This window comes from Phocoena phocoena, chromosome 4 (assembly GCF_963924675.1).
Source record: "Phocoena phocoena chromosome 4, mPhoPho1.1, whole genome shotgun sequence".
Taxonomy (NCBI): Eukaryota; Metazoa; Chordata; class Mammalia; order Artiodactyla; family Phocoenidae; genus Phocoena; species Phocoena phocoena.
The window spans coordinates 80,687,246-80,740,869 of record NC_089222.1 but is presented as its reverse complement, the minus strand read 5'-3'; the positions used below and the strand labels follow the sequence as shown (position 1 = coordinate 80,740,869).

General features: G+C 40.4%; 2 protein-coding genes across 3 annotated transcripts; one reads left to right on the top strand and one right to left on the bottom strand.

The window, feature by feature from the left end:
* Window positions 1-847: 847 nt before the first annotated feature.
* Window positions 848-24,313, top strand: TIMMDC1 (translocase of inner mitochondrial membrane domain containing 1). Its single transcript, XM_065876884.1, has 7 exons — window positions 848-1,041; window positions 3,460-3,625; window positions 7,023-7,111; window positions 7,545-7,612; window positions 18,517-18,595; window positions 21,817-21,927; window positions 24,163-24,313. The coding sequence occupies exons 1-7, from the start codon at window positions 848-850 to the stop codon at window positions 24,311-24,313; spliced, it is 858 nt and encodes a 285-aa protein (XP_065732956.1).
* An 8,643-nt stretch (window positions 24,314-32,956) lies between these two features.
* On the bottom strand, window positions 32,957-51,127 carry CD80 (CD80 molecule). Of its 2 annotated transcripts, XM_065876502.1 has the most exons (5): window positions 51,035-51,127; window positions 49,669-49,985; window positions 40,725-41,042; window positions 35,643-35,924; window positions 32,957-33,174 (listed from the first exon to the last, which is right to left on the bottom strand). In XM_065876502.1, exons 2-5 carry the CDS (start codon window positions 49,763-49,765, stop codon window positions 33,170-33,172), a joined length of 702 nt encoding a protein of 233 aa, XP_065732574.1. In that variant the 5' UTR covers window positions 49,766-49,985; window positions 51,035-51,127; the 3' UTR covers window positions 32,957-33,169. The 2 variants fall into 2 exon arrangements, with proteins under 2 accessions (XP_065732574.1, XP_065732573.1); XM_065876501.1 differs by lacking the exon at window positions 32,957-33,174 and having other exon boundaries at window positions 35,451-35,924.
* Between the last annotated feature and the right edge of the window lie 2,497 nt (window positions 51,128-53,624).

Below are 53,624 nucleotides of genomic sequence, written 5' to 3'. Positions count from 1 at the left end.
AGACTGTAGTGACGGGAAGTTATTGCTGGACTATCAAGCAAACGCCCGGTAGAAATTCCAGAAATTATCCTGCCTTTCGAGAAACAGTAGGCATACGAACTAAGGGGAGTAAAACCCATCTTGTGAAGCCCAGGGCCGATTTCTTTAAAAAGTGTTCTGGAAATCTCGGGGTAACTGGCACCAAAACCTCTTCAACGCCTCGGTCCTTTCCGAAAACAAGAATGGACCCCACCCAGCCCGGTAGTCCGTGACAGGGTAAGTTGGGCTTGTATTTGCGCAAATTGCCTTCCCCTTTCCGTACTCCACTTGTAGTGAACACTGCACTTTCTTCACCTACATGGGGTTTCTGCCGTTTTAAATACGCTAACCTACTTTAGATTGCGAACACGTCTCGCCGCCTGCAAACTGCCCAACTCTCCCGTTTTCTGGGCGCAGGAAGACCAGGCACATGACGCCAGAGGCGGGGCCAGAGAGCGTTGAGCGTGTCTACTCTCCGCCACCTCACTTCCGGCGGGGCGACCCCGCACCGCAGAGGTCCTTCCCGCCTCCAACCGGAAGTGTGTTCGGATCCGGCTTCGCCTTTGCTCCTCTTTTGGCCTTTGCCCTCGTTGGGGCGGGACTTCCTGTCTCGTGTGTCCAAGGGCCTCCAAAGTGAGGCCCGGCACGGAGGGCAAGTCTGTCAGGCGGTATGGCAGCGGGTACGGCCGCGAATTAGCTCGGGCGTAGTGTATGGGTACTCGTCCACTCATTCTTGCAGTTATCCTCGCTTTTATCCCACGGCGCTTCCGGGAGGCCTTGGCGCCCTCAGCGCCCAAGCGAGTGCCTGTCGGCAGGTTCGTAGAGGGCCATGGAGGTGCCGCCGCCGGCGCCACGGAGCTTCCTCTGCAGGGCGCTGAGCCCTTTCCCTCGGGTCATTGCTGCCGAAGCTGTGGCCGCCGATCCCAAGTCTCTTGTGAAAGACCGGAAGCTGCCTTCCTACGTCCCAGAACCCCCAAACCCGGAATCCGGATGGGACCGCCTCCGAGAGCTGTTTGTCAAAGAGTAAAAGTACCTACTGTCTGTGGGGAGGGGTTCGAAGGAGGTGACCTGCTGCCTGGGTCATCTAGGGCGAAGGACCCCAGCGTGGTGGGATTTATCTTTGTGGGATTTGGGGGTTTAATATTTGTATTCCAAGTTTGTATCCTACCATTGCCGTTTGGTAGTTCTATTGGTTGACAGGCCGGTTTTCACATGGTAAGGGTGAGACTAACTGAAAGTCAGAGCTTTTAGGGGTTTTAGGGACTATAGTCTTAGTGTAATCCCCCGATTTTACAGATGAGAAGAATTGAACCAAGCTACTTAGTGATCCTAGAACCAACATCTGCAGGACTCCACTCCAGTATTCTTTTTCATGTTTCACTTGATCCCAAATTTTCACGAACAGCAGCCCTCCTCCTCGCCATAAAAGTGGAGGTTGTAGAGATAACAGGGAGTTGTAAAGTTTTTATTCTGCCAAATAAGGAATATATAAAAAAATAGTAGCAACTGTTGTCTCATCAGTTTATAAAAGAAAAGATATTAGCTGGATTCACAAATAAAGATGTTTCACAATAAAGAATAAAATAAGCCTTTAAACTAACTAATGGAAACCTCAGGATAATTAGTTAATTTCATCATGTTTTAAAATTCATCCCTTACTGGTGAAAAGTTAGCCCTCTTATGAAGTACTTTACCATATACTACACTGTGTTATCAAGTGGATAAATTAACATTTAAGTTTTAGTATGTTGCTGAGATAGGGCAGGGGAGCTGGTGGATTTGTATTTAATTACGTTATTTAGTTTCATCATCTCATTTTAAAGATACCGAGGCCGCCCTTCTCATTGGTCGTTCCAAAATTTGAGATATCTGTGAACGATCCTGTGTAGTACACAACAGAAAAGTGTTATTTTGATCAGCTTTATAAACAACAGAATGATGAGCTGAAAGAAATATGGAAGATAATTTAGTGTGACTTTCATTCTCCCTTCCATGTCATGGGTGAGGAAACCTAGGTTCAGAGCCATTGTGTTCTGGCTGCAGGTCACTTAGCAGTGGATGACAGAACCAGAACCACAACCCCATTGCTGTTACTTATAGTCCAGGTCCTTTCCACCACTATGCCTTGTTTGTTCACCGTTCATTAGCTCTTAGGGCCAATCATGTAACTTCTTAGAACCTCTATCTATAAAATGAAGAAAAATGTCACCTATGTCATGGCATTTTTCAGAGGATGAGAAAGAGGAAAGCATATTGTATTTCCTGGCTTGTTAAATCTTAAGCTCTTTTACATTTACTCTTTTCTGAATTCTGCCAGTTTTTATGTAGATGTTGTTTTTGGTCCTTATTCATTATAAAAGATAAAATATAAAGTTCAGCTTATAGCAGTTTTTCCTCTTGATATAGGAATTAGTTTCCTAAGAGATTTTATTTAGGTTTCTCTTGTATATGCAGGAACTATAAAAACTTACTGATTCTGATTTCAGAAATGTAGTGGTTGTTATTGGCAATTAGAATTAAACACTTGTACAGCCTCTGAAGAAAGCAAGTTAGTAATGTAAAAAATTAACATTTAGTAGTTTACTTATGTAGGAGGGCCATTATTTATAGTAAATGAACACTTACAATCTTAGCCATTTCTTAGAGCAATTTCCAGAGGACATCTTGGAAGCTCCAGTACGGGTTCTGGTTTCTTATGCTTTTGAGAGTAATAGATTGGATTAAATGGTAGTTTTTCCTTGTTATTTTAGGTTTGTCTGTGTTGCCCACTGCATGGTGAGCTTTCTTATTCAATGGTCTTTAATAGTACAGGCCCATCTGAGCATGACATAAAAATTAAATATTCAGAAAGATAAAGTTTTGATTTTTTTTTTTTTACATCTAGGAATTCATTCTGGCATATGTTGTCCTAAAATCTCATAAGCTCGTGTAATTTCCAAAAGTTATCTAAAAATTCAGAAAGGGAAATATTGATCTGTACATCCAGTTCACAAATTCTTTCTGTTTACAGGGGTATGGTAGAGCTGTAATAGTCATCAAATAAAATAACCTTAAAAAACAACCTTTTTATTGGAGTATAGTATGCACCTAGAAAAATGTACATAAGTATACCACTCAGTGACTTTTCACAAAGCAAACATAGCTGTGTATGCAGCCCCAAGACTGTTAACAGCATCCCAGAATCTCCCCCTGGTGCCCCTTCCCTGTCACTGCCTTCCCAAGAATAACCACTAGCTTAATTTCTGAAAGCATAGATTAGTTTTGGCTGAGATTTGAGCTACTTGTAATATAATCATTTAATTCATCAGAAGATTTAACTGGTTCTGCCCATCATGAAAAGTGTAGCCCTTTTAGCATTTGAGATAATTCTGATCATACTGTCTTTTGGAGAGCAGTATGCATAAACTAATCCCAAACAACACTGTCTTTTTGATGTTTTAGTGAACAGCAGAGAACGTCAAAAGAACTTCAGGATATTTACAAGGCGGCGATTTCAGCAGGCGTCATTGGCTGGGCATATGGGGGGATACCAGCTTTTATTCATGCTAAACAGCACTATATTGAGCAGAGCCAAGCAGAAATTTACCACAACCAGCTTGATGCAGTGGTATGTACTGCTGTTCTAATAGTATTTGGGGGCATGCCAATTTAGCTGTTCCTTTTACACTTAGTCATCTAGTTAGGTGGTAGGGTTGGGAAGGTTTTAGGAAACAAAGTCTGTACTTGACAACAACGCAAGTACTAATGCTAAAGCGCATACACGAGCCTCGTCAGACCACTTTTCTTATCTTCAGAATTGATCACCACTTATGGCTCTACTTTCTGAAATCTATTTCTACACCCGTGCTAAATCATCATGGCTCAGCTGTAGCATATTTATCCTATTCAAAAAGCCTCCTGCAGTACACTAAAGCAATAATTAACACTTAGAGCTTTATAGTTTGTAGAGTGCTAACTCATTTGTTATATCTTAGCTCTGTACATCAATTCTACTGTATTAGTGAGAAAGTTACAGCTCAGAAATTTTTGTTTTTTGAAGCTTTTTTTTTGAAATTGTGTCAGACTTAAAAGTTGCAAAAGTAGTACCAGTGTCCCACAGTATCCAAGGGGGATTGGGATCCAAGGACTCCTGCGGATACCGAAACCCGAAAATGCTCAAGTCTTTTGTATAAAAAGGCACAGTACCATAGACCCCCCATATCCATGATTCCACGTCCTCAGGTTCCAAATCTGAGGATACAGAGGGCTGACTATACAAAGAATTCCTGTATACTTTTCAATCAGATTCTCCAAATGTTAAAATTTTACGACATTTGCTTTCTTATTCTCTCTCTGTATAAGGCATACTATTTTTTTTTTGTGAACTGCTTGGGAGTAAGTTATAGACACATGAGTGCTTCAGCATGCATTTCCTAAAAACAAAGACATTTTCTTACATAACCACAATATTATTATGCAGAGCAAGACATTAACACTTACAGAGTACTGTTATCTTACCTATGGACTTTATGTAAATTTTGCTAGTTGTCCCAGTAATATAATTTATTTTAAAAGTAAACAATTCAGGGGCTTCCCTGGTGGCGCAGTGGTTGAGAGTCCACCTGCCGATGCAGGGGACATGGGTTCATGCCCCGATCCGGGAGGATCCCACATGCCGCGGAGCGGATGGGCCCGTGAGCCATGGCCGCTGAGCCTGCGCGTCTGGAGCCTGTGCTCCACAACGGGAGAGGCTACAACAGTGAGAGGCCCATGTACCGCAAAAAAAAAAAAAAGTAAACAATTCATTAAAAAAATTTTTTTCTGGTCCGGGATCTAATACTGGATCAGGTGTTGCATTTGCCTGTCATGCCTCTCTAGTCAGTCTCCTTTAATCTGGAACAATTTTTCTGTTGTTCTTTGACTTTCATGACTTTGATATTTTTTAAGACTATGGTCCATTTATTTTATAGAATGTCCCTCAACTTGGATGTTTGATGTTTTCTTGTGATTAGATTTCACTTATGTGTTTTCACAGGAATACCCTAGAACTGATGTTGTATTCCTCAGTAGGTAAGGATAAGGAGCACAAGATACCTATTTGTTCCTCAACTGGTGATGCTTACTTTAGTCACTTAGTTAAGATGGTCCCTGCCAGGTTTATCCACTGTAAAATTACTATTTTTTTCTCTTTGTAATTAATAAGTGTCTTATGAATACTTTTTAGCTACTTTGAGACTATGCCAATATCCTATTTTTCATCAAATTTCTACCCTCTAGTTTTAGTATTCAATGCTGATTCTTGCCTAAAGCAGTTATTACTGTGGTGGTTGCCAAATGGCCATTTTCTAATTCCATCATTCCATTTATATTTATTGGTTAGTATTCTACTGTAAGGAAGAGCTTTCACTTTCCCTCTATTTATTTATTTGTCCATTTATCTATTTATAATTTATTTATTCAATGTGGACTCATGGATTCTTATTTTATTCTGTAGTTTTATAATCCATTATTATCATCATTTATTTTGATACTCAAATTGGCCTGGATTTGGACAATTGGAGCCCCTTAAAGCTAGCTCCTGTGTCCTTTTGATATGTCCCCATTACTCTTTTTTTTTTTTGGCTGCGTTGGGTCTTCGTTGCTGCATGGGGGCTTTCTCTAGTTGCGGTGAGCAGAGCCTACTCTTCATTGCGGTGTGCAGGCTTCTCATTGCAGTGGCTTCTCTTGTTGCAGAGCACAGGCTCTAGGGCACGCAGGCTTTAGTAGTTGTGTTACACAGGCTCAGTAGTTGTGGCTTGCAGGCTCTAGAGCACAGGCTCAGTAGTTGTGGCGCACGGGCTTAGTCGCTCCACAGCATGTGAGATCTTTGCGGACCAGGGCTCGAACCTGTGTCTCTCCTGCATTGGCAGGCAGATTCTTAACCACTGCGCCACAAGGGAAGACCCCCATTACTCCTTGAGCATGCCTTTACTTTCTAAAAGGCACAGCAAGGTGTTTCTGGTCCATCTTTTACTTTTTAAGCACCAGCCCTGGCATAAGCCCATTTCACCAAAGACCTATAGTTTCTTTTAAAATGGTATTTAAAAACCAAGTTCTAGTGCTAGGTATGCTCACTGCTACTGAGGTATCGTGGCTTCTAGGCTCTAGGCAGATAGAGTTAGGAAATGTGTATGTGTAATGTGTGTGTGTGTGACTTATATACACATTCATGCACATTTCTATATCTGTTTCTGTATTTATCTACCCATTTATTAAAAGCCATGAGTTCGCACTGATACCTTTCAGAGAGGTTTTGACTTGCCCAATATCATATAGTAGTTAAGACTACACTTAGGGTTTCTGTCACATTCTTTAAAAATCTTGGCTTTACCCTCACAGTATTATGCCAGACTTGCTTCATTGTGGTCTAGTGAAAATGAGTTGTGGAAACAGACAACCTAACTTCCAGTTCTGACTTTATTCCTTATTGGCTGAGAAAAACTTCCTCTCTATGTTTTGGTTAAAACTAAAACACCTGCTTGAAGAAAATGTTGTAAAGATTAAGTGAGGTAATATGTTAACAATGTTTACATAGAAGGTGGTCAGTAAAGATTGTTTTTTTTTCCTTCCTTTCCTGCACATCTGTATAACTTTAATCCTTACCCTTTACAGTATGCTCTGTGCTTCTTCTTTATTTTGTGTTTTTCTTTTCCCCACAATTTCTTGAAAGAAAGTATGTCTAATACTGATTTTGTGTCTGTCATAGTGTTTGTCATATAGATTCTTAGTTGCTACTTAATTGATGGATTACTTGTGTGACACTTCATCTCTTAGTTCCTTTTACACCTCCTGATAGAATACGATGCACATGGCATTTTCACTTAAGTTTCAGTACTTAAAGAATGATATTTCTAGACATTTTCCTGTTGTTTCTATGTGTTCAGGTGTCCCTACTTAATGCCTAGCTGACATTCCTCCACCACATTTTTAAAATAGGGAAAGTGTCAGGGGGTCTCAGAACCTCACAGCCTTTTTATTAACTTTAGCAATCTGCACATCGTGCTGCCACACGAGGCTTCATCCGGTACGGCTGGCGCTGGAGTTGGAGAACAGCCATGTTTGTGACTATATTCAAGTAAGTTCTCTGAATTGTGATGAACGGTCTTGGGTATTCTTTTAGGAGCACATTTTTTGAGCAGTGGAATTATAAAGTTTGAACGCCCATATAAAAGTGAGTCATGATACCTTTTTCTTAAGAACTTTTATCTATTTACCTAAAAGATTGGTTCAGTTGTACTTTTGTATGCATGGATGAAGGTCTGCCAACTAATATCAAAATAGATAGAGGTTTGCTAAGTCAGAGGAACTCTGCAGAACTCTTCTTTACGTTCTGTTGCTTATTGGCGTATTAGCAATCTGAAACACACTGAAGGAGCCTAGACTAGCACCAGGGATTGACATAGTAGGCTCTTCTAAACTAATATGTATCACTTTAGTGAAAGTTACAGTCAAGAAGGTAAATGAGATATGCTTTAAATGATGTTTTCCTCCTCCTCCCTTCTTCTCAGTACAGTGAACACTGGTCTAAATGTGTACCGAAATAAAAATGCCCTCAGCCATTTTGTCATTGCAGGAGGTAAGACATTTTTGTTTTGTTTACATTTTTCAATCTCAAATATGGTTTAGGAAATATGTAAGGACTTACAAGTCATGGCTACTGAATTCTTTGGTTGGCTTCTCATCACATCTCATTCAACATTCATGCAAAATGTATGGAAAACATTGTGCTTGGTCCTTGGTGTACTTGTTGAACAAAACAGATAAGGTCTTTACCTTCATTGAGTTTTATCATCTAATGTGGATGGGAAAAAAACATGTTGCTATGATAGAAAGTAACAAATAGGTGGGGCAGTGGGATCTAATGTGGACAGGGTGATCGAGAAGACCTTTCTTCTTTTTTTTTTTTAAAACATCTTTATTGGAGTATATTTGCTTTACAATGGTGTGTTAGTTTCTGCTGTATAACAAAGTAAATCAGCTATACATATACGTACATCCCCATATCTCCTCCCTCTTGCCTCTCCCTCCCACCCTCCCTATCCCATCCCTCTAGGTGGACGCAAAGTACCGAGCTGATCTCCCTGTGCTATGCGGCTGCTTCCCACTAGCTATCTATTTTACATTTGGTAGTGTATGTATGTCCATGCCACTCTCTCACTTCATCCCAGCTTACCCTTCCCCCTCCCCGTGTCCTCAAGTCCATTCTCTATGTCTTTATTCCTGTCCTGCCCCTAGGTTCTTCAGAACCATTTTTTTTTTTTTTAGATTCCATATATATGTGTTAGCATATGGTACTTGTTTTTCTCTTTCTGACATAACTTTACTCTGTATGACAGTTTCTAGGTCCATCCACCTCACAAAAAATAACTCAATTTCGTTTCTTTTTATGGCTGAGTAATATTCCATTGTATATATTTGCCACATCTTCTTTATCCATTCATCTGTTGATGGACACTTAGGTTGCTTCCATATCCTGGCTATTGTAAATAGAGCTGCAGTGAACATTGTGGTACATGACTCTTTTTGAATTATGGTTTTCTTAGGGTATATGCCCAGTAGTGGGATTGCTGGGTCGTATGGTAGTTCTATTTTTAGTTTTTTAAGGAACCTCCATACTGTTCTCCATAGTGGCTGTATCAATTTACATTCCCACCAACAGTGCAAGAGGGTTCCCTTTTCTCCACACCCTCTCCAGCATTTATTGTTTGTAGATTTTTTGATGATGGCCATTCTGACCGGTGTGAGGTGATACCTCATTATAGTTTTGATTTGCATTTCTCTAATGATTAGTGATGTTGAGCATTCTTTCATGTGTTTGTTGGCAGTCTGTATATCTTCTTTGGAGAGATGTCTATTTAGGTCTCTGACCATTTTTGGATTGGGTTGTTTGTTTTTTTCATATTGAGCTGCATGAGCTGTTTATATATTTTGGAGATTAATCCTTAGTCCGTTGATTTCATTTGCAAATATTTTCTCCCATTCTGAGGGTTGTCTTTTCGTCTTGTTTTTGGTTTCCTTTGCTGTGCAAAAACTTTTAAGTTTCATTAGGTCCTATTTGTTTATTTTTTTTTTATTTCCATTTCTCTAGGAGGTGGGTCAAAAAGGATCTTGCTGTGATTTATGTCATGGAGTGTTCTGCCTATGTTTTCCCCAAAGAATTTTATAGTGTCTGGCCTTACATGTAGGGCTTTAATCCATTTTGAGTTTATTTTTGTGTAGGGTGTTAGGGAGTGTTCTAATTTCATTCTTTTACATGTAGGTGTCCAGTTTTCCCAGCACCGCTTATTGAAGAGGCTGTCTTTTCTCCATTGTATATTCTTACCTCCTTTATCAAAGATAAGGTGACCATATGTGTGTGAGTTTATCTTTGGGCTTTCTGTCCTGTTCCATTGATCTATATTTCTGTTTTTGTGCCAGTACCATACTGGAGAAGACCTTTCTAAGGAGGTGACATTTAAACTGATACCTGAAGAATGGAAAGGAGCAAGGCTTGCAACGAAGTAGCCTAGGCAGGGAGAATGTCAAGGGTGAGGGCTCTAAGGTTTCTCAAATGCAGGATAATATGACTGGAACATAGTGAATAAGGGAGAGAATGGCTTGAGATGAGATTGATAAGGTGAAGTAGAAAGGAGCCAGAATTTTCATGGTAAGAGATTGGATTTTATTTTAAAGCTCTCTGCCTCTGGTAGATAATGCCCTCTTTAAAATGAATGTTTAAAAAGAAAAAAAAAAGTATTGAACATTTTCATTACATTTCCAGTACAAATCCAGTACATTTCCAGAAATGTAAATGAAGTTAACTGCGTATACATGCAAACACTCACTAATTCATGTACATTCTCTCACATACAAAAACATACACATACTGCACATAAGTTTTTTACTTTTTATTTGGAAATAACTTCAAGCTTATGGAAAGTTGCAAAAATAAAATACAAGGAACACCATGAGCAATACCCTTTAGTACTGATATTTGTTATTGTTAACTTTTTTTTTTTACTCCACCCCCACCCAGCTGCACAGCTTGCAGGATCTTAGTTCCCCCATCAGGGAATGAACCTGGACCCTCGGTAGTGAAAGCACAGAGTCCTAACCACTGGACCGCCAGGGAATTCCCAGTTATTAACATTTTAGCCCATTTGCTTTATCACTTATGCTCTCTTTTATTTTGGGTGCACTCTCTCTTTCTCTGTGTATACACACACAGGCAAATGCACATATACGTAATTTGAGCTTACTGTTTTAATGAAAACATTTAAAAATAGAAAACTAGAAATAGACATTAATAGCATTGTAGCAGCTAGAACTTGCCTGGTTTTAACTTGTGAACATTTTTACATGGATATTCTGTAGGCTTAAGTGCCTGTATCCGAACCAAACTCTTGTCTTTTTGCCCCTACTTGCAGATTTATTCCTGTTATATGTTCTCTGTCATCTGTTAAATTCCAAAATTGGAAATCAGTTAATGATGTGGTTCTGCCCTTTATTTCCCCTTTCCAGACTTCTAGGTCTATCAATCTTTTTTTTTATAAAAAATTTATTTATTTAATTTTGGCTGCGTTGGGTCTTCGTTGCTGTGCGTGGGCTTTCTCTAGTTGCAGTGAGCGGGCTTCACTGCGGTGGCTTCTCTTGTTGAGCATGGCTTCTAGGTGTGTGGGCGTCAGTAGTTGTGGCACGTGGGCTCAATAGTTGTGGCTCGCGGGCTCTAGAGCACAGGCTCAGTAGTTGTGGCACACGGGCTTAGTTGCTCTGTGGCATGTGAGATCTTCCCGGACCAGGGATTGAACCTGTGTCCCCTGCATTGGCAGGCTGATTCTTAACCACTGTGCCACCAGGGAAGCCCTAGTTCCATCAGTCTTATTCCTTAAATATATATGGACTCTCTCACCTCCTCTTTGTTCCCACTGCTACTACAGGTCTTCCCTGTTTCTAATCTTGGTTTGCTTCACCTCTACTGTTATCTGACTTTTTTGAAATATGAATAAGATTTTAATACTTCTCTGCTTCAGATTCTTCCATAGTTTCCCATCACTCTAATGTCGATTCTTGACCTGACCTCCATGCACCACTCTTGCCCAAAACTTATAATCTACTTGGATTTCTCAAACCCAGCATATTCTTGCTTTACAAGAATGCTTGCTTGAATCCACCTTCCAACTCCCACAACTAATTTCATTCAGCTCTATACTTAACCTGTCTTTCAAGTTTCACTTCATCTGTCAGCTTCAGCTTCCCTAGAGGGTTCTCCTAGCTCACATTTTCCTATCCTTAGGTACCTTTCCCCTGTGTTCTCATAGTTCACTGTAAACAGTTTTATCAAAGCATTTATAACACTGTGTTGTAGCTGTTCACTTGTTTTGCTTCCCTACTAGACGACTTACTTGAATTCAGAGAAAGTGTTAGCCTTTTATTTCACAACTGTTTAACATATAGCAGGGTAGAATAAAGGTTTCTTGATTGAATGTAAATATTAGTAAAATAAAAATAGAAAAATATATCTGATACAATATATATTTTTATCTCAAACCAGCAACCAACATTAAAATTAATGGTATAACACTAATTTATCCTGAAGTCAGACTCAGGTAAGGATGTCTTACCTCACCACTATTATTTGGCATTGGTCTGGACATTCATAAAAGTATATTCAGCATCTAGAATGCCTTAGTAAGGAGCTTGGCAAATCCTCTCCCTCAAAAGTAATAATAAAACTGGACAAAATTATCAAAAGCAACCATTTAAAGATTCTGAGAACTGACCAGAGGCACACAACAAATTGAGAAGCATTTATTCAAGAATTTCTACTGAATCTCGGTGAGAACAGTGGGAGTAGTCTGTAGTGTTTCAGCTTGGGGCTGCTTCCCCCTCCTAATACCCAGCTGCATGATGTTGAAGTTCCACAAGGGCAGGGCAGGCTGGGAGGAACAATACTTCTGCTGTTTGAGGTGACTGACTTGATATGGAGCAGAGCACAGAAAATTCCATGCCTAAGGGTGTTGCTGAAAACAATAGCAAACAGTTAGGGAAGGACAGTATCACACAGCTAACCTGAGGCTTTGCTGTTGTTTGGGGCAAGCAATAGACTGGCAGATGAGGCAGAATCTTACCAGGGATGTCCAGGGAACAAGAAAGCCAAAGCGGACTTCAGTAAGATCTTACTAATCCCCAGAACTCCAGAAAGTTACCTGTATGTGTAAGCACACTCAGGAGAGACTGGTAAGGGCCCTAGCAAGCTACTTATCTTTGGTTAATTGTGAGGCCTCATGAACATAGAAAGTAAAAGCCAGAAAGGATTTATAAACTGCCTAAACCTTGAGTGCATTCTTCAAGCCACAGACAGATCCACTGACAAAAGGTAGCAGCCGGGCTTCCCTGGTGGCACAGTGGTTGAGAGTCCGCCTGCTGATGCAGGGGACATGGGTTTGTGCCCCGGTCTGGGAAGATCCCACATGCCGCGGAGCGGCTGGGCCCATGAGCCATGGCCGCTGAGCCTGTGCGTCCAGAGCCTGTGCTCCGCAACAGGAGAGGCCACAGCAGTGAGAGGCCCGAGTACTGCAAAATAAATAAATAAATAAATAAAGTAGCAGCCTTACTGACTTAAGATGTGTAATCACAACCTCTGACAAATCATTGACTGACTAAGAAGCTGGTATGATTCTTAGGAAGCCAGGCATAAAAATAAAAACTGAGCAGAGACTTCTGTGGCTGCACTCTACAAAAACAACAACAGCAAAAAACAAAGACTCCATAGAATTGGTACAGGCAAATCACTACATAAGCAAAGAACCACAGCCATGCCCCTGGTAGGGAGATGTTCCAACTCCAGTGTTGCTATAATTTATTACCTAAAATGCCTGATTTTCAAAAACAGCAAAAATGTCACACGATATACAAAAACAGGAGACTTAAAAAAAAGCAGTCACTGGGTATGTCTCTGACAGAGGCCATCTATTGGACATAGCAAACAAAAGACTTCAAGCCATTTTAAAAGAAATAAAAGTGTGATGACAATTACCATATAGAAAATATCAATAAAGATAGAAATTATTCAAAAAAGAATCAAACGAATATTCTAGAGTTGATAAATACAATAATGGAAATTAAAAATTCACTGGAGAGGAGGTGCTCAACAGCCGATTTGAGAGAGCATAAGAGAATCAGTGATCTTGAAGATAGATCAATATAGATTATCTTTTATCAAGGACAGAATTTTTAAAGATGAAGACAAATGAACAGAGCCTCAGAGATCTATGGGACACAGTCAAGAATACTAACACATGGATAATGGAGAGGAAAGAAAGAAAAGGGAAGAAAAAGTATTTTAGGAAATTATGGCCACAGACTCCCCAGATTTGATGAAAAACATTAATCTATACACCCAAGAATCTCAACAAACTCCAAGAAGAATAAACATGAACAGATTCACACTTAGACACATAATAGTTACACTGTTGAAAGAGAAAAATCATGAAAGCAACAAGGTAAAAACAACTCATACTGGAATACCCAATAAAATTTAACAGCTGACTTCTCATCAGAACAGTGGAAGCCAGAAGGCAGTAGAATTACTAAGTGCTGAAAGGAATAAACTGTCAATTAGTAATTCTGTATCTAGCAAACCATCCTACAAAATTGAAGGCAAAAGACGTTGGCAGATGAACAAAGAGAGAATTCATTGCTAGCAGACCCGTCTTACAAAAACATTAAAGGAAGTTCTTCAGGCTTAAAGGAAGTGATATCAGATGGTAACTTGATTCTACATGAAGAGCATTGATAAAGATAATTATATAAGTAATTCTTGAAGGCAGTATAAATATTTTCTTCTAACTGATCTAAAAAAGTTACATAATAATAAAATTGAAGTGTTGGGCATACAACATTTAAAGCTGTATATTATAGCACAAAAGAGGGGGAAGGAATGGATTTATTTTGGAACAATGAAATGACACCAAATAGTTACTTGGCTCCACAGGAAGAAATGAAAATTACTAGAGATGGTAAATACATAGGTTAATATGAAAGAGTTTGTGAATCTATTGTTTCCACTTCTTTTCTTAACTGTTTTTACCCTTAACGTCATTAAAATACATATGGGTGTGTAAAATAATAATAATAACATTGTATTGTTGTTTTTAAACATATATGCGTAACGTAAATGACAATAATAGCACAAAGAAGGGAGAGGAGTGGAGCTGTATTAGAACAATGTTTCTACATTTTACTGGAATTAGTACTGATCTGAAGTAGACTGTGATAAGATGCATAGTATAATCCCTAAAGCAAATAATAAAATAGTAACTTTAAAAAATAGTAACAAGGTCAAAAAGGAATTAGATAATATAGAAAACAAATAGTAAAATGGCAGATCTAAATCTAACCATATCAATAAAAACATTAAAACATTAAACATTCCAATCAGTAGGGATTGTCCAACTGTATTTTAAGAAGAATCCAACTATATGCTGTCTGCAAGAGACATATTTTAGGTTTAAAGGAACAAATTAGTTGAACATAAAAAGATAGACAAAGATATACTGTACAAACAGTAAGAAAAAGAGCTTGAGTGACTATACTAGTATCAGGCAAAACAGACTTTAAGACAAAAGTCCTAGAAGACAAAGAAAGACATTTTATAATGTTAAAAGGGACAATCCACCAAGAAGATACAACATTTAGAAACATACGCATCTAACAGCAGAGCTCCAAAATACATGAAGCAAACACTTTGACTTGAGAGGAGAAATAGACAACTCAGTCAGCTGCTGGACACTTTTACAGTAGCTGGAGACTTTAATACTCCACTTTTAATAATGGATAGAACAGCTAGAGGGAAAATCAACAAGGATATAGAAGACGTGAACACTTATCTATCTACATGACACAGTAACATCTCTAGAACACTCCACCCAGCAAGAGCAGAATTTTCATTCTTTTCAAGTGCACAGGGGACATTCTCTAAGCTAGACCATATGCAAGGCTATAAAACAAGTCTCAATAAATTTAAAAGGATTGAAATCTCACAAAGTATGTTCTCTGTCCTCAATGGAATTAAACTAAAAAGAAATTGGGGGAAAATCACAAATATTTGGAAATTAAATAACACATTCATAAGTAAACCATAAACCAAAGAGTAATCAGAAGGTAAATTTAAAATATTTTGAGCTGAACGAAAATTAAAGCACTTTATATTAAAATTTATGAGGTGCAGGGACTTCCTTGGTGGTCCAGTGGTTAAGACTCCGCCCATCCAATGCAGGGGGTGCAGGTTCGATCCCTGGTCAGGGAACTAAGATCTTGCATGCCGCAGTGTGGGGAAAAAAAAAAAAAATTATGAGGTGTAGTCAAATTAAAATAAGAAAGATCTCATATGAATAAGCTTCCACCTTTAAAAACTAGAAAATGAAGAGCAAAATAAACCTAAAGTAAGCAGGCAGAAGGAAATAATAGAATTAGAATGACACTCAATGGAATCAAGAGAAAAATCAATGGAACCAGAAGTTGGTTCTTTGAAAAGAGCAACAAAATAGACAATCCTTTAGCAAGACTGACCACGGGGTGGGGGGTGGGGGTGATACAAATTACCAAAATTTGCTCAAGAAGAAATAGAAAATCCCTATAGCCCTATAACAAATTGATAAACTAAATATTTAATTAAAATCTTTTCACAACGAAAAGTCCAGGACCAGATGGCTTCCCTGGCTATTAATATTACCCTAATACCAAAGCCAAATGAAGTAGACAACTAAACTACAGATCACTATCCCTCAAGAGTATATACACAATTTTATCCTTAACAAAATATTAGTAACCAAATCCAGCAACGAATAAAGATTATACACCATGACCAAGTGGAACTTATTTAAGGAATTCAAGGTTAGTTTGAAAACGCATTTGACAAAAGTCCAACATTCATGATAAAAACTCTAAACAAACTAGGATTAAAAGGGACTTTCTTTAACTTGATAAAGATTATGTATGAACAACAGCTAACATATTTAATGGTGAAAGACTGAATGATTTCCTTAAGATTGAGAACAAGACAAGTAGATGAATACACTTGTATTTAGCATTATACTGGAGACTTTAGCCAGTGCATTCAGGCAAGAAAAAGAAATAAAAAACATCCAGATTGAAAAAGACTGTTCACAGAAATATGGTCCTGTGTAACAAAGAGTGTGACTCCATTTTTTATGTTTGGCTTCTAGCAGCTTCTAAACCCCACCACTCGTCCTTCACCACCCCCATTTTTTAATTTATTTATTTATTTTTGGCTGCATTGAGTCTTCGTTGCTGCATGCAGGCTTTCTCTGGTTGCGGCAAGCAGGACTCTTCATTGCAGCGCGTGGGCTTCTCATTTTGGCTTGTCTTTTGCGGAGCATGGGCTCTTGGTGTCTGGGGTCAGTAGTTGTGGCTCACGGGCTCTAGAACGCAGGCTCAGTAGTTGTGGCACACAGGCTTAGTTGCTCCGAGGCATGTAGGATCTTCTCAGACCAGAGCTCGAACCTGTGTCCCCTGCATTGGCAGGCAGATTCTCAACCACTGCGCCACGAGGGAAGCCCCTGACCTCCTTTCTAATAAACAGTTTTTTAGAGCAGTTTAGGTTCACAGCAAAATTGGGCAGAAGATAAAAGATTTGCCATATACTTCCTCCCTGCTGCATACACATAGTCTCTCCGGCTATTAACATCCCACACCAGAGTGGTACATTTGTTACAATTGAAGAACCTAAATTGATACATTATCACCCAAAGTCCTGTTTACCTTAGGGTTCACACTTGGTGTTTTACATTCTGTGGGTTTGGGGAAATGTATAATGACATATGTCCACCATTATGGTATCATAAAAAGTTTTTTCCCCCCTAAAAATCTGTGCTCTGCCTATTGATCCCCATGCTCCACCCTCAACCCCTGGCAACCATTGATCTTTTTAACTATCTCCATAGTTTTGCCTTTTCCAAAATGTTGTATAGTTGGAATCATACAATATGTAGCTTTTTCGGATTGGCTTCTTTTATTTAATAATATGCATTTAAGATTCCTCCATGTCTTTTCGTGAGTTGATAGCTCATTTCTATTTAGCGGTTGATAGCTCATTTCTATTTAGCACTGAATAATGTTCTATTGTCTGGATGTACAACAGTTTATTTTTCCATCACCTGTTGAGGACATCTTGGTTGCTTCCATGTTTTGATGATTATGAACACAGTTGCTATAGACACCGGTGTGCAGGTATTTGTAGACAAAAGTTTTCAACTCTTGTGTCATTGCTGGATGGTATAGTAAGAGTATGTTAGTTTTATAAGAAACTACCAGTCTTACAAAGTAACATTACCATTCTGCATTCCCACCAGGAATGAATGCAAGTTTCTATTGCTTCATATCCTCACCAGCATTTGATGTTGTCAGTGTTCCACAGTTTGGCTATTCTAATAGGTTTTTTAAAAATAGTTTGTTTGGAAAAGAAGCCTAGAAAAAAAGACCAAATTTTTTGCTGTCTCTGGATAATGGAATTAAAGGTGATTTTTGTTCTTGTTAATTTAAAAATTTAGAAAAGACGGGGACTTCCCTGGAGGTCCAGTAGTTAAGACTCCGCACTTCCAATGTAGGGGGCGTGGGTTTTGATCCCTAGTCGGGGAACTATGATCCCACGTGCTGCGCAGCACAGCCAAAATATTAAAAAAAAAAAAAAAAAAAGTTAAAGAATTGGATAACTGGGTATGCTGGATGCTCTAAATGCATAGTCTATAAAATAATAATAATAGGATATTACAAACAACTTCATATCATCACCTGAAAAAAATTTTAAATTTAGAAAAGTTAAAACAGTGAATATGTAGTACTTAAATAAGAACTATAAACCTCAAATGTTAATTTTAAAATTGTTACCACCTGAAGTGTCATTCGTTGCGTTGTACGTAGTGAAAGAGGAAAATGAATGGACATCTTGGGTGTACAGTCTTAGTGGGAAGGAAAGAGGACCTATGCCCCGGCCACCAGGTGGCGTTGTAGGCCAACTGCCCACTTGCAGGCCTGCTTGAGAGGTGTAGCGTAGCAGTACATAAAGGTGAGGCTGGGGGAGGACGTGAACTGCAGGCTCTAGTGAAGGTTTTGTTAATTATTTGGGGAAAACTTTCCTTAAAGAAGGAACAAATGAAAGAGGTGGAAGTGAAGAAATAACAGATTTTTAAGGCGAGGTTGGCAAAAATGAAGCATAATGAGAAGAGGCTGGGTCCATAGAACTGACTGAGCAATTCTGTTTGTAAAAGGAACGTTTCTTCATTTGAACCTGCAGAGTGGATGAGAAGCTGGCTGTATTGGCATTTTAGATTCAGGAAATCTAGGTTGTGGTGGTATATTAATGTTGGGTTCAAAAAGCTTACTTGGAGATTTATGTCCTTCTTGTGGAGGAACATTTTTAAATGGAACTCTGGTGTTTAAAGATGATTTAATATTGCCCTTTGTTTGTTTCTTTTCAAATAGCTATCACTGGAAGTCTTTTTAGAATAAACTTAGGCCTGCATGGCTTGGTAGCTGGTGGCATAATTGGAGCCTTGCTGGGGTAAGTGTTAACATGGTTTGATTCTAAATTAATATAATTTAATGCCTTCTCTGTTAAAAATTGCAATCATTTCTAAAGAACAAATTTAATACTTATAGCCTATAAAAGGTCTCTAGTCTTGTATTAGCAGTAGCTTTGACTGTCCAATTCTGATTGTACCCCAGCTGTTGATTTTACTTCTAGTTTTCACTGGATAAAAACTGTTTAAATGTCTCTAACACCTGAAACTATTTGAGGTTTGAGCAAAGGTACTTATAAGTAGCAGGAAAAAGGAATAAGAAACAGTTAACAAGCACATTCAATAAAAAATTTGGGGTTAGATTTTGTTTGTATAGTTTAATAAACGTTAAGAATTTTCTTCTCCAACTTTTTACTTTGAAACATTTCAAACCTGTAGAAAACATGAGTGAATTGAACATTGAACACCCATATAACCCTTTACTCAGATTCACCAGTTGTTAACATTTTTCCATTTTTGTTTTCTACCTCTCTGTTTATGTGTGGGACATGTGTATGTTTCCTTTTCTATTGTTTTCTTTTGGTTAAACCATTTAAAGTATTTTAGACCTCATAATTCTTCAGCCCTAAATACATCAGCATGTATTTCCCGGGATGAAGAACATTCTCCAATGATATCACAGTACAGTTATCACAATAAATAATTTAGCATTGATTGATTGAATACTATTTAAGATAGGGTCCATATTCAAAATTCCTCAGTTATTACAATAATGCCATATATATATAATTTTTTAAAATCCAGGATCTAATTGTTGCATTTCGTTGTTATGTCTCTTTAGATTCCTTTAAGCTAAAACAGTTCCACTGCCTTTTTTCGCCCAGAATATTTCTCAATTTTGTTTGATTATCCCCTCATGATTAGATTTAGGTTTAATGTTTTCACCAAGAATACAACATAGGTGAGGTTGTGTCCTTCTCAGTGTATCACATCAAGAGACATATTATGTCACCCATTGTAAGTGATGTTAACTTGGTGTATTAGTTTTCTGTTGCTGTGTAACAAATCACTACAAACTCAGAAGCTTTAAACACCACACATTTATTATATGGGGTTGGTCAAAAAGTTTGTTCAGGTTTTTCCATAACATCTTACAGAAAAATGCAAATGAACTTTTTGGCCAACCCAATATCACTTTTCTGTAGGTCAGAAGTCTGGGTAGGCTCAGATGGGTTCTCTGCTTAGTATTTCAGAAGGCCAAAATCAAAGTGTTGTCCAGGCAGGTTCTTACCTGGAGGCTCTGTGGGAAGAATGTGTTTCTATAAAATTCAGGTTGTTGACAAAACCCTGTGGCTGTAGGCCTGAAGTCCCCGTTTCCTGGCTGGCTGGCTGTCAGGCACCACCTTGTTCCTAGAGACATCCACATTCCTTCTCACGTGCCCCCTCCATGTTCAAACCAGCAGCCAGCATGTTGAATCCTTCTCAGACTTTTAATCTCTCTGACTTCCATTCTGCCACCAACTGGAAAAAACTCTCTCCTTGCAGAGGGTCCACCCAGATAATCTCTTTTTTGATTAACTCAAATTCAACTGATCAGTAACCTTAATTACATCTGTAAAATCCATTTTGCCATGTAACAATTTAATCATGGGCATAATATTTCATAATTTATTCATAGTTGAGAAATTAGGGCAGGAAATTTTGGGGGGCTATTTTAGACTTCTGCCTGCCACATTTGGTATCTGCTAAATTTCTCCACTGCAAGGGTATCTTTTTGCCATTGTGCTTAATAAGGAATCTGTGGGGTGAGACTGTGTAAATAGCCCGTTCTCCAGATGTCTTTCTTCTAGTGGTTTCAATGATCCATTGATGATCCCTAATGTAATCAGTTATTGTAAAAGTTGCAAAATGTTGATTTGCTAGTTCTGTCATTTCTTCTGTTTTTATTAGTTGGCATTTATCTGAATAGAAGAGTTATTTCTCCCTTACCCTCCCTTTTTCTACCCCACTTTGGGGAGGAAACACTAACTTTATGGATTCTTTTTTTTTTTTTAATTAAAAAACTTTTAAAATTCAGCATATTATAATCTATTGCTGATGTTTTTGTTGTATTGTTAATATACCAGCTTGGTTTGAAGGGAAAAATTGCTGAAATTAGCCGCAAAAATATTTTTTTGTTGAGGTAAAAAAAACACATAACGTAAAAATTACCGTCTTAACCACTTTAAAGTGTACAGTTCAGTAGTGGTACCTGTATTCACATTGTTGTGCAACAGATCTCTAGAACTTTTTCATCTTGCAAAACTGAAACTCTGTACCCATTAAACACTAATTCTCCCTTCTCCCACCCCACAGCCTCTGGCAATCACCTTTCTACTTTCTGTTTCTGTGATTTTGACTACTCTAGGTGCTTCTTATTAGTGGAATCATACAATATTTTTCCTTTTGTAACTGGCCTGTTTCGCTTAGCATAATGTCCTGAAGGTTTATCCATGTTGCAGCATGTGACAGGATCTTCCTTTTTGGACTGCATAATATTCCATTGTATATACAGTACCACATTTTCTTTATCCATTCATCATCAATGAACATTTCCATCTAGCAAAAATAATTTTTAAAATGTGGTTACAACTTAAGTTGTAACCAGAAGGAATTTAAGTTGTGTCAGAGTCAAAAACTCCTTCTCTTTGAAAACATGGATCAAACCCTCTTCATTACCGTAATAATTATTATCTAAATCAGTTTCTCAATGGGTAACTGTTGGCATTCTGATGAGACAGTTGTGCCAGACTCTTGAGTTTTAGGATGTTTTGGCAGCTTCAGCCCCAAAAGCCAGTAGCATCCTTCTCTCAATACCCTTCACATTTCTTGTACCTTAAGGGGCTCTGGCACCATTCCTGGTATTAATTTCATTTCTGAGAAACCTTCAGTATAAAGCTATTTACTAGAACTTGTCATAAATATATTTTTTCCCAGTTTATTTATCATTCATGGTAAAAATCAGAGCCAATTTATAGACCTGTTGTTTTTATACCAGTTAAATTTAGGAAGTTGCAATGATTGTTTTTCCTCTTGTTCAGACCAGGAAGGAAATTATCTTAATATTTTTTTATTTGACAAGGACACTTTAATTATCACATGTTCCTGTACCTGTCAGTGAGCAAGTGGCTCATTTGGTGCTGCTTGCGCCTTAGCAGAGGCACTCATGTTTCGCGTGGTTAACAGCTCTTTCCCCTAAGCATTCCCTCTGCCTCCCCCTCAGCACTCCTATAGGAAGCCTGTTGATGGCACTTCAGAAGTACTGTGGTGAGACAGTTCAGGAGAGAAAACAGAAGGATCGAAAAGCACTCCAGGAGCTGAAACTGGAAGAGCGGTAAGGAGCATGTTAAGACCAGGGGGGTGTCTGGCTTTCCTATCCGTGGACAGTGGTGCCCTCTGAAATAAGTACTCTAAATTGCCGCTCAATTCAAAGAGTTTCTGTTTACTGAGTCCTTCACCTGGCACCTTACCTGGTCTTTTAATCTTTTTAATTAAGGAGAATGGAAAACTGAAAGACACTAATTGAGAATCTTTCCTTAGATACATTTTTTTTAAAGTTAAAATGTTGTAAATCTCATTTGGTTGCATATTTTTTCTTTTCCTATGTTTTTGACTGCATAGGAAATTACCTAAAGGAATTAAACAGCAATGAGTGAGCTTTATTTAAAAGATGATATCCTTGTTTACACATACATCTATGAACAATACAGAGCATGTTAGGCCTCCACATTCAAAGATTTTACTTCTTGCTGTGGACGCAATAGGCATTAGGTAGATATAGTGGCTGTTCATGGACTAGATGCCACTGAGAAGGATACAGACTGTCACCTGGTTATCTAGTCACTCCTTGGGGTCCAGCAATAGCAGACTTCATGCTAATTCTTTTTAAGATCATCATAATAGGCTGCCATCTAGCACTTTGGTACAAATGATTCTCATGGTTCTGCTTCCTGGCCAGTAAGATGACATCTGCTGCTGCTACTTTGGTGGTTTGGTAGATAAGCAGTCTTCTTTTTCCCATGTTTTTATTTGAAACTTCCATGTGTGCTACACACACACACACACGGAAATTCTTAATATCTGTAGATCTGTTGTCCAAGGGCAGGTGATATAGGAGAAAAAGCATTGATTTTAGAGCCAATGAAACCTTGAAAACAAACCTTAAATCCCAGCTAGACTATTGATTAATTCTGTGACCGTAGATGTTTTCCTTAACTTCAAGCCCTCAGTTTTCTCAGCTGTTCTAAGGGCAGAATCACACCACAGTGTTCAACATATGTTTGTTTTGTTCTGTCTTCTTTCCATAGTAAGAAGGTGAGTGAGATATGCAGCTCTCTAGGTTCTAGGATGAAGTACTTAAAATTATGAATGCCATCATATAATTTGATATTATGGAGAGCTAAAAGCATGAAAGCATTAGCTTATTTCTAGCCCTTTAGGTGTCCTAAGAGACTTCTTTTTAAAAAAGGAATCTTTGAGAAAGGAGTTGAAAAAGTAAGGAAAATATCTGGTTATTTGAATCTGATATAGGAAGTTATAGAAGAATTAACATTTGGAAAAATATGAACAAATAATAATTGTATTCCAATCAGAAAAAAAGGAAACCAGAAAAAGAAACACTAGAGAAGTTGGTCAGTTATTTAGAGATGGAAAACCTCAAGAATGGATAAAAACAACAACTGGAATTATAGAAATGAAAGAATATTTTGGCAGAAGGAAATAGTGTCAGAAGTGTATAGGTTATTTATATATTTATATATATATACATATATTATATATATGTGGTATTTCTGAGGACAGTTAATAAATAGTTAAGAACCTTTTATATGTCTGCTTCTTTGCTTGAAAATAACTACAGTATAGAGAAATCAACAAAGTGAGAATCTAGAAAATTGACATAGTGAGCAGAAAATACAGAATATTGGCTGTATTTTCCATAGAGCTATGAAAGAAGATATGGTCAAATCTGGTTATGAAGAGTTGAGAAGAAAGTCATAGGTGACCCTGATAATCACTTAAAGGCAGGAAGACCCTAATACTTGACCTGGAGAAAGAACTGATCTGTTATTTGGAAATTCGATTTTTTAACTCCTAGTAAATATACGTATGTAGTATTGCCCTATGTGACTTTTCCGTACTGAGATTACCAATGTTATAACCTTTGTGCATGTCCCACAAGGTCTGTCAACAGAGTTTAACAGAGTGGCAGGGTGTTTCACATCCCCTCTGGGCCCTGAGGGCAAGAGAACACATTGGTTTGAGGCTCACACCTTAGCTCAGGGTGCTTCATTCAGCAACTGCATGTCACCCCTTCGAGAACTCTGGAATATCTTAAGGATCAGAGCTACTGCTGGCAATGTCCACGTTGGTAATGTGAGACTCCTAGCTGGCTTGTAAGTGGAACAGGTTAGAGAGAAGAAAGTCATTGTATTTGAAGTGCAAGGAGCAATGTTTGCTCACAAGTTGTAAGGGAGTGTAAGACAAACACTATCTTTCTAAAAAAAATTCTCTCTAAAAACCAAAGAAATAGAGCAGTACTTGATATATCCTTCTTGTTCTTTGATTACAGGAAAGCCAGACTACACTTTACTGAGCTCCTCCCTGAAGAAATTGAAAGTAATTTACAGAAAAATCTATCCAAGGCCGATGCTAAGAAAATTGAAGCACTGCTAAATCTTCCTAGAAACCCTTTGTCAGCAGATAAACAAGACAAAGACTGAACATGCTCTGGACTTAAAACTCATTGGAGAGTTGAAAGCTGTGTTGCTATGTCCATTGAATGCCAGTTAGTTGGGCTGCTGACAGATGTAAGTACGGGCATCTGTAGTGGCAGTGACTTGCTCTTACTTTTTTTTTTTAACCAAGAATTGGGCTACTGTACTCTTACTTTACTCATCCTTAAATTTAAGTACATACTTTTATCTACATTGATTGATCTATATATTTGACATTATATCTATATCGATTGATCAATATAGATTTCTTTTCCCTGGATTATACAATAGTAAATTAAGATTTCCCAAAAGATTAAAGTTGAATTGTACAGGTTGTAAATTTATTCTTGTAGCCCTTTAAAAGAGTACTGTAGGGATCACTAGGAAAGAGAGGAAGGAACCAGGTAAGGCAAATGGTCTGTGAAACCCTTGCACCCTTGAGTCCTAGAAACAGTAAGGACCTAAATGTGTAGTCGTGTTTGGTTCTGTCTTAATAAAAATCAAAGATGGTTCCTGTGCCATTTGAAATAATACAAAACTTAACAAAAAGGAAGTAGATAAGCATTATTAAAGAAACAACCGACCTTGTTTCCTATCTCAGTAATGCTGACAAAGTATCTCTGCTATAGTATACAAGAGTTACTCAGAATAGATACACTGTCTCTACACTCCAGGAGCTTGCTGCCTGAGAAGGAGGCTGCCCTGCAGATTATAACTTTTACTCAGTGAGAGGCGAGAATGACTGAATTGAGTGTACCGAGAGGAAAAAACTGCTAGTGCTTTGTTTTGGGGTTAGACCTCTTGGTTCCTACTCTGAAAATACTGTTGTTCACGTGAGCAGGGTTTGTGAAGCAGCCTAGAGTAGGGGCTAAAGCCATGGGCTCTGGAGGCAGAACAGCTGGCTTGGAATCTCAGCCCTGGAGCTTTGCAGCCATGTGACCTGCAGCCAAGCCATTTTACTTTAAGTCTCAAGTTTTCTCATCTGTCAAATGAAACAGTATCTACCTCAGAATGAGTATTAAATGAAACAATGTGTGTAAAACATAGCACAATGCAGTGGCACACAGGGCATTATCTAACAACAGGTATTAGCAGTTAAAAGGATACGCACCAGCACATTTTCACCATGATTTACGTATTATTGCCACACTCCCAAAAGCACGTTTTTCTTAATTATCCCATTCATAAATTGCTGACAAATTGGTACTTAGTCAATCTGTTTATTGTTCTATTCACAACCACATTGAGATTAAATCCTTCAACTTATAAAATTAGATGGTTGGTTTTAAAATAATTTTATTCATATCACAAAAATATCAGAATAATAAAAGTAAAAAATACTACTTGAAAAAATAGTAGTAACACATTTATTAAATGTAATAAGCAGTAATTTACTATAATTTATTTAAAGTACAAGTAAGCTGTCTCTTAGGTTTGTACTGTTTTGTGGTTACTTCTAGAGGTCTCCTTTTGATCATGTCCAAGGATTATGAATCTTAACTAAATGTGGCGATTCCTGGTGTGGTTTTTTTTTTTTGGTAGCTGTTTGTTTGTTTAAATTCTTGTAATTTTGTTCTGTGAGCAACCATTTAAAAGTGTACCTCTGTTCCATAGACTATATAGAGTAATCTAGCCCCTTTACAGCCACCAAAATTAAACGTTTTAAATCCAGCCCCGTTTGAGAAACTTGGTCAACTTGCTGTGCAACTCCAGATTTTCAAATGAGAATGTCTGATTGCCCCAGGTTAAATCACGTCCACTCCTGGTCTAATGAGCATGGAAGGCAGTTTCAGAGAAAGAGGAGTCATGAGTTAAGTGATGTAGGAACAGCAGTTGGCCACTTCTTTCTTTTCAATTCTCTGCTGATGAAAGAGGGATCCAGAAATACCATGGAGGAAAAGCCACTTTAGGAATGTAAGGAAGCCCTATGGAATGCTATTTTCATTACTTCAATCAATTTCTGCTAAAGACAGCTTACTCTTTAGTACATACATAAAACCTATCTCATTTTAAATGAGAACCTTCTCATAAAGATTTAACAAATGAGATTAAACTAGCATAAAGCCATTTAAGGAGAGTATCAGTCCAATGTGAACTAAACAAATTATCACTCTCCAACCTTACTATTGCTTTGAGTTGTAAGTCCCCTACATACCAACATTCAAGTTGTGAACTGTTTTTTTTTTTAATTTAACTAAAAATAAATTTTAATTCCTTTATATGTCTTTGAAGTAACAAAATAGGTATGCCAATTTTTATTACAAAAATGAACTTATGAAGCTGTTTTCATTTGCAGTTACTTTCTAGAACAAGTTATTGATTAGTTCATAAATTTTAAATAGAAAAAAAAGTTTGTGTGTGGTTTGTACACATGCACAACTTTTGCTAAATCTTTTCTTAGAGAAGTTTGCATTTTCCTCCTTAACAGTTTATTGGTTGTGTCAGTCTTAACCACAGAGGTTAGCAGTATGTATTAAGTATTTTGCTATGCCCTTGTTCTCTAATACAGTATTTACTTTGGCTTACCAACTTTTTTCCAAGGAATTATCAAGAAGCATTCATCTGGGCTTTTCATAGTATTGATTTATTTTTTAGTTGCTCCTTTTAAAAGAAAAAAAAACAGTTCAACAAAATCTATTCTTGTTTGACCTATGATCTGGTAAGTTTGATTTACTTTACAAAACAAAAAATAAAGTCATTCTGTTTGCATTTACTAACAAGTTGCGAACTTTTGAAGATGCGAACATGTGTTCGCACGTCCAATCACGTAAGTTAGTTCAAGTGTCTGGCATATGTTGTCACGTGCGTGCACCATTATGCTTTTGTGTACTTTACAGTACCGTATAGAGTACAGTAGTAACAGTATATTTACTTCAAGCCCAGCATGTCCAGAAGCAAGCGTAAAATCAGCAGTATATAGCCGCTGTGTTAGTCGGGTACCTAGGCTAACTTTGTTGGACTTACGAACACGCTCTCAGCATGGAACTCATTCGTATGTAGGGGACTTACTGTATAAGTCATTCATTCTACCTGTCAGAGGAAATTAGTTTTAGATGGGTCTACTTCCTCCTGAACATAGTAGAGAAGTGGGAGAACAACAAAGGAGAACACAATGAAAATGTGCTGGCTAAACACCAATAATATTTCCATTAATGTCATCTAGGTGTACATACACCATACTTCCCACACATTAACATTAGATTGCTTTTAACAACATAAGATCCTTCTCCATTCCTTCATCAGATCAAGTCTCTGAAATTGACCTGATTGATACTGGATAAATTCTGTTTCCAGAAGCACTTTGACTGATGTGTGTGTGCATTTGTGTGTGTGTGTGTGTGTGTACACACATACCAGTTAATAGCACAAAGCTGGATTGATGAAGGAAAAGAGCACCAGTGCCAGGAAATCTGGGTTCTGGCCCTGGCCTTTACAATTCAAGTCACCTTCCAGGACTTCAATGTCCTTGTCATTAGTAAGAGTATTCACTAATGTCTCTTCCGGGCCTAAAGAATTCTGTGTTTCCAGATTGTTGGTCAGGGTCACCATAGCTACTTCTGTCCCCATCATACTCCTCTAGTCACTTTCAGCAAAGCCACTGGACTGAAGAGGCTCCTAGGGAACAGATACATGAAGGTCGAGGTGGGGTAATCCTGGCCATTTGAGGAAGCTCCAAGAAGTCGAGCTCAGATGGATGTGGGACCTGAAGGAAACATTAAACATTTTTATATTTTTTATCACAAGGGTATTCCCAGTTTGAGGTAACATTGTAGATATTAATCTTGATGGCTAAAGAACATAAAGGCAAGTCTAAATTATGAGAGAATTTAGGACAAGTCTGACAATTTTCACTACATGAAATATCAGGCAAATATTAAGCACCAGCTATCAAGAACCAACCAAACATTATAGATCAAGGCACTCACTCACATACGTGTGGGGCAAACAAAGGTGTATCAGGCATGCTTGCTCTTCTCAGTAAGCCTACAATTCGGTAAAGGATATAAGACACGGCACATGAAGATAAACCCAGGGTGCAGAGTGACGTGCTAGAGAGAGCACTGCTCTAGTGGTCGGGCAGAACTGCTTGAACTGGGCAAGATGGCCACACAATACTTGTGAAGGAGACTGGGTTCCTGGCTTCATTATGAAGGATCAGCTGACTGATCCTTTTAAGATGGAAGGAAAGTCAGGGAAATGCTAGGTAACCGCAGAACTGAGGGGAACATCCTGGGAAGGGCATCCTGGAGAATGAGCAAGAAGTTGAAATGAAAAGAAAGCAGGATAGGAAGCTGAGAGACTGCTGTGTGGAAAATGTGCATAGGCTGCTGTGCTGCTGTGAAAGGAACCTGAGCTTGATGTCGAGTTTGGGTCCTGGTTTTCCTCCTTATTTGTCTGACTTCCAGCAGATCACTCTACCTCTGGGAGCCTTGGGTTTCTCTCCCATAAAACGGAGATAGAAAGATCGTGCTCATAGAGATTTTTATACGGCGAAATGAAATAATGCACTTGTAAAACATAACCTGTTATGTAAGTCTCAGGTATTATAGTTCACTTACTTTCTTTTTAAAGGTAACTCTGCAGAATCTCATTTTTTAATGCCGCTGTTACCCTAACCGTCACAAGTCAAAACTAAACTGTTCATGGAGACTGATTTATAGTGGTTTACCCTGGTCCTGATGTCAGTCTTTTGGATCCTAATGTCTCAATGTTTCTCTTACCTGAAAAGACCTGGGGATTTTAGGATAGCACTAAATTGATATAAACTAATAGTGTGATTCACAAAAGCTGATGCTGTGTTTAGGCTTCCTTAACATCCTTGGATGAATAGTAACTACCCCATCATATGTAGAATCAGATCAAATCTAAAGTTTCGGACACCATTTATTGACATTTAGTGTGTTCACATGGAGCTTTTGGAAACTGCCGTGTGAAGAACAACAGAAACAACTGAAGATGTTTAGACTGAAGAGATCAGCTGGAATATGGAAAGTAAAAAGTTCTGAAACTTTTCCTGTAGACCCTGGGGTCTCTTCTGAGTTTTTAAGTGAGAAAATGACACAGAGAGGTAATTCTTTATGAAATTCGGCTCCGTAATTGGGTCAGTGGAAGATGACTCTGTTAGTAAGAGGCAGACAGATCAATGAGATGTTACTGAATTAGTACAGTGACCCCAGTCTGTGTCCAACAGTACTGAGGGATACAGGGGAAAAGTAGTGATCAGAGTAAGGAGATAGCCCAGGAATAGTACACGTGTTTGACAGATACTGAAAGACACTGAGTTGACTGACAAGAGGGGAACATTTCAAGATGGCAGAATGGCACGGCAAAGGAAGAGGTTACAAGAAGCAAATTTTATGTGGGGAGAAAGGAGAGAGGTGCCAACCATCTGTTTAGAGTACATTGAATGTGGATTTTGAAAAGGTGGTAGTAGTAGTAAAAGATGTTAAATTTGGTACTGAGAGGAAGAAAACTCTGTGTTCACGAGCACAAGATCTCACATATCCCACACTGGTAGAGAAGATACCTTGAGGTGTTCTGGTCAGCCCAATCCTTCCACAGATCCTATGTAGATGGGGAAATCCTTTCCATTTCCATCTCCTTATTCCTCGTCCTCTCTCTCCATCTTGCAGCATGTCCTTGAAGACAAAGCACAAGCAATAAAAATCTAGGTAGGTAAGTTTCCCTTAAATCACGCCCATGTATTTCAGCAAACCTTCAACTGGCTTAGAACTAGAGGAGTGGTTCTCAACCAGGGGTGATTTCCACAGCCACCACCACCATCACCCCCCAGGGACATGTGCAATGTCTAGAGACATCTTTGGCTGTCACAACAGGGGCAAGAGGTGCTATTGGCCTATAGTGAGTGGGGGCTAGGGATGCTGCTAAACATCCTACAATGCACAGATCAGCCCCCTAAAACAAAGAATTATACAGCTCCCAAAGTCAATAGTACTAAGGATGAAAAACTCTGAACTAGAGAGGTTCACAGTCTGTATTAGAAACATCCTTGAGCCCACCAGACCTCTTTATCCTACCCATGGGGTAGGATGTTCATAGCAAAGAGTCTCTAGTCACTTCCTCGAGCCTTGACATTTTTTTGTGCTGAAAGTTGGGGAAATCAGCAGATGTTGGTCTTCCAATTTTCTTTGCTCAGTGTACAAGATTTTTACTCCAAGAAAGGTTGGTGTTCCTTCATGGTGACTATAGCCTTAGCACTGGCCTAGCAGTTCCTCTTCATTTAATTACAGATTGAGGGTAGCATATGTGTAAAGCCAAAAATTTAGATTCATAGGAAGAAAAATCCTAGCTAAAAAAAAAAAAAAAAAAAAAATCCTAGCTATCTCTTCTTTCATCCAAAAATAAATTCTGAAGAATTGAGAATTGGTAAAATCACCTGTGGCCATATAGTTGCTCAACTACATCTCATTAGTGCATCTTACCCTCCTCCAAGAGAATGATTCTTACCCTTAAACCTTGTCATTCTGCCTTTCCTCCCATTCCAAATCAAAGATTAGACTATCACTTTGTATCAGATATGTTTTCAATTTAGTTAGCAAGCCTCAGTGTCTCCAAGAAAATACTATACATTTAGGGGAAAAATAAAAGGACTAAACTAGAATGTGTGTTGAGGGCAGTGATCTCTCATCTTTGTAACTCCAGTGCCTAGTAGAGTGCCAGGCACATAGCAGGTGTCCAAGAAATATCTGTCCAGTGAATGAACAGAACTTGCTGAGACAAGTAAAGGAGACACTAAAGTTTCCATAGATTTGCTCCAAAAGTGAGAGTAAAATAGGCTAAAACCTCGGAGAGGTGCTGACCCATACTGGTAGAGTTTGGGTGTCCAGGAATTGAGATCGTTGTGATAGTACAATATTACTTACTGCAGGACAGGCATATTAGTGTTACTGCAATGATCACAGAAATCCCACATGCTGAGACTGGGATAATAATGGCCCAGAGCAGGAGCTGATTAGCAGAAGGGGCTGGTTTGGCTGCTGAAGGAAAAGAATAGTGTCAGCTCTAATGTGTTTCCAACTGCCTGATACCCATTCTGTGCCCCTTATATTGACACAACTGTAAAGCATTTTTCACTTTTTTGCCTGGTCAGCTCTCCAAAATGCAGCTTCCAGCATTTTCCTTGCATAACTCTTTAATCAGACACATACTTGTGGGCAACTAATACCAGATGTCAGATATTAAATGTGAAAAAGAAAATTTGAACTTTTGCATTTACTGAGTTAAGTTGGCATAAAAAAAGATTCTCAGGAAAGTCTTTAAAAGCTATCTTGTCTTCCTATCTCATTTCTATAGCTGATATTACTTTGTATTGCTACTAATAATTGATATTGTGTTCTAGAGATACCTTATTTTTCCTTCTCCAGCTCTGTCATGCCTTCTCCCTTTTAGGGTGTCCTCTTTAACACACACACACACACACACACACAAACACACCCCTACAGTAGCTGCCTAAAGCTACAGAAGCCACTTTGCATTCATTATGAAATACACATTTTTCATCATACAGCCTAGAGCTTCTGGAAGAACAGAAGAGACCCAGCAAAGAACCAAGCATGGATATGGCTTGGTAGTAGGTAGGATCATCCTGAAGGAGAGCTCTACAAACTGGCTATCAGATGTAGAACACAGGGAACAGAGAAAAGACAGGGCACACGAGGAAGGATGCAGGTGGGAGTAAAAAGCTGTATGCGGTACTGCTGTCAGTCCCTCCCGCTCAGGAGCAGCAGTTACACCATTTATTTTCAACCCCTTTGAGGAATAGTTAGCAACATCTGGAGAAGGGCAGGGATGCAAAAGGAATATTAGCAGCTCATCCTCTTCTGATTTCTCCGGAATGGCGTACAAATAAATATTGAGCATTTACTAAAGTACCGTTTCTCATTATTCTGATTACAAGCCTTGGGGATAAATTTCGGTCTTTAGCTTATTGGACTTCTCATCAGCATTTGGCCCAGTTGACACTTTTCCTCCTGGGACGTCTGTGACACCACATTCTTCAGTTTCTGTTTGTTGTGACTCAGTTTTCTTTGTAGGCTCTTCTTCCCCTTCTTGTCCTTTAACTACCGTTGTTCCCCATGGCTCCATCTGTGGTCCCATTCTCCTCTCACTGGCCCCAGTAATCATGGGGTGATCTCATCCACACCCAAGTTTGGAAACACCAGCTGATTTCTAAATCTGTATACCATATTTCTGATCTCATTTCTGAGCCCCAAATTTGTATTTCCAGCCGTTGACTAATGGTTGGATGCCAGCATCTCCACCTGACTAAAATTGAATTCAGTATCCATGTATTCTTTCCAAAGCATATCTACCACCCGCATTCTCCCATTTCAATGAATGGCAGCACCATCAGTGACCCAAATAAAAGGGGAGGCTTGCCTTTGTGCTCACTGCCCAGTAGCTCCCACTGACTTTCTATGCTGTATTGAGAAAATCCCTGCAACTGATTCCTTTTCTCCAAATCTCCTGCAGCAACCGCCTTCGTTCAGGTTTTTCTGATCTCCAACTTAGTCGCCTTTATATTGGTCTCTTTGCCTCTGGTTTTCTAGGCTTTAATAATTCCTACACATTCTGCCACAGTGATCATTATAAAATGCACATTTGACCATAGAGAACCTACTACTTAGAGACTAGGGAAAGTCGTTTTTTTATTATTCTCTAAAACACCAGATTGGGTGGAGACATCGAGTGATTAGCAGGGTTGGCCTCTGCAGACCAGAATGACACCCCAAATAACAAAGAAGCTCTTGCTATTATCCTGGGAGTCTAGATGTTTCACAAGTTCCAACTCACTCCTGGCTTCCTCTCAGAGGTCACTCCTCATCCATCCTCAAGCCTCACTCAGCCTGGAAAGAAGGTATGTGTTTAAAGAGACAGAAAGGGGAACCAGTAGCAGCAAATGTGCTCTGTCGTGATACCTATTAGGAACCTGGTAAGGCACCCCAGGGCAGACCCAAAATCCCAAGTGCATAGTTGTGTGACGACATCTGCACATATAGCTCGTTAGACACCCTGAGTGGGACTCTGTGATTGACCCCTTCCACACACACACATATATCTTCCAGTACATCAAGGGTTAACAAATTGGGCCGGCCCAGGCTAAAAGAGCCATAGACCCAATCTGTTTAATTAATAAATCTGGGGTAAAGAGTGGGTATTTAAATAGTAAAGCTTTATTCACATTGACATAACTATTCCTATCAACTATACACCTAATTTACGTTTGTTTATGCAGTCACCCCTTGACCTCCCCCACAAATGCATTATTTGCTTTTGACTCTAAATGATACTTGCCATCCAGTTCATGAGATCTGAAGTATTTAAAGCTCTCTGACCACAAAGACAACACTGGTGCCTAGCAAGATGCTTGGTATGTGATAATTACTTAATAAAAACTGAATGAAAGAAAGAATGATTAAACACATACTGTTAATCATCTCTCCATTAGTCATTGTGAATGTGGACCAAATAGGACAAAGAACTAGTGTTTTCAATTATCGTGAAAAGGGATACTGCTCATCCTTAGCATGAAGGAAGAATTGAGAAGGCAAACTAGGGAAAAGATGATAAAGCTGGGCAGTCTAAATCATCTTTAAATAATAGCTCCACCCTTTTATATAAAGGACTACATTCTATTTCCTATAAGTTAACAAACTACCATGCACAAGCCAAACCTGGCTTACCACCTATTTATTTATTTATTATTATTATTTTTTTAATCTTTGCGGTACGCGGACCTCTCACTGTTGTGGCCTCTCCCGTTGCAGAGCACAGGCTCCGGACACGCAGGCTCAGCGGCCATGGCTCACGGGCCTAGCCGCTCCGCGGCATGTGGGATCCTCCCAGACCGGGGCACGAACCCGTGTCCCCTGCATCGGCAGGCGGACTCTCAACCACTGCGCCACCAGGGAAGCCCCCCACCTATTTTTTTAAATAAAATTTTGTTAAAACACAGCTATGTCATTCATTTGTCTTTTCTATGGCTGCTTTCATGCTATAACAGCAGAACTGAGTTGTTGCCAGAGACCATATGACCTGTAAAGAATAAATATTTACTATCTGGCCCTTTTCTGAAAATTTTTGTCAACCCTTGCCCTAGAATATCATATGTACTCATATTCCAAATATAAATGATGTCCAAAATAAAATATAATTGAAGCTGCTGTTACTAATTTGTGTAATACTGTCTACCTTAGTCATGATAATCTAAAAGTGGTTAAATATATCAGTAAAATATATATAGTAAATATATCAGTAAATATATCAGTAAAGTGACAAGAATGCTGAATTAATAAACTATTTTTACTATAGGATTCAAAATTCATTTTTATAAATTCTTTAGAATACATAAAAGATGATAGAGATGAGTTTGTACTATTAATAAAATCATGTCAAAATTTTATCTCATTACCTATTGAGGAAAATAAAGAATCCACTCAAGATAGAAAGATCTAGAGTAAATCATTCACTAAGATGAACTACTAGACCATCTAAAATATCTCCTCTACTACAAGCAAAAATAAGAGGAAGATGTAAGACATACTACACATAATAAATTTTACTCGATGTATAATTTTTTACTATGCAGCCACAAAACATATTGTTATAAGTGGGGCTAGGGGTGAGAGAGGCCTGGTGGTGCTCCATATAATCAGCCAAACAAGTTAGAAATGTATTTCAAGTATTTGAGTTCTTCTGTAATAACCCATTATGGGTTTAATATGCATAAATTTATAAAAGCCCAACTTTTTCCATTTTATATTTTCAGATGATTTCACCTCTTGGGGAAAGAAAATTCTATAAGTTTACTACATGTAGGGTAAACTATTTGGTCATGGTTTTGGTTAAAAATGACCGACTTGGTTCTAAATGAACCAGTAGTTCTTAAAAGGTACATTCACCCTCAAAAGACAATGATTTGACATCATGGGACCATGGAGAGGGGGCCTCCAAAATGAAAGTGCCAAAGCCCAGAGAGCAAATCCAAAGAAGGACAATTCTTAGTGCTTTCAATCACAACAATATTGTTATAATAACTTCCTAATATGTTGACTTGATGGACAGAACTTACTTGGATGTTTAAATTTTAGAATGTTTATTAAAGAAAATAAGTCAAGTGACATTATAGTCAAACCTTGTACAGTGACCTTAATAAGTCATAGTAATACTGTCATTATCATTTTATTTGCATGTCTAAAAATACTGCAAAAAAATACTATCAGAGTCAATATACATAATTCTGTGATGCATCTGGCTGAGTTATTTTCTTTTTAGACTCTACATAGCAGAAACTTCCCAGAACAGTATCACTTACATTTTTGCCAGTTGAAGGTCTGTGACACTGTTAAGCCTCCATACTTGACAAGACACACAAAGCTGTGGTTGCTTGTCATATTGAAATCCAGTTCGCTGCTAATCGTGTAGAGCTCAGTTTCAGGATCCTGGGAAAGTGTTGTATTGGTAGAATTTAATTCTTCTCCATTTTCCAACCAGGAAAGGTGAGGCTTTGGAAAACCTCCAGAGGTTGAGCAAATTATCCTTCTGTTGTTAGGAGATGGATTTCCAAGATCAGTTATACTAGGGACAGGGAAGTCAGCTGAAGAAAGAACAAGGCTGTAAGTACATATCATTACATATTTGTGTGTGTGTTTATATTTTTAATAAATACCTATCTTTAATCAGAATAATAAAATATAATTTGCAACTTCCCATAAGTCATTAATATTTATGTATAATCCAAAGACTAATTTTGGTTTGAATTGGTTATATCAATTCTTCATAAGGAGGTAGGAGGGCACTTATTAAAGAAAGAAGTAGGTTCATGTGAATAAATACTGACATAGTATCAGTACTTGCATTTGCAAGAGGTGAAGAAAAAAATAATAGACAACACGTTAATGTTTCTTAGGTCTGGACATTATCTCATTTCATCTTTACAACAACCCTAGGAGGTAGGTTGTAGAGCAAAAAAGGTCAAATATCAGTAATTTCATATGATTTAACCTAATACAATGTTTCACTTTATAAATAATCAAATTGAGGTCTAGAGAAATCACAACCAATAAGTGACAGAACTGGGATTTGAATTCAAGTTTTTCTGATACCAGACCTTTCCCTTCCCCTGACTTCTTTTCTTTCCTTTTTTTTTTAGAGCTTCAAACATTGCTGTTTTATTAAAACATTAAAAATAGGATTATATTGAAAAACATATTCTCAGAAAAATACTAATGCCATGGTATTAGAGATGTAAACAAGCAGATTAAAATATGTCTGCCTTCTTTTCTTTTCCTTTCCTTTCCTTCCTTTCTTTTACTTCTTTTTCTCCTCTTTCTTCCTAATTTTTGAGGTATACAAAGTAGCTCTCTTTTATGTATCTATTTATTAATTCATACTATACTAAACACCTGAGAACCCACCATCCAAACTGAGAACCAGAATATTGACAGTAACTTGTGTAAATCTACTTGTATGGTCTTAACTTTGCTGTCTCCCTACTTCCCACACTACTGAGGTGGGAAGTAGGTAACACTACTCTAAAGGTTGTTTAGCATTACCTTACTTTTTCAAAAGTAGTCTTTAATCAGATAAACCTCTGTCCAAATTTTACACTATTGAGCCTGTAATCTCAACCACTGTACTTTACTGATTCCCTTACTGTTCTGACATGCCTTATGAGGACAGAGAGACTTTCCTAATATTCCTCCAAGATACTTGAGGCGCTCTTTCATTTGTGTATCTGCCCCTTAATAAGATACTAAAATAAAGCAAAGCACAGTGAAATGACTGCAGAGAACACAGGAAAAAACTCCCCTCACCTCTTCCTCACTTATTGTTAGGCTTAAAGAATTTATACTCCTTAGCATAATGTGGGGAACCAATCCCCCCATACTTCATCTTATATATTAGTTTTCTTTTCAGAATTCGGAGTCTCACAGAGAGATGTAGTATAGCACAGTGGTCATCAAGACCAGATTTTTTGTTTTGTTTTGTTTTTATTTGTTTATTTTTGGCTGCATTGGGTCTTCGTTGCTGCGCGTGGGCTTTCTCTAGTTGCGGTAAGCAGGGGCTACTCTTCTTTGCCGGGCACAGGCTTCTCATTGTGGTGGTTTCTCTTGTTGCAGAGCGTGGGCTCTAGGTACGCAGGCTTCAGTAGCTGTGGCATGCGGGCTCCAGAACGCAGGCTCAGTAGTTGTGGCGCATGGGCTTAGTTGCTCCACAGCATGTGGGATCTTCCCGGACCAGGGCTCGAACCTGTGTCCCCTACATTGGCAGGCAGATTCTTAACCACTGCACCACCAGGGAAGTCCCAAGACCAGGTTTTATAACCAGTTTTTCCTTTTAACACTGGGCCAATTACTTAACCACTTTTAGTCTTAGTTTGCTCATCTGTAATATGGGGATAATAATACCTGCCTCCCAGCGTTGTAAGAATTAAATGACATCGTTAATATAAATCACATAGAACAGAGCCTGACACACAGGAAGTTAGTTAATAGACTAATGTGAGTCTTAAATTTGTCCTCTTTTTTTTTTTTTTTTTTTTTTTTGCGGTATGCGGGCCTCTCACTGTTGTGGCCTCTCCCGTTGCGGAGCACAGGCTCCGGACGCGCAGGCTCAGCGGCCACGGCTCATGGGCCCAGCCGCTCCGTGGCATGTGGGATCTTCCTGGACCTGGGCACGAACCCGCGTGCCCTGCATCTGCAGGCGGACTCTCAACCACTTCGCCACCAGGGTCGCCACCAGGGAAGCCCTTAAATTTGTCCTCTTTTAAATGAGTTCCCTCATTTAAATCAAGTTGCCAGGTGAAAGCTTCCAGGACTGCCTGGTGGCACAAAGTTATGACAAGTGACTATAAATGCCAAGAAAAAGAAAAACTTGGATATGGTTAGGGATAGAGTCACCTTTCTTTTTTGAATTAATCCTGTTCTTAAATTAAGTCTGACATTTTCTCGAGCCATTTTTAGTTGACATTATTATTTTTTACTCCTTTAATTTTTCCTATAAGATCAAATAATTACACTGGTAGCTAACAACAAGAATATTCTGTTTCTTTCTCATGACATCAGTATGTCATGTTATAACTTGGAATAACAAATCCAAGTAACTCATATCCTAATTATGATTCATGTTCATTTCTGCACTTTGCTTTTCTAAGAAACATTTAGCCGCAAGAATGCCACTAATACCAAGGATCATATTAAAAACCATCTTTTCAAGGTCTGGCTGGGCTTAGAACAGCCTAAGCTCTGTCTCCTATCCCTTCTATAAGGTGATCTGTTTAGAGTAACAGCTCCTAAGGCTTTGCAAGACTGTGAACCATCAAAGAATTATTCTTTTGTCTCTCATTTTAATCAATTAACCCAAATTTTCACCACTCTTAATAGGTAGGGTAAGAATATCTTATTAGGAAAGGAAAAGGTGCATATGCTTTAGAAAGGTAAAAATCCATTAACCTAGTTAATACGTTAACTAGTATAGCTAGCTTCTCAAATGTGCTGCTTAATGAAGGCTTTCATCCATTGATATTATGCTGCTATTATATCATTTAGCAAATATAGAGAAAGCAACTTGTCCCAGTTAGCCTTTCTCAGTATTAGCACTGAAAATCTCATGTCCAAGGAAACCCCTCGGTCCTGGGCAGAATGGGACAGTTGGTCACCTTGGCCTTGCTTCTCAAACTGCGATCCTCAGCAGCAGCACAGGCCTCACCAGGGAGCTTGTTAGAAGTGCCAGACCTGCTGCCTTTGAATCTGCATTTTAACAACATCCCTAGGTCATAGGCACCTTATCATTTGGGAAGCACTGTTCTAACTGACTCAACTGGAGATACCAGAATTGGTTCTGTGTCTAATTAAGCAAGTAGACTTTCCATTTTCGTCTTCCCTTACCTGATTTTGGTGCCCCACTCTCCTTTTTGAGGCCTTCAGCACTCCCATGCTACCGCTTTAGCTGTCCTTGGTCTCCTACGATAACCTGCTGCTAGGGCCTGCCCTCCCTGAAACTCTGCCTCTTCTCCTTGGATTTTCTTCTTTATCTTTCTATCAAAATGTACATGTTCTAGGGGCTTCCCTGGTGGCGCAGTGGTTGAGAGTCCGCCTGCTGATGCAGGGGATATGGGTTCGTGCCCCGGTCCAGGAACATCCCACATGCCGCGGAGCGGCTGGGCCGGTGAGCCATGGCCGCTGAGCCTGCGCGTCCGGAGCCTGTGCTCCGCAACGGGAGAGGCCACAACAGTGAGAGGCCCGCGTACCACAAAAAAAAAAAAAAAAAAGTACATGTTCTAAGTCTACTTCTGTCTGGATATTCTGTTAGAGAACTAACTATGTATCTAATGTAATTAACTAACACAGGCTAATATGTCTGTGGTGCCATCTCCCCCAGGGAACACATTTTTATCTTTAACAGGGATCTTGTGGGGAAAAAAAGCTGAAATTAGCAGGAGAGGCTCTAATAGTGGGAATTCCAGGAATCGACGCAGGTCTGAATTTTGGAGGAGGTGGGCTTCTCGGAACCCCTCATATCTCACCACCATATGATCATTCGCTCTCTCCATGGTTAGGGAATACACAGAGTGAAGTTCAAGATAATTCCATGTGAATTTGGCTTACCTCCTAAACTTTAGGTATGATCTGGATGTTACAGCTAAAGATTCAACATAACTGAAGACCAAAAGCAGGGAAGAACAGTGAAGACTTCACTAAGGATCCACTTAAGTTAACTGATATCAAGGTTAATTATTATCTTTTATTAAAAGGTTTGAGCCTTTCCACTAAAGCCTCAAGTGCCCAGGAAGAAAAAGAAATGTGTTTGAATTTCAAGTATGAGGGAGTGGCCCAGGGCTGGCACTTCTCGATGGGGGCTCAGAATATATTAGTATCATCTAGCAGTATCATCTGTGGTTAAGTCACGGCTTCTTCCTACCCTGCCCTTCACAGTTCTCTAACATCTAATTTTGTAGGAATGACCGTTAGAGGAGAGCTTCAAATATACAATAAATATAATAGAACAATAGCCATAGTATTTATGCCTGCATTGCTATTATACCTTTCAACATACTTTACAAGAATATATTACTGGATCAAATCCAGTTAATAGTATAGCTACATCAAATCAAATGTGTCCCTTTATGATTCAGAAGATACTTCAGGTCATTATAGTGCTCCAGGGTGATTGTCATGCACTTAGATTGTCAAAGTGCAAGAAATGCAACTAATAGATATTTCCAGGACATCCTGAGAAAACAGTTAGGGTTCACTGTAAAACTAGAGACTCAACCCTAAGAAATGAAGTGAGATACACCTCTCTTTGGTAAAATGTCCACTTAAATCAATAGGAGTATGTCTTTAAGGGCATCAAGAGTCTGCCGGCTTACTGAAAATCAGAAAGTTCCACTGACCTCTGACCATTAACTTCACCGAAGTCCGGTGCTCCAGTTTGTAAGACCCTTTCTCAGGCTTCTGAATAACACAGGTGTAGGTGCCATTGTCCGACAGGCGCAGAGCCAGGATCACAATGCAGAGGTTACTGGTGACGTCAGTGATGGTACGGTTCTTGTACCTGGGCCACACCTTCACTTTTCCAGACATGACAGCCAGCACCATTTCATTATCCTTTTGCCAGTAGATGCGAACGCTCTTCAGTTCTTCAGTGGATATGTTGTAATCACAGGATAGCATTGCTGCTTCTTTCACTGTTTTGGTCACCTGGATAACGCCTATGGAGAGACAAACAGAACAAGATCATATACCTATTAAATATAGATGCCTGCACAAGCAAGACTTTGGAGTTGACGGTAACAGAATTGAGTGTTGTATCCAGTACCAAGCAGGATTGGAGTGTTCAGTTTGATTTTGGTTTCTTTGGTCCCCAGTGCTTTTTTTCTCCATTTAAAAAATTGTGATTAAAAAATAACATAGGGCTTCCCTGGTGGTGCAGTGGTTGAGAGTCCGCCTGCCGATGCAGGGCACGCGGGTTCGTGCCCCGGTCCGGGAAGATCCCACATGCTGCGGAGCAGCTGGGCCCATGAGCCATGGCCGCTGAGCCTCCGCGTCTGGAGCCTGTGCTCCGCAACGGGAGAGGCCACAACAGTGAGAGGCCCGCGTACCGCAAAAATAAATAAATAAATAAATAAAATAACATAAATTTTACCATCTTAACCATTTTTAAATGTACAGCTAAGTAGCATCAAGTGTATTCACATTGTTGTGAAACAGAACTTTTCCATCTTGCAAATCTGGGACTCTGTATGCGTTAAACCACTCCGCTTTCTCCCTCCCGCCAGTCACTGGTAATCACCACTCAACTTTATGTTTCTATGAATTTTACTACTTTAGATATCTAATATAAGTGGAATCATACAGTATTTGTCTTTTTGTGACTGATTTATTCCACTCAGCAAAATGCCCTCAAGGTTCCTCCATGTTTTACATGTGTCAGAATTCCCTTCCTTTTTAAGGGTATGATGATAATGACTAATATTCCATTGTATGTATATACCACATTTTCTTTATCCATTTGTCTGTCCATGGACAATGAGAGAGAAAGCACACTAGTCCCAAAAGAAGAAGGACTTTAGGAGACCTAGCATGTGAGTGGCAACTACCCGTTAGACAATGTTATCATTCCCACAGGGATAGGGAAGTCATAGTTAAGGAATGTGAGATTTTGAAGGAATTTCCCTGATCATTTTGGTGGTCTTATTTTACAGATGAGGAAACTAAACCCAGGAAAGGAAACTGCCCCAGTTTTGCAGAGAACTTTTTGGGCCACTCTCCTTGTTTACTGGTTTCCCCATTTGAGGCCCAGTTCTAGGATAAGTAAGCCAGCACTGCCCGCTCCCAGCTGGGCTCCATCACTGGGCTCTTTTGCTTTGAGAAACAGTCCTTTTCCTTCCAGGCCCAGCTTGACCCTATGATGTCATTCTGAAATGACTCTCCTCATCCCCACCTGACAAGGCCTCCGTTACTCCTCTGGACAATTTCTGCCCTCTCTAGCTACCCTAAACAGATGGATATCTTGCCTTTATCTCCCTTGGCTATCTGCAATCCACACAACAGGTGCCCTACAACCTAGTTTTGCTAGAGGGTCCCCATTTAAAACATTTGCCCATTTCCCATCAGCATATCACAGAAATATCAATATTTCAGCATCCAAACTCCATCTTTTTGTTATTTCCTAAGCACTCATCAGTAGCACCAAAATCCCTGTCAGACTATATTTTCTGTTTTTTTTGGTTTAGAAGGCATACTAACTTTTCCTATGCTGTGCTTGACCTAAAAGCAGAGTTCCTCTAAAGCCCTGGTGCTTTCACAACTGACCACCCCCCCAAACCCCCCAGTGCTACCATGTTGCATCTTCCCTTCGGTGTCCTCCAGAGCCACACAGAACCCCTGGGCAGGCCCATGTCTCACTAGGATAGGGATCTCATTTCCAGGCCCACTCTCCTTGGGCAGTAGGATCATGGGACACTAGCACCTCTCCATCTCACCAGCTATTCTACCTGCCTCCATCAGACTGGATGTGGCCCTACCGCAGCATTTAGGAAGAGTATTGTGATCGTAGGTATTTTCACAGCAGTGTGAAGTACCTCAGGATGATCGAAGGCACTTCTTCCGACAATCGTGCTGAACATTGCCAGCCCTAGATTTAGGGAATATAACTGAAAAGGGGGAAATAAATGAAAAGGTATACTTGGGGGGAACAAAGAATAGCTAAATAACCCAAACTCTCTTTAAAAAGAGATACAACAAAGGGCTTCCCTGGTGGCGCAGTGGTTGGGAGTCCGCCTGCCGATGCAAAGGACACGGGTTCGTGCCCCGGTCTGGGAGGATCCCACGTGCCGCCGAGTGGCTGGGCCCGTGAGCTGTGGCCGCTGAGCCTGCGCGTCCGGGCCTGTGCTCCGCAACAGAAGAGGCCACGGCAGTGAGAGGCCCGTGTACCACCAAAAAAAAAAAAAAAAAGAGATACAATGAAAGCAAAATGATATGTAGAAGGTGCACGGACTATGGATTCCTGTTGATTTGGGGTCTAGTCCCAGCTCAGCCATTTTCTGATTAACCTGTTTCCTCATCTGTAAAAATGTTATGATGCCTACCTCTCAGGATCATTGTAAACTTAAATTCAAATAAAATGATATAAATGGAAAAGTCCCTAGTACATAGCAGGTCTTCCGTAAGAGTTTCCTTTCCTCTCTCTCCCTCCTCTCACCCACAATTTGTACCTTTTGGTCTGTTTCATCTCACTCAGGGGTTATGTCAGACACATGGAACCCTGGTCTTGCTATGGGCCAGAAAGACCCCATGATAGAAAGCAGCTCACTCCTCCGGGGTCCTAAATAAGTGTCTTTCCTGTGGCCTGTTTATTCCCACCCAAAAAGAATCCAGGATTTCTAACTCATTTTGACATGTGGTGACATTAGCAAAAATAAATCTTAACTGAAAGTGAGCTAACTTCAATCATAGTTCTTAAGGAGTTTTTGTCCAGCCATCTGAGGAGAAGTGTGGGTGTTTGTCTAAAGGTCAACAGCAAACCATCAATGGGCTCTTCGATGTTCCTATGTGAGATCCCCTCACCAGACGTTGATGCTGAGGAAGAACCAGACTGAAAAAAGGAACCAAAAATCTTCTGGGCAATTCCCACCAGGACCTCGCTTCCATACTCAGGGACTGCTACATGCGTTTACAAGAAGACAGTCGAAAGATTTCTGAAGGGTTTTGTCCGCTTCAGTGGTTCTAGAGGGGTAAGTCAGGTCTCAGCATTACTGCTTAAAGAGTTGGATTTTGAGCTTGCTTTGCCATTTTACAAACTGGCCTAGCAACACCTACCTAACAACATGGGTTGAGGTTTCTGTGAGGGAATGCAAGTAAAACCTTACATGGTGCCAGGCACACGACCCGGACCATTGTCTTCTCCAGACATCCACACAGCCCCGTCCCTTGCTTCCTTCAGGGGAGGTGTCCCCTTGTGGTGAGGGGGACCCTCACCTAACCCCTGACCCCACCCATCCTGCCACTTGTTAGCCCCTTGCCCTCATTTATTGCTCTTTGAGCTTGTCTCCAGCTGCTATATATCAGCTGGAGTTACTTTGGGGGCCATGAGAGCACGGGCTTTATCTGTTTTGCTTGTTGCCTTATCTGCAGAACCTAGAACGGGGCCTGGCCCGTAGTAGGTGCTCCATAAATATTTGCTAAATGCCTGGCTAGGCATTAGGAGATGAAATCTGGCTCCACCGCTCTGCATTAGAATCATAACCTTTAACAAGTTGATTAAACTCCTTGGGCCAAGGTATAATTTCTGTAAAATGGGCATAATACTATCTCCCTGACTTACTTCACATAATTACCATGGGGGTCATATGACACCCAGAGGTAAAGTGTTTTGTTAACTGTAAAAGCTATACAGATTTTTTTCATGGGGCTATTTCTCTCAGACACAGCACCTCATGTGTTGAATCACACCCAGGATGTGGCCAGAATCACTGTGGTAACCGGCTGACACTTGCACTGAGTCAAGTCCCCAACCCCTGCCCTTCCTGACCACTTCAACTCTCCACCGATAAACCCCCAAGAGAGGGAACTTTTTGCCAACAAGCATAGAGGTCACTAGTTTTAGACAAATAATATACCTCTCAAAACTCAATCTACAATGGATTATTCAACCAAAAAAGGCATGAAGTACTGATACTTACTACAACATAGATGAACCTTGAAAACATTATGCTCAGTGAAAGAAACCATACACAAAGGCCACATATAATATAACTCCATTTAGAAGAAATGTCCAGAATAGGCAAATTCATGGAGACAGAAATTAGATTAGTGGCTACCAGGAGACAGGGCAGCGGGAATGGAGAGGGACAGCTAATGGGTATGGAGTTTCTTTTTAGAGTGATAGAAATGTTCTGAAATTAGGTAGTGGTGATGGTTTCACAACATTGTGATTATACTAAAAACCATGGAATCGTACACTTTAAAACAGTGAATTTTATGTCACTGCAGGGGGAGAAAAACCATACAGGACAATTGGGAGATACAATAATAAAATTTAATGTATAGCTTTAAAAAAATAAGAACCCAGTCTAGGAAGCCATGAGTATCCCCTAGTCCCTCCAAACTAGAGCAAGGCAGTGTGGACACTGGGCTGGCCACAATGCCCCTTCCTCGGAGGTGAACCCCAGCAATGGTCAGCAGGGCTGCACCACCGCTTCTCCTAAAGGAGAAAGAATCAGGTGCGCACAGCAGCTTATATCACTGTGTACCGTAATGTATCTCACTGAGGACCTTGGTGTGCTTTTTAAATAAACGTTTTCCCTGATTCTAGAAGAAACACATATTAAATTTGCAAAGAATGAAAAATACAGAAACGCATAAAAGTCACCTGTAATCCCACCACCTGGAGATTTACTGTTAATGGTCTGTGTGACCTTTAACACAAAGGAAGTGACCTTTTTGGGCCCTTCTAAGTGCTTTTGATTAAGTGAACCAGCAGCCACGGGGCTTGTGTGGGCCCCAGGCTGGGTGCTGGGCACACAAGGAGGCTGAGAGGTATCTGCTCTCCAGCAGCTGACGGATTTAGACTTGTCACCTGATTTTTACATTGCTGCCAACTTTCTCTCCTCTATAGGCCTAGCCTACATACTCGTTATAAATCTGATCCTTACTTTTGTGTGTCTCCCTAAACAGTATATGTCTAAAATGCTCGGGGACTTCAACAGCTGATATCACAGTAGTCATAGCAAGAAGCGTGGCTTTCAGGATGCCTTGGCCAGCAGCATGCAGACAGAACATGGTGGGAGGGAAGAGGCCTTGTTTACAGTGGCACTCTGAGGGCACTCTTTTCCTCTAGCTCAGTGTTTCTCATGCCACAGAATTCCAGGCCAACACCTATCCTGCATCCCTGGCTACTCCTACCCAAGGCCTCTCCCCTCCCCTGAGAGCTGTCTCCCTGAGAGGACCCCAGCTCTGAGGAGAAGCTGCCCATGTTAGACAACCACCAGTCTCTGGAGCACATGAGTCCAGTGTTTCTGCATCCACAAACCAAACTAGAAGTGGAGAGGAGCCCTGCTGGTCCCACCCTGTGCAGGAAAGAGAGGTCCCTTGTCCCGGGCAGCAATGGATGGGGTGTCAGGGGGAAGTGCAGCTGTCCTACACAGGAGAGGAAAGGAGGGGCTAGTGTGCAAATCCCCTGCCCTGAACAAAGTCCTCCGTGATTGTACTCCACTCTCTTTGTCCAGTCTTGTCTCCCACAGGCCATGCACAATCCACACCTGCACTTCAGTCTGGCAAATCCTCACCAGTTCTACATCATACACATTCTCCAATCCCTCCATCTCCCTCCAATCCCATTCTTTTCATCGAAGCTATCATCAAGTACTATAAGCTACTAAACGGTTTTGGCAGTCACTATGGCTGCCCTACAAGCCATTCTTTATGCTTCAGCAACACCATTTTAAAAAAATATATATCATTTAGAGCTTTACTACTAAAGCTAAAGGTCTGTGGACCAGTGGTATCAGCATCACCTGGCTGCTTGTTAGAAATACGGAAATGCAGGCCCGTCCCCAGGCCCACCTAAGCAGAAACTACATTTTAAAAAATATATACAGACTTTACCTTTTAGAACAGTTTTAGGTTCACAGCAAAATAAACGTAAAGTACAGAGAGTACCCGTATACCGCCGCCCCTGCATGGGCACAGCCTCCCCACCACCGATATCCCGCACCAGAATGGTACGTTTGTGACAGTCGATGAAGCTACACATCATCGACTACACATCACTATCACCCAAAGTCCAGTTTACACCAGAGGTCACTCTTGGCGCTGTACATCTTATGGGTTTTGACAAATGTGTAACGACATGTATCTACCATGACAGTATCATACTATTTTTGCTGCTCTAAAAATCTCCTGTGCTACATGGAACTCTGCTCAACCTTCTGTAATAACCTAAATGGGAAAAGAACTTGAAAAAGAGTGGATATGTATAACTGAATCACTTTGATGTACATCTGAAACTAACACAACGTTATTAAGCAACTATACTCCAATATTAAAAAAAAAAAAATCCCCTGTGCTAGAAACTGCTTTTTAACAAGACCCCCAGGTGACTGGCATGTATAATTAAAGTGTCAGCAGCACTGATATAGACCGTGTCACTCCCCTGCTTCAAATCCTTCTGTGGCTTCCCAGTGCCTCCAAATAACATTCAGATCCCTGGCCTTCAAGCCCTATGGAGCCTGGTCCCTGTCTCCCTGCTGCCCCAACACTGCCCACCTACACTTCCTTGCTCCTGCGTGTCCCTCACATGCTGCTCCTTCCACCTTCACCCAGATCACTCTCACCACCGTCCCCTCTGGCAGAGAAAGAGAGTTTCTCGGTCATACATTCATTTGAATGATTGATTAATCTTCATCTTCTTCCTAATGACTGTAAATTCCATGAAGGCAAAAGCCAAGTCAATTTTGCTCACAACTTGTCCCCAGGACCAAGAAAAGTGTCTTGTACATAAGAGATGCTCGGTGTTTGTTGAATTCATAAATGATTAAACAAAAGAATAAACCTGACTCATCCTTACGCACCCTTGACTCATCCTTACCTTCGGCCTCCTTCACCTTAAAGCCTGCCCCGCTGCCGCAGCCCACCCTGGTCCCAGCTTTCCCAGGTCTGGGGCACTTACAGTCGGGGCCAGTCACTTCACTGCTCTTCACTTGCTTGTGGGTTTGTTTTGTCTTCTCCAACTAACATACACCTCTTTGAGGGCAGGAATCCCAGGCTCAGTTTTTAAGGCCCACCTGATACACAGTAGGTGTTCAGACAAAAGAAACTCATGGATTCCTTTGTTGACTCAGTACAGCAACAATAAAATCTGAATGTAGCTGTAGAACAAGGTACTTTCCTAAATATCTTTCTTTAGCTCAAAGTTTATTTCCTTCCATTTGCCCCTAATTTTTCTGGTATAATTGTTATAGCCTTGGTTTTAATTTTCTTTTTATACTTTCTCTCTTTTTCATTGTTTCTTTCTCTCTCCTCACCCCCTTTCATCTGTCTCTCTCTCTCTCTCTCTCTCTCTCTCTCTCTCACTCACACACACACACACACAGAGACAGACACGCTTGCACGCATGCATGCACACATACCACATTTCTAGGAAGCCTGTAAATTTCATTTTAAATCTTTTAAAACTCATTAAGATTCCCCAGAAGACTCTAGATTGGGAGTGCTGCCCCCGACTACCCAGAAGAAAATTGTAACTGTTGGAAATAATACTGTCCATCAGATATACAAAATCTGATGTGAAACTTGACTCATGGTTCTCTTGGTTCAGCAGCAGTGTAAAATAGCAAGTTTTACAGCCTTCTGTAAAGTTTTACAGCCTTCTACCAGAGTCACAGTAATCCCTTCCCTCCAGTGCCCTCCCTCACACCTTAGTCATTCTGGGTGATGGCTGCAGTTTTAAGTAACCAACGCTTAAGACAAGGCCCTTTGATGTTCGGCTCTTTGCAGATTAGGAAACGCTGCAGGAGGCAAAGACTCCTCTTTGTTTTGATGAAACCAGGTAGTACACTGCTCAGCACAAAGCAGATCTTTTATTTGTTCTGACTTTAAAAAAAAAAGTCAGAGCCACCCTGTCAGCAGGACCAGCACCACCCTTCCCAACAGCCCCCCAAGTCCAGCACCTGAGATGGAACAAAAGCCTCCAGAAGTCAAAATATTCTTTGTAGGACACACCTGATATACCTATATAGTAAGTTAAAAACAACTCGAAATATGATTTGTGCTAAATCTGATACTACTTAATGTCAGATGCCTGTGTTGACAAAGGGCACCAGTACCTAAAGCATAAAAATAAATATTGAGAAAATTTTAATATTAAGAAGATTGTATGTTACAACTATCAATACTTTCTTTTCCCCCTTCATCTTGGAAAGAAGATCATCACTGTTTAGTTTTAGAAGCAGAAGACTTTAGCTGTGTTGTCTCATAGAAATGTAGTTTGGGAACCAGAGCCCAAGGCCAGTGCCTTAGCGTTTCACAAAATGTAAACAAGCACCTGGTGGAAGAGATCACAACTCGAAGCTGTCCTTCTGAATCAGCTTTGTTAAAATAACACCGCCCCACCTTTCCTTTAAGGTCTGTGTTCTTGAGCTAACTTGGCCACTGGCTTGCTGTGTGACCAAGGGCAGGTCCTTTAACCTCTCTGGACCTGTTTTCTCAGCCCTAAAATGAACTGAAATACCCTGAAGGTCCCTTCTGTCTCACAGAAGGAGGCAGCACAGAGAACACCATTTCCTCTTTCTAAACGCTGAAGCAGTGGACTCAGTCAAGTTCCTGGAGGTTGCTTACCTGAACAGAAGTAAAAAAGACCAGCCAGCACCAGGAGCTGAAAGAGCTTGAGGTATGGGCGCTTGGATGGGATTCCCCACTTCAGTGTGTGATCCATGGCTTCCGCTGATGAGGATGGAAAACAAAAGCAAACAATTTCAAGCCAGATGAGACTCGGGCACCTCACAGCTTACACCAGGCAAGGCAGAAGACAATTCAGTTGCCCCACACAGAGGGTTTTCTCGCAGTGTTTGCAAAACACACTGAGGAGAGGCTGGATGCTGTACCTGGGTGTCCAAACTCCTAAATATAAAATATTATGGATTTATTTTCACAACCTGAAAAGGAAAAAATAAAAGTCACCCAGGAAGGAAGACTGGTCCACCATGGGTTGTAAAACCTGTTAGTTGGCCGCCTGAAATGAGTCAGGGATCGTCATCTGAGCAACGTCTAAGTCACGGCACAATCGCTAGGGAAAAGCAAAAATTGGCGGACCTCTGCGGAGGTGACCCTGCCTGTGCATGCATGTTCCAAGGATCAACCACCGCTCTGCCAATGCCAGAAGGGATGATGAAGACTGCTAGAAACACAGAGAACTAACTATAAGGGCCCTGGATATCAGCAAGCCCACCCATGAAAGCTTGGACTCTCTTCAGGACATACCGAGAACACAGAGCACCAGGAAGGGCATATTTTGTCCAAGGCAGTACTTAAGTCACGAAACTACTTCTTTCTTAATATATTAACAACAAAAAAAAGTGTTTCCATTTTTGAATACTTCTACACAAAGAATATGTCTTAAAGGGGTAGAGGATCTCAATCAACAGAAAAGTGTCAGTAAAAAAGGAAGAGAAAAGACATGATGAAAACATTACTTATTTATATTATGTACTATAATGTGAGGAAGCTGATTTGGTGTTTTTTAGTAAATATATTAAACTTTAGGAATAAAAATGAAAGCTGTGCTCCTATGTGATTCTCTCAGATTGCCACCAGAGACAGTTTAGCGCTACCAGGGAAATGTTTGGGACCCCTCGTTGAGCCAGTTTTTCAGCCGAACTGGATTGTTTTATCAGCCACACTCCATTTTTAGTCAGGATTAGCTTGGATTCACTTATTCATCAGAATTTTGCTGGTTGTGGAAAACTCAAATTCAGCCTACAAAATTAATATTTTCTACCACCTAGGAAACTTAAAATAATGGGCCATAATTCTGATGATGATTTTCCAAGTATGTTGGAATAAGAGACCCCCTGAAGGCCCTTTGGGGGTAAAGTACGCATCTTGGAGGGAAGAGTGACAGTATGTTTGTTTAAAAAGCAGTCAGGTTGTTGGTCACTAGGTCTACCAGGCTATCCCATATTAAGTTCATAGTAAATGTACTTACTTGCTGAAGAACAATTCCTCGTTTTCTCTTGTGTTGAAAATCGAAGGATGAGGCCCCACTTCTGTTCCTTTCTTGCTGTCTCCGAAATACTGGCAAGTCACTCAGTTGTCTTTGAGTGATATTTTACAGAGGTGGCATTTCCCCTCCCAACTTCCTTTTACTTGGTAGAGAGCTCTGCTGTTCAGAAACACTTAAGTCAAAAAAAAAAAAAAAAAAGAAAGAAACACAAGTCAAATCAGGGGGTGAGCAGAGTGTGATTTATGTGCGATTTGAGGAAGCTCCCTCTGCTGTCCTACTGTTCCCTCCAGATGGTGTCACAAACCACACAGCAGCCCTCCCTCACCTAGTGCCAGCACTGCCTCAGTGTCAAGGAGAAAGGAAACTGCACTGGGCAGCCTGGGGGAGAGGGTAGAAAGGTGCCCCACAGTGGGAGGGGCTGACCCATCGACTCTGGTGGTAGATCGTCTACGAACCTCATGGGCTGGCTGTGTCTGTGCTGGTCTCAAGTTTTGTTTTAGCACCCAGAAGTACCCCTCCCTAGTCACGGTTATGCCTGCAGCAGTGGACCACCCATCTCATGTGTAGTGGACACTTTGGGAGAGTGCTTAGCTTACAAGGCCACCCTTACCTACACTCCCACCCCTCTACCCCCACCATCTTCACAGAGTGGGTGCCTGCTAGCCAAGTTGGACATTGTATCCCAGTCACCCCAGCCCCGGTAGAGTAACCCTCAGGTGAACACAGTGACAGAAACAAAGGGTCGGGTGAGGAAGATTTTAGGTCTCCCCTGACAATTTCCAACCAGCCTGCTACCTCTGTGTAGAATTCTGGAGCATTCCAGGGGTGAGCAGCCAACCCATGTTGGTCCAGTGGATCTCTTTTGCACCCGTAGAACCTGAGCGCACCTTGTCTGAGCCTGCACCTTTCTCAGTCTGCTTCTGGCACTGGGGCTTCTCTGTTGCCTTGGCATGGGATCCCCTTGGAAATTCTGTACTAAAGCATGTGCAACTTGGAAATATGAGGCACTTAAAATCCATGGAGCTACTCTTGCACAAAAGGGGCTGGAAGATGATGGATGACTACTTACCACTTTTGTCACCCAGATGGAGAGTTGAGAGACACATTTCATGAGGCTTTCCAGAAGGTCCCAGTGGGATAGAGTACCAGTTGTCTGCAGCAGAGGCCAACGTGGTAAGGCACAATTGTATTGGCTTTTCTTCCTTCCCTGTTTCAATTCCCCTGTCCTGCACCACTGGACTTACATTCCCAACAATCTAGGGCTTTGTAACTAACTTTGCTTTCTGGAGAATCTAAGCTAAGGCAGGAGGGATACTTATTTATTTATTTATTTTGGTTTATTTTTTTTGCGGTACGCGGGCCTCTCACTGTTGTGGCCTCTCCCGTTGCGGAGCACAGGCTCCGGACGCCCAGGCTCAGCGGCCATGGCTCACGGGACCAGCCGCTCCGCGGCATGTGGGATCTTCCCGGACCGGGGCACGAACCCGTGTCCCCTGCATCGGCAGGCGGACTCTCAACCACTGCGCCACCAGGGAAGCCCTGGGAGGGATACTTATATGGTAGAGATACAATGGTTTCCCATCTAAAATAAATGTGTAGAAGTAAAAAGGTGAGTCAATTTAGAGGAAAAAAAGAAAACGACAGGAGACATGATATATGAATATGGTAAATACAATACACTTGGTTTTGCCCCTGAACAGGGTGATCTTTGTAAAATGGTGATTCAATCTTTCCTCTCTCAACCTTAGAGCTGTTTCACTCTCCTCAAGCTGATGAAAGCCAGGCTGAGCTAAAACTGTACTACAGGGCAGGGTTGGGCTGGACCCCAGGGCTACTGCAAAGTTTTTGCATGTTGAGTACTCAGGGTCCAAGGTGCTAGGACAGCTTAGGTGCTGAGAAAACCCCTTTCCCACAGTGGACTCTCTGTTGCCAAAGAAACAAACCCATTTTTTGCGTTAACAAAAATTTTCAGGAAGTCATGTTTTTGGTTTTTCTAACAAGACTGGCTGCAACCCCAGCAGTGAAGAGTCACAAGAAGCTTTCTGACCTCTGTTTCAGGTCAGTTCCCCAGGGCACCCACCTGGCAACAAGCACCCTGATTTCTGCTAAGGAGTGTTGTTGCAGTGACTTTCAGCCTGACAGTGGAGCCCCTGTGACTCCTTTCTCAGCTTCATTCAAACCCATCTATATAGCCTGCACCCAGAATGGGGTGGCCAGACCTTGGCTTTAAGACCATGGTGCTCCCGAGTGGTGCCACAGTCTGCTAAAGCTGTGGGAAAAGCCACCAGTGTGAGAGCGGTCACCTCTTCTTTGTATGCTCTCACATTCTTTTTGGTTCTCTGAGATGGAAATCACCAGAATTATTAAAACGAGAAGTGGACATTCAGAGCTAACCCTGGTCTAAACAGAGGGCTCTTTCCCTATTGCCCACTGCCTCTCTCCCTCCTGCATTTGGCACTCTACTCTCTGCCTGAAAACCTTGACTCTACCATAATTCCTACACCGCCTTTCACCATCCTCTCTGCCCATCCAAACATCTTCCTTCCATAAAGGAGCATTCCAAATGTCACTT

Coding starts and splice junctions, on each gene's coding strand:
- TIMMDC1 (XM_065876884.1), top strand. CDS start 848: ATGGAGGTGCCGCCGCCGGCGCCACGGAGCTTCCTCTGCAGGGCGCTG. Junction 7,112..7,544: donor ATGTTTGTGACTATATTCAA/GTAAGTTCTCTG, acceptor CCTTCTTCTCAG/TACAGTGAACACTGGTCTAA. Junction 7,613..18,516: donor CCATTTTGTCATTGCAGGAG/GTAAGACATTTT, acceptor CTTTTCAAATAG/CTATCACTGGAAGTCTTTTT.
- CD80 (XM_065876501.1), bottom strand. CDS start 49,765: ATGGATCACACACTGAAGTGGGGAATCCCATCCAAGCGCCCATACCTC. Junction 41,043..49,668: donor TCTTTTTTACTTCTGTTCAG/GTAAGCAACCTC, acceptor GTCTCTCCATAG/GCGTTATCCAGGTGACCAAA. Junction 35,925..40,724: donor GGTGAAGTTAATGGTCAGAG/GTCAGTGGAACT, acceptor TTCTTTCTTCAG/CTGACTTCCCTGTCCCTAGT.